Here is a 61,545-nt window from a genome sequence, read left to right on the forward strand (position 1 = left end):
TTAATTTCTTATCCAAAAAACATAATAAAAAAGTATAATTTTGAGATATGAGGTTTCATTTTGGTATAGAAGAATATTATTTTAGAGAAATTAAATTAATTTTTTTTTTTATAATAAACACACAATCAACGGGATATTACTACCCTTATTATGCAGAGGCACAGTGTGAGCACTAGGAAGAGGAGAGAGGGTTTAAAAGGAGATGTCGGTGCACATTGGTTTTGAATTACTGAATATTGCAATGACTAGGAAAGACAGAGTGTGTTAAGGCATTCCACATTCGCGTAGTACGGCTAAAGAACGAATCTCTGTATTTGACAGTATGACCGAAGTTGGGCTCGAGGGTATTCTGATGAGCATTCCTAGAAGCGCGAGTATTACGGTTGAACTGTTTAAGGTTAGGAATGCAACTGGCTATTTCACTAGAGCATAAGCCGTTAAAATAACGGTAAAAAAGTTTCACACAAGAGACCTTACGACGATGTTCAAGCGAAGTAAATGATCTTATGATGATATTATCATCTATCAATTTAAATGCTCTACGTTCAATACTATCCAAGAGGCTTAAGTAAGTTGCAGGAGCACCAGCCCAGAGATGGGAGTTATACTCAAGCTTTGGACGTATGTAAGTCTTGTAGATAACAGCCAGAAGGGGTGAAATATTTCTTGCATCGCCTAAGGAAACCCAAACACTTTGCGCCATTTTTAGCCACATGGCGTATGTGATCATTCCATAAGAGGTGGTTGGTGACACACATACCGAGAATATCGAGGTGTTCAGTCTCATTGATGCAAGTACCATCCATGGATAATGGCAATGGGGGTATATCTCGTTTTAACGATACAAGACAGCATTGGGTTTTCGAAGCATTAAATTCCACGCTGTTTTTTAATCCCCATTGAACAATGCTGTTTAGATCGGAATTTAATGAGCTTATCATATTTTGTCGTTGCAGTTCCACATCCGAAGAAGAGGGATGTGAGTCTGAAAACGAATATGAAAAGCTAAGAGTACTATCATCAGCGACACAATGTATTGGATTAGATGTTGCAGACAGAAGATCATTAATAAAAATGAGAAAGAGTGTTGGAGATAAAACAGAGCCCTGGGGCACACCAGCATTTATTTTATGGTTTTCGGACTTGAATCCATTCAATACTACTTGTATTGAACGATACGAAAGGTAATTACTAATCTAATGAAGCAGGGATTCATGAAAACCGAAAGCGATGTAAAGATTTGCTCGGTGAGATGATCCATGAGATCACCAGTAGACCTATTGTTACGAAAGCCGTATTGCCGGCCATTAAGAAGCTTTCGATCTTCAAGATATTTCTTGAGCTGATAATTAATCAGCGTTTCCATGACCCTGGACAGAAGGGACGTAAGTGCAATCGGTCAGTAGTTAGAGGGTGAGGAAGATTCGCCTTTTTTGGGAATAGGCTTGACAAATGATGTTTTCCATCCGCTCGGTACGGGACCTGAGGAGTAAAACAGATGAAAAAGGTTTTGCCAGCGTTGAACAACAACTCTTCAGAACAATACCATCCGGACCAGCGGATTTATGTGTATTTAGATCTCTTAGGACTCACTGGCAGCGTAGAATTGGCGGCGAACTGCCTAGCAAAGAGATTAGCTTTCTCTCAAGAGCTAACAAAAGGAGTGTCATTGAAAACGAGCGTAGGACCCGAAGAAGAGAAAGAATTCCTCATGTTTTTTACAAATGACCAAAAATGTTTACTGCCTTTGGGACATTGCAGTATTTTTTGCCGTAAATTGTTGGTAATGTAAAAATTTGGTCCGTCGAATATGGGCGTTGCAGGCCTTCCTGGCTTGTTTGAAGTTTTTCCGGCTTTCCTCAGTACGGTTGGCTTTGTAGCAACGGAAACTAACCTCTTTCGCCCTAATAACCTCTTTACAGCTCCCATCAAACCAAGCGTTTTCCTTGGGTCTGTTAGCATTAATCCTGTTTGATATAAAAGTTCTCATTCCCAGGAGAATTAAACTTAAACTAAACTCATATTGTTAAGAACATCAACCATTTGTAAACACGACTACTGATGCAGCATTTATCCTTTTCATGAACAATGTGAACATTCGATAACTTCAAGAACTAAATGTTTAAGGTCTTGAATTGACTGTAAAGATTGTATATCATAGCCTCAAACATAAATGTGTAATGGTGTTAAGTCCAGTGTTGGCAAGGTAAGATACGTTTGTAACTTATGTAACTAATATATCTTACAAAAAGTTTGTTTAGCTGAACATTCCAAAAAGTAAACCATAGCGTTGATAAATAAACAAACTAACATTTTTGTATTCAATAAAAGCAACAATTAATGAATGATTATACAAAAATTTAAAGAAATTAGGGTATAAACCATTTAGAAACTAAAACTTTATTGGACTGTCTGATTGTCTAATGACGTGCGTCTCCTCGATGACAAACTAGCTTCAATCCCTGTCTGTGCCATCTACAAATAAGAAAGATTTTTCACGGGAACTACCTCTTGCGAGGAATTGACAAACCATCCAAGATTAATTATTCTTGTCATGAAAAGTTCTTTTTCAAATCAGCCAAATTTAAAATGTTGACATTTCTCGACACTTCAAGGTCCCTAGAATCTAGATATCTAGATATTTCAAGAACCGAGTGAAATATTTACTTCAAGAAAATTGTGTTATACAGATAATATCAATTGTATTTACGTTTTATATTATATAATTTAAAATGATACCAAGTTAGTATAGTATAAAAAAAATCATTATTTAAAATTTTATTTTATAAAAAAACATTGTTTTCGAAACTCAGTTAAATTTGTATAAAAATCCAACACAAAATCGGTTAAAATTGATGTTCGAAATGAAGATATTGGTTTAAAAATGTTATTCTCTCCTAAATTTTGTTGCAAACATTTAGTTGTTAATTTTTTAGAAAAATTCAAGTAATAACTATTTTTTCAAAACGCGAAAATCTGCAAAAACAACAAAAAAAACTTATGACTCGAGCATTAGGAGAACAGAGAAAGATACAGAACTAAATTTTTTTATCTCACACTAAAGATGGTTATTAATATTTTGTTGAAGTTTTAGTCTAATCAACAAACGGCTACGGATGGGAAGCATCCCATTATATTTTTAACTTTTAAATCAAAACTTGTTAAATGTGGCTTTTGCTTTAAGTTTTATTTTATTGTGAAGATTTTTCTGAAGAAATGTTAACATTAAATTTACGTAACTAGTTCAATTAGTTACATACATTACGCGTAACTAATTAAATCTTTTAAAACTTGCAACACTGATTAAATCACAAGATTTCTTGTGATTACACCTTTCCGAGAAAGAACTCTGTGAGGAACATTTTATTAGAAGATTGCAAATTGTGACAGCAAAATTTAATAGTTAAGTTTAGCTATTTTAAAGCGTTGTTGAGGCATGCAACGTTCATATTATTATAAGGTCGTAGTTTTAGCTGAGAAAAAATGAAAACTTTTAAAACGATAGCTACTCTATAACATTGATATGTTCTTATCCGTGTTCTTTAGTTGTTAATTGGATTTTTATAAAAAAGAGTCCTTTTTAGAAGTATACACTAATTTTAAAAATAACATCCTATCCTGTTCTGCAATATTTTAGATGACACAAAAATTGTTTTGTCATTTATTTTTAAGTTTATAAAAGATAATAGTTGACATTTTTTTTAATTTATACAAAATTATATGGCATCCAATTTTAGTGAAATAGATATTTTTATTGCTTCTTGAAATATTAGGGGTCAACGGATTTGTTTACTGACCAAATTTTCTTGAAAGTCCTGTACATATTATGATCATAAATAAGACAAAATTATGTAATTTAAAGTCGATATATCAACTCATTCTTGAAATATGGCTGACAAGAACGAGTTTCCTGAACGTACATACCATTTTAAAAAACCTACAAACGTTGGTTGACACGTAAACACAGAGATCATTCTTAAAATTATGAACTACATGGTCTTTTGAAATTTCAGAAAAATGAAAATATTAAATTCTACTAGTCGGTTTATTTATATTCAAAACGTAAAAAAAGAAAAAAGGCTGGGATGCGACCCACACTGATAACTTCCCATCCCGTCTGTCGATTTGTCTTGCTTTAAAGTTTGTAGGTTTTCGTGTTGGTTTAAAAAAGTTGTCAGTTGAATTATTCTTAAAAATTTTAAAATTACCAACAATATTTTTCATATAAAGAAATAAATTAGCTTGAAAGTCTTGTTTTGTTGAACATATTTTTATTCGAAAACAAATTTTTACCAATGAATAGATGAATGAAATTAATTTGAGAGATGTTAAGAACCGAACATCAATTTTTACCAAATTTGCGTACTAGTTTTTGTAGAATTTAACGGACTATTGGATTTTTATATAAAAAAAACTACTAAAATATCGAAAACAATATTTTCTGTGATTTTAAAAAAAGTTTGAAAACAATATTTTTAATTTTTGAAACGCTATTGGCTATATTTGTTTGTTTTTTAGAAAATTAGAGTTTTCGATTTTTGACCAACAAATTTGTATTACTGTTATTTTTAGTCTAAAATAAATAATAAAAAATACCTAACCCAAATATGATAAAAGCCTTAATCTCCGCATTTAAAGTCAATCGACAAAATGGCTTGGGCTTTAAAGTTGAAGACAGATAGACAGACGGATGGAAACGGGGACCCACTTTTTTCGTCTTCTCAACATCTTTATGTCATGTCATCTCGAGTTAGAAATGTTTTACAAATGCAATACTTGCTGCAAGTATAAAATCTAAGACCCTAGCATTGTAAAATCGCATGAATTTGATGCTGCCGAAATGTTAACGACAAGGAAACTTCTCACATTATTCCTCCATCTTCTTTCTATACGAAAGAAAAGTGTACGTAACGTTCAATTGCTGCGAACACCAAAAAGTCGATAAAATTGGATCATCAACTATCCTTGTATTTACAGCAGCAATATTTCCGACTGCACGAGCTTTATGATGATGCACTGCACATTCCCTTCGACATCAATAGCGTTTTAACTTTCTTATAATTTCTTCACAATCTTGCATTCAAAGCCGGTCTTTTGAAGTGAGTTGTAATTATTTTAAAGCATAATTAAATTGCTAAAAGATCGATTGTATATATTGTATATGACGCATATTAAACTCATATCAGCTGTAACAATTCTAAACCACAAAGCAAATGGCCCTATAGAAAAACGTTGAACAAAGCTTATGTAAACAAAAGGACTCCAATGACTACGTGCAGATTGCTCACCAATTCTTATCATTTACATTATTTTTTCAATGTTCAGCTTTTCATTCAATATTTTAAAATTTTACATATTTTTGGGAAATTAAAATAAACAAATAGATGTTAAAACAATAACAGAAATCAAGACCCATATTTCAAAATTTGTAAACCCCAACATCTATCTACGGCTTATCAGCTTAAAATTAGCATTAAATTGCTAATTATTATATTACCTCCCTGTAGAGTAGCTGCTTAATCGCTTTATTATCTACAATTTCCATTGGAAACTACAGACATGTGTAGCTTTTGCTGGAGGCGGTGATAGCAGCGGCAGTTTGAAGAAGCAACCATCATAAACTAGTTTTCGAAGAAGATGCCTCAATATACAAAACAGTGACACATTCTCAACAGGCTTAGCAGAATGATCGAACTTCAACTTTTTAGTTTTGCTACAGCTTCAAACAATTTGAGTATATTTATTTTTTTCTCAGACGCGACAACGACGACGACGTACGGTACCGCCAGAAAGTCACCCAAAAAACGCCTGGGCATAAAGGGTCATTTCACAATCGAAGCTTGAATTGATCGCACGACTTTACGCAAGACTCACTTCATATCCGTGCTAAAAATTTTATATTTTTTGTCAGTTTAAAACAAAAAACACATTTTTTTGAACTTTGGAGAAATTTAAAGAAGTGAATTATTATTATTTAATTCAATAAGACAATTTCAATATTTAAGCTGTGTTAAAGTTAATTGAAATTAAAACAAAACTTTAATTTTAGCGACTTTGTTAATTGTCGCGAAGTTTGATTTATTTCTATTTTTACAGGACAAACAAGCTTAAAGCAATAATTATCGTTAGTGCAAATAAAAGTTGTTTGAATTTTAATTTAAAGTAAAAACTAAGATAGTTTTTTCACCGAGAAGTGTTCCAATGGTAAGTAACGAGTTGGTACTGCATCTTCTTTTGTGTTTTTAATCTCTGATAATTTATGATGTCAACAATTTTATTTTGTGAACCTTTTGTTTAAAAAGTGCAATTCAGATCATAAATTTCAATGAAATAAAATGTTTATAAAAAACAGTAGGTATGGCCTACTTTTTTAAATGTTTATGAACTTAATAAAATTTCAATGAGTTAACTCCGTTTGAAAAAAAAAAAAAAAAAACAGAAATAAAGGAAGGAAGAAGTTTTATTAATTTAAAAATTAATTTATTTTGCGTACAAGAATGAAGGTGAAAAGAATTCAAAATTAATTAACACGTTTTAAGTGGAAATAATATCAAAAAAAATAAAAAATCATAAATAATATCAAAACAAAGGAGTGTCTGATGCTGTGTTTCAAAATCTTGCAATACGAGTTTTGTGACGATATAAACTTAATTTTTTGTTTATTAATTTAATTTTATAAACCGTGAAATACCGGCAATATCGTCTAGCAATTTCAATAAAACTTTGTAAATCCGTTTGATTTAAGATTGAAGAATAATAAAATTATGCATTCAATACAAAATAAAAACATAAAAACTGATGGGATAATATTTTAGGTTAAATATATTTAAATTTCAATGAATATTAAGGAATAAAGAATATGTGTGATAATCTTTTAGACGCTGATTATTTTAAGGACTCTATGTTGAGTTTTTTGGTTAGCCTATCCGAAGTAACTTAAAAAGGGTATAGCCTTTTTAGAGGTAAAAACGACATTATTCATAACTCTTTGTTTTTTATTTAAACAAAATTAAAATTTGAATATTGACATAGGTTTTATATTAAAGCTATTAGCTTTTAAAGATGCCTAACTTAATTCTATCGATGAACCAATTGTAGGTATTTTTAGGCAAATGTCCTTACTGGGTGAAAAAAAATATTAAATCTTTGCAATATTATTTTTAAAGGGAGACCTCTGATTTGAACTAAAATAAAAAGGACTAAAAGGTAGATAGGCTTATAGGGTTAAAGCATAATTTCATTAGATCAAACATTTAAAAATAATTTAACATCATAATAATTTAATAACATTATAAGTTTGTAGGTTTTCGTGTTGGGTTAAAAAGGTTGTTAGTTGAATTATTCTTAAAAAATTTAAAACTACCAACAATATGTTTCATATAAAGAAATAGTTTAGTTTAAAAATCTAGTTTTGTAAATGGATTTGTAGTCGAAAACAAATTTTTACCCATTTTAGAAGCATTTCTTAAATTTTTACAAATTGGATTAATGAAATTAATTTGAGAGATATCAAGAACCGAACATCAATTCTAAACCAAATTTTCGTACTATTTTTTGAAGATTTTATTTTTTTATAAAAAAAAACTGTTAAATTTGTATAAAAAAAACTACTGAATATCGAAAACAATATTTTCTGTGAAATTAAAAAAGTTTAAAGACAATATTTTTAATTTTTGAAAATCTATCTGAGTCAAAAGTAAATTTTTACCAATTTTTGGCATTGTTTTTTTATATTTTGTTGACAACAATATTTTTTAAAAGATAAAAGTAGTTTAAAGCCAATATCTCAAAGTTTTGAAAAGATATTTGAGTCGAAAATCAATTTTTACTAACTTTTGTTAAATTTTCTTTTAAGTTTTAATTTTGTTTGTAAAAAAAAACTGTCAATTCGATTTTTTCGCAAAATTTAACAGAATGTTGAAAGCAATATTTCTTTTAAAAAAATAAGTCTAAAGCCATAATCTGAAGTTTTTGAAAAGTTATTTGAGTCGAAACTCAATTTATACCAACTTTGAGTAATGTTTTTTTTAGGTTTTTATTTTTTATAAAAAACTGTCGATTTGATTTTTTTAAAATTGAGATATTTTTGTTTAAACTGCTATGGTAAAAAAAACCAGCCACGCAATTTTCTTGAGAGCCCTTTCTAAATAAATTATTTAGTTTATTAAAATTGCAGGTCTTTTTGTCAATACCAATTAAACATTTCATAATATTTTAACTAATTTTCTTTCTTAGCTAGAAACTGTTCATTCTCATTTTTTTAATGATGATAGTGCTTCACACGAAAATTAACAAATTGACCAACAATTTTTAAATACCAATATTTGCTTGATAATTATGAGTTTCTAATAGCACGAGTGGTCTGATATAAATATACATATGGACAGCATCGGGGACCCACTTTTTCGACTTTTCTATCGTTATGTCATGTTTGATCAAAAATTCCGATTTTGAAATTGGTTATAAATGTAAAACTTGTCATATACATAGTTCACATATGTTGCAAGTAAAACATGAAAAGAAATATTCACATCGCTTTAGACAAAGTAAGATTCGGCTTTCTTATCGAAAAAGCTCAACTTCGGTTTTCATAATTAACTACTTGATACAAGTAGTGTTGGATGGGTACAAGTCTGAAATCCGCATAATAAATGCTGGTGTGCCACAGAGCTCTGTTCTATCTCCAACACTCTTTCCCATTTTTATTAATAATCTCCTGCCTGCAACTTCAAAACATTTTTTTGTTAACGAAAGTTAACTTACTCTTAGCGTTTCATATTCCCCTTCAGACTCACATTCCTCTTCTACGAAAATGGAACTGCAACGATAAAATTCGATAAGCTCATTAAATTGGGTCCTGAACAGCATTCTACAATGGGGAATAAAAAGCGGTTTGGAATTTAATGCTTCGAAAATGCAATACTGTCTTGTATCGTAAAAACAAGATATAACCCCCTTGCCATTAACCATAGATGGAACTTACATTAATGATACTAATAATACTTTCTACAGACTTCTATGCGTGCAAAACTTGAGTATAACTCCAATCTCTTTACTTAAGCCTTTTGGATAGTATTGAATGTAGAACATTTGAATGGATATGTGATAAAATCATAAATGGTTCATTTGCATCGTTTGAAAATCGTCGTTAAGTTTCTTGTCTAACCTTTTTTACGTTATTTTAACGGTTTTGCGATCTAGAGAAGTATCCAACTATTTTCATCTGTTCGTGAAAGCTCATCAGTATTCCCTGCAACCCAACTTCAATCGTAGAGATTTGTTCCTTAGCCGTACTACGCGAATGTGGAATGCCTTACCACACTATATCTTTTTATGTCATTGTATTTGGGAATTCAAAATCAATATGCATCGAACCTCCTTTCCATTTAAACCTTCTTGACACTTTTGTAACTTGTGTGGACTTTAAACTTTTATTATTTCTTAAGTATTCATTTTCAGATGAAAACAGATTGACTGTTATTTGTAACACAATTTTAAGCATCCTGGTCTACGCTGTCTCTTCAAGCGTAAGCATGGTCTGCCACCCTTCGGCTTACAATAAATTGTACTACAAAGGACTTTACGAACTGGTTCCTCTTCGAGCTTATACGATTTAGGTAGCCAGGCCACCAGAGTCTACCAATCTTAATTTTTGTCACAATAAAGATTTGAATTAGAATACATATAAAGGGTGATTTTTTAAAAGCTATACATTTTTCAAAAAAAACACATACAATGCATGAAGTATTTATTTGAATCGATTAAATAATTTAATGTTTGAAGATTATTTCATGCAAATGTTGACCTTGACTGCGAGTCAAATGGCCCATCCGCTTAGTCCGATTTTGGCATACTCTTTCCAACATTTCGGCCGGTATCTCACGACTAAATGATTCAATGTTGTATTCAATGCGTCAATTGAATGGATGCATTAGTAGCTCTTGCAATGCTTCTGGCTGATATTCACTCCGAAATCGACAATTCTACTCATTTATGTACCCATTAAAAAAAATGAGCTTTGTCGCTGAACACAATTTTTCGGATCTTCGGCCAACTTTCTAAGAGCCCATTCACCAAAAATTTTGCTTTGCAGTAGGTCGTTCGGCATCAATTCTTGCACCGAAATGCATCACTCCTAAATTCTTCCGCAAAATTTTCTACGTTGTTGAGTCACAACGGCCCAATTACTGCGAACGGCGACGAATCGATAATTGATGGTCATTATTAACACTAGCCGATACAGCTGCGATATTTTCTTCAGTTCGCAATCTACTTGAACGTTCCCAACAATGTAAATTTAGTCCGAAATTTAGTCACAATAGCCGCTTCAGTGAGTTGATTAAACTGACCATAAAATGGAAGAAGTGCCAATGAACTTTCTTAATCATTCATTAATTTTGATAATAAAACTCAATAATTTGCAGGCGTTGTTCGTTTATAAGACTATTCATGGTTAAATTATAGACTTAATTGAAGATGTGTGACAGTGAAACAAAACACGAAACGTGCTGGTTAAACCATCGTTGCCAAAAAGATAATAGCTAAAAAATCGCCCATAGGTCGAAGAGTTTCCTCTCAAACGCTCCGAAAAGGCCGCATTATCTCGAATCTATATGTGAGTACTGCCATCACCATCTTCTTGAACAGCAACAACTAAGAAGTTATGGTAGGGTTTCTGAATTTAAAAACCTTTGTTAGACTGAAGCAGGCTCTGTTGGCTGTGAGCAACTGATTGTGTATTTCTCCTTCTATATTGTTATCGGGTGCTGTTATTAATATTACTACTTCAAATTCATGTTTGACCAATAGTTCTCCTCGCAGTTGACGCCACCATTTACTTTGTTTCTTTTGCTAATGTTCCCAGACTTTTTGCCACCTGTTTGATCTGGTTGAAGAAATTTTGTTTAGCCTGTTCGGTAGTCTGCGTAAGCCAGTATCTAGATGGACTTGGTGACGATAATCCCTCTTATTGACGTGCCAAAGTGACGGATTACTTTTTCCAACGGTTGAAAAGAAGCAGACAGTTTAAGTAGTGGCGACGGTCTATCAACGCGTGGTCAATATGGTTACGAGTGACTTCATCAGGTGATAGTTAGTTATCTTTGTAGATATCTTTATACAGGAACGTGGTACTCACAAGGACTAAGTTTTTCGATACCGCCAATTTCAAGGCTCGTATTCTGTTGTCATTAGTGTCCCGATCTACTTTTGCATTCAAAACTCCAAAATTGAGTTAGCTTGGAGGGTATTGAGTGCCTTTTCGTCTTGCTCGTTAGTGAATCTTTTTCTCTTCGTCAGGGGACTCCTCCGATGGTCCGTGAACGTATATGAGGCTGATGATCTGAAATTTAAATCGCACGCAAAGTGTGTATAGCCTTTCACTTATAGCTCTTAAGTAGACTTCACTTTTTCGCTGACTAGGAAGCCTACTCCGACTACATGGTGTTTGTATGACAGCTCGTATTTCTTGTATCGCTGTTATAACAGCCTTGTACATTGACAGTTTATCGGCTAGCTGCCGATAGCTCGAGCTCATATATATCAAAATATTAAAGATCGCAATAAATAACTTAAAATATTTCTCACTCCCAAAAAAATTCCATAATAAAAAATCAAAACAAATACAAAAATACAAGGATCAAAGTTCTAAAGGAAATATTTTAGAAAACTAGAAAAATACATCAAAAACCACGAAATAATTAAAAATTATTAATTTTAAATGTCACAATTTTTGCGGTTAATTCATATAAATTTTATGACTTAAAAAATCTCCATTCATTAAGTTTTTAAACTTAAAAATGTTATGCTAAATAATTCTTACCTGTAAAAAAATAGAAAACAAGTTTAATATTTTTTTCGAAAACTTGAAAATAATTCCAAAAGCAATAAATTATTATTAGTCTACGGTTGTATTATTTTTAGCATAAATATGTAAATTCTCTGTAAATCACTAAAGTTTATTTATGCGTTAAATATACAGAAATATATTAGACATGCTTATGATTGTTTCGTTAAGTTTGTGAGTCATTTTAAGAAATGTGTTTTTCTTCAAATACTTTTAAAAAAGAAACTTTTTATTTGCAGCAAATACATTTTTGTTTGAATAACATTAACTCAAACCTCGGTGAAATACTTTCGTACAAAAACTATAAATTTTGTTTATTATCGATTTGTAAATTTGTTTACAAATACTTTATACTTTGAGTTTCTACTTTCTACTCAGCATCTTTAACACAAATAACGTAGTGAGGGAAGAACAATTATTCGGAAAGGTGAAAAGATGTAATTATAAAGTAACGACTAAGTTATGACTACATTTTCTCTTTAAGGAAAAGAAAATTAAATTTCAGCATCAGTTCGCTTATTAAATGAATGTATTAAACATTTTAATAAATGTTCTTTCTTTGACGAAAAGATTGAATGTTCACATTTCAAATATATAATTAAAAAAGATACATTTCTATAAATAAGACATGTTTTCCTAGATTTTAATGACACGCTTTTGCATTATTTTATATAAAAATGATATATGTACAAATGACTGATTGATTTAATTCTAGACTCTATACTGTCTACACTAAAACAACTATTTCCATTTGATATTATAATTATAATTTAATATTCAAACAACAACAAACCTTACATAATCTTAATTGATAAATATTTTATTTGCCATATTGTCATAAACAATGACAATGACCTATGAATGAGAATGTAAACAAATAAAATGAAAACGATAAAGTAACAACAAATATGACACAAACTATTTGTACTTTCTTACTTAATAGAATTTATTTACATTTTCTCAAACTACATAAGTACAGAGAATTGAGAATTTAGATTATTTTTAACTTAATTGTTGATGACATAATCATAATTTGAGGCGTAAGTGATAATCGAAAAAAGAAAAGGAAATCATGGAGAGTTTTGATGACATAAACACTTACCTCAATAAATCAAAAAAGCCATGGTTTTGTTTTTTCTTAATCTGTTTGGCTTTAAACAAAAATATTGTTATTTTTTCGAAAAATTTGAAAGAACTTTTAAATTGTAACTAAACTTAAGTAACTTCTCGCGTGACTTTTAGATGTTTCACACCTGTTAGTTGTTCGAAACTTTATATAGCTTGTCTGAATCTTCGAGGGAATTTAAGTTCATACTTACTTTTTTCTTATTTCTAAGTTTTGTTTATACTGAATTTCTTTTACTTAAATTTTTATTGTGTAGTCTAACGGCCAATTTCTGAAGGGGATATGAATACCCTTATAAAGATTAAACATAGTGCGAGCAATTAGGAAGGGAGGATAGGATAGATAGATACCGATGCACATTAGTTAAAATGTCTGCACATTAAAATGAGTGGGAAATATTGAGTCTGGTAAAGCATTCCACATTCGTGTAGTGCGACTAAAGAAATAATCTCTGTACTTTACAGTACGCCCGAAATTGGGCTTAAGGGCAAACTAATGAGCATTCCTAGAAGAATGGGCATTACGGTTGAATTCTTTAAGGGGAGGAATGTAACTTGCTTTTTTATAAGAGCATTCCTTATGAAAGTAGAGATTAAATAATGACAGGCATACAACTTTGCTCGAGGGATATAAAAAAGTCTTCTGGACACTTATTTCCAGTTTTCAGTCAAAATCAGTTTTTGTCGAAATCACGCTGCAAAAGAATTCTTATAAACTCAACCTTTCGGGTCGTTCTGTACGCAATTAGATCGTCGGCGTACGCAATTACTTTTGTAAGACTACTAATCAGATTTCTTGTGTAAAGGCTGAAGAGAATCGGCGAATTGACCACTTCCTGTTGAGGACCATTTTTAGTTATGAATGTTGTGGTAGAAATTACATTGCATTAGTTTGCTTATACCAAGCCTGCTTAGTTTTAGTCAAAGACCCTCTTACCATACGGTGTCAAAGGCCTTCTGCAAATCAACCAGAACAGCACGCATGAAACCGCGGTTCTCAGATCACCATTGTCAAATCGTTTCGAAGGTAAAAGTTATTAAGTAGGGCTCTGTTTTCCAGGTCGTGGTTGGGGCGAATGCTAAAATTCTCCTTGTACACTTGCTCAAAAGCAGCTCCCGCCGGCTCCACTTTTTCCTTCGGATCTTCAATAATGTAAAAGCCATTGTCAAAGATGGCTTCTTTTGGATCTATTTGCGCTGTCCTGAGTATGTCTCTGTTCTCTTCGGTTCTTTGGAGTTTAAGACTCGGAAGGTCATTGTCGTTCTTTTTCCTAAATATATTGTTGTTTTTAGGGAACATTATAGGGTCACTCGATTAAACTGAACGGATCTTGCGGTCCCAGTCAACAGATTGACATTTTTTATTGACAACTTCAGTGTCCTAACCTCCAAGTCATGTGGATCTGTAAGTCGTCTGTACAAGTTTTTGAGTCTTGTCAGTAAGCCACTCTTGTGCCGTCGTAGTGCGTCAATAGTCGCGTTTATGTAAGCTTCCATTTGGTCCCGTTCTTTGTACTTTGGTATTGTCCATTCCATTGTTCGTTTTATTGTTTCGTCCATCTGTTGTAAATGTTGGTCAATTTCTGTATTTGTCAGGTTTCTGTTGTTTGTTTGGTGGGGCTATGTCATTCGAACGAAGTTCTCTCGAGGGGGCGTTGGTGAAACGAAGCCAGCGCATCTTACTGTAATTGTAAGAATGCGTTGCAAGGTGTTCGTTTGGAATCTGGATTACAGCAGCCAGCCCGCAGTGATCACGGTCATACTCGACTCTGTAAGCAGTTTCGAGGGTGATTACCCACTTTGTGTGTTACTGTCAGTCTTGTGTCGTACAGCAAAAGATCCAGAAGGGAGCCGATTCTTGGACAAGTTGGCTTTTCAGTAGCCAGCACGTTGACGCCATATTCAACGCTGTAAAGATTCATCACATTAAAAAGATGATTAACTCTGGGATTACTATGTTGATTTAACCAATCTTCATATTTTGCGTTCAAATCACCAGCCAAGATGAAATAGTTTTCTTCCAAGCTCAGTTTAAGTTCCCTAAAAAGAACCTGCGGTTCTTATGCAAAGTAAATAACCTGCGGAGTTCCAGCCGCGTAAGCCGCAAACATATACATCCGCTTCCCCATCGGGACTGTAGTCTTTCAACAATTGGAACATATTGGCTCTTCGTTCAATCCTAATCAGTGAATTTACATTCACAGCTAGGACTTTTAGGTGCGTCTCCGGCAGCGCGCCCATTATGGTCTAAATTGCGCCAGGCCAGGCAACAAAGAGTAGAGATGATCTACCCTTTTACCTTGCTCCTTTATTTCACTTCGCTGCCCTGTTAGTTAACCTAGAATGCTCAACAACAAGGCTACAATGTCGGGCTGCACCTCTGGTGCCTTAGGCACAGGGGCTTTGGTGGTAACCGTTGGTGGAGCCTGTATCGTGTTCCCATTCCCTGACACCATTTGGACGTAGGGATCGAAGAATTTTTGTGTTGGAGCCTGTCGCCTTCTTTCGGCTTTTTGAATGGCCTGTTTTTGTTTACTTTCTTGGAGCTTAGGGCAACCCCTATAGCTAGCCGGATGCCCTTGGTTTCCACAAAGGACACACTTGAGCTTGGTCAAATCCTCAACCCACTCATTACCCAAATTGCATTCTCCTTCGATCTAGGTTTCTGAGCACCTGGCACAGCGCAACTGCATATTGCAGTTGGCTCTGGCATGGCCAAACCTCAGACAGTTCAACGCACTAACCATCACGATGCGGGTACTGTTCACCGATAGTGTAGAATTAATAGGAAACTGAGCAAATTGGCCTTATCAATCGAGCTCAAATAGGGAGTGTCATTGTGGACGAGCGTTTGAACCGAGGATGACACGCGCCGCACTGTGGTGTTTCGTACGTTTTTTGCAAATGACCAGAAATTTGTACTACTTTTGGGATATTGTAGTATTTGTTTGCCTTAATTTCTGTTCATGAAGAATTTAGTTCGACGAATATGACCATTGCAGATCTTTCTAGCTTGTTTGAACTTACTCTGGTTTTCCTCAGTGGGGTTGTCTTTATAAATAATAAATTTATCACCATATCTGCGCTGAAATCCACGTCACTATTGAAGAAGTATAGTGACCAGTTAATGTTCCTGAAAAATTCATTAAGACCGTCCCAGTTGGCTTTCTCATATTTCCAAACGATTCTTTTAGGAGTTTTTTCTTTAATTTTTTTTTTTGACATGAGGAATTTGCAGAAATGATATAATGGTCTGATGGTCCTAGAGGATAAACTAATCGTATTATTATTAGGATCAGAGGTAAGAAACAGGAGATCTAAATTTGATTTTCAACGTTTGAGAATTTGTTGAAGAAATGAGTTAGAACTCAATTGAAATCAAATTTATTAATTAACCGAGTCTTAGAGTCTAGAACTTTGTTAGGAAATTAGGCGTAAGAGCTGGAAGTTAATTTTGGGAGTAGAGCGATGGCAAAAAATTCATTGATGAGAATTTGAAGATACACGCACCATTTTATCAAATTCAACCGCCTTAGGGGTAACCGTTCGAAAATGGGAATTTGTCCGATTTTGACGTTGAAACGAAGAGCGATATGAGTTGTTTTACAAAAGTTGAAAACCACCTTCGGAAAAAAAAATTAAAAACATTAAAAGTTCGTTAAGAGTTTTAAAACCATTGCAAATTTGTTTGTAAGCGAAAATAAAGTAAAAAGTGAAGACAATAATTTGAATCATTTAAGCTATGAATCTGATGATACATTCATTTTTCTTATTTTGAAGTTTTATGTTGTAAAACGCATTTTAAAAACTATTAAAGTGCATCAGACAAGCAGAAGAACCACTCATGTAGTTAACATTTCGAACTCACGACTGAAAAAAACTTCCAGACGATTGAATTCGACCGGTTCAATTCTGTCCAGCCTTCGACATTCTTCCTCATTTTTTTAAAAATCTCCTGTCGGTAACTTTTAATACACTTGGTTTAAATTTGTTTTTAGAAACACTACACTGGTCTTTGGAAGAAATCAATGCTATCTTTTGCCGTAAGATGTTTGGGTGTCCTAAGCTTGAGCACCTATTGGTGACAATAACATCGTGTATTCATTTACGTCGCTTGAACACCGTGGTAACGTCTCTTAACGCACGAACAGAATTAGCAAAAAACCTAGTTGTATTTGACCTTTAAATTTAGGAGATATTTAAATGTTTGGAAATTGATAAACCCTTGAGGAAAGATTTCTTAAAATTTGACCCCATTGAGAATTATGAAAAGTTGTTTCAGACATATCACAAGCACAAATGAGCAGTTTAGTTCCAAAATGTTTAAGAAATAATTTGTATAATAATTTTCTTTCCATTTCAGAATGAACTAAAATGGCTACTGGTGCAAGTATTTGCTTGCATTCTCCTACTTTCGGCTTTGACTTCAGCTGAAAAAATCAAAAACCTGAATCAGATGCTTGCATGGAAGGTCCTTGAATATGGTTTTCACTCGGACATCGAACGTCAATATGCTGTTGACAATGGTCTTCTAACCCCTAACACAGGAACACCAATCGATGTTGCTATACAATATATGCGTACGTTTTTGTGAATTTTTGTAAATACAATTTATTAATAATATATCTTCTATTTTAGCTGGAGGTAATATGAGAGTGTTTACAACAATTCCAAGGTTTTCTAAAGGAATTCCATACAGTTTGGCAACAGTGTCGAGTAAAATTGGTCAAAATGGACCAACAATCTACCCATATCCCAGTTATGATGTCCATATAAACAACAATGCTGCATGTTCGGGAATAATTTCTGTCTTTCGTGTTGCAGTAAGTAAACCCCCGCATTTCCAATTTTTGAAAAATATATTATTGAACTGTTTCCTATTTTTAGATTGATAAATGTGATCAAATGTGGGCAATCGATTCGGGAGTTATCGAAGGAGTTCAAATCTGTCCTCCACAGCTGTTAAAGTTCGATCTTAAGACCGACACTCTTCTGCATCGTTACCAATTTCCACAGAGTTTGTACACTCCAGTGTCATCACTCCTCATCAATCTCGTTGTTGATACTTGGGACTCTCCACCAATGGGTTTCTGTCAAAAGGCCATGATTTACATAGCTGATGTGACAAAGCCTGGTCTCTTGGTCTATGACTCTGTCCTCGATGAGGCATGGAGAGTGGAAAATAAACTTATGAATCCTGATCCCGACTTTGGAACTCACAGTGTTGCCGGTGGCACTTTCGAACTCATGGATGGTATTTTCGCCATTAATCTTACTCCACGCAACAAAAAAGGTATATCATTGGACATTGATCCCAGAATTATCAATAGACGACCTTTGTTGACAGGTGGATACAATGAGAGGTTCCTTTACTTCCATGCTCTGGCCAGTGAAAACGAGAATTCAGTGCCTCTATCGCTCCTGAACAATCGTTCAATTTGGTTGCAAGACACCAACGCATATCCAGACGCCTTCATGACAATCGGCAAACGTGGGGTTCAAGCAGCTATGGAGGCTATGGACAGCAAAGGCAACCTCTTCGCCAACACCGAAGATCCGTTGACAGTGTTTGCTTGGAACATCTACAGCTCACCTTACACATTCAATTCGTTCAAAATCGTTGCTAACAATCAGGAGCAGTTACAATTTGCAAGTGGCATGAAAATTGTAAGGAATCCACAAGGCAAGGAGGAACTCTGGATGTTAACTTGCAGATTCCAGGTAAGAACAGAAGAAACATTAAAGTCGATTTGATGATTAATTGTTTTGTTTGTATTTTGTTTTCAGAAAGTTGCAAGTGGAACGTTAGATCCCAACGAAATCAATTTCAGAATTTTGGCTTGTAACACAGATGATCTCCTGAGAAACAGAGAATGCAGTCGATTTCAATCGCAAATGACTCCCTATACTGAATCACCTTACACGAATCTAATTCTAAGCTAGGATTGGAGTTTTTAATTGAAAAGGTTTCGAACGACGAAATTGTAAGGAAAAGAAAAATGTGTGCGTCTTTATTTTAAAATAAATTATTTATTTAAAATTGAGGTTGTCTTTATTAAGATCATATTAATATTCTAAGAAGATAACTACCAATTGAAAGACTGTACAAATTAGAATGGCGGCAATTTCAAAATTATAATATGTGACTTTTTGTATTGCCAAAGTTTAATAAGAATTGTAAGACAAATTTTAAGTAAACGACAATGTCAGAATTATTTAAAAAAATGACAAGAAACCGGAAAGTCTTAACAAATAATTGTTATTTACAAGGGGGCCGTCTAGTGAATTTCTTAATCTTAGGTTATTTTGAAGAAGTCGTAATCTTGACCGAGATTCAGTATCGCAAATCGATATGAATCGCTTCAAATGACTTATCAGCGTTGAAAAATATTGATAAGTAACTAGTGCTGTGTTGACTAAACAGTGCGGTTTTAACAATACAGTTTTGGCTGGAATAAAACGCTAACTGAGTTTTTTGAACGCAGGTGTGTGCAAACAAAATTTGAAACCGGAATGGTAGTTCACAACACGTCTTCATACAATTTACAACGTCTTTTCTTCTTAAGGAACAAAATTGCCTGATGTGAGGAACGCAAAGCCCGCATTTTAGTGTAGAAAGCTGATGCATCCATAGATAATGTAAGTTTGTTCTCATTTCTTTTTCTAAACGAGGCTGGGATGCGACACACACTTTTCATCCTGTCTGTCGATTTGTCTAAATCTTTAACAAAATGTTTATAACAATATTTGGAGTGAGATTCAATATTAAAAGTAAATATCCGTCTGTCTATCTCCTAATGCATGAGTCAACATTTTTAGTCGAAAACCAATTTTTTACCTATTTAGGTAGCATTTTTTGAAAGTTTGTATTTGTTTTTTACAAGTGTACAGATATTTTCCTAAAACGATTAACAACAAAATTTTGCATAAAATTGAATCATTTTGATGACAATACCTTCATTTGTTCAAGTAATATCGATTACGGAACATTAACTTTTACCCATTTTGTGTAGTACTTTTTAATTTAAATGAAAAAACTGATAGTTGGGTTTTAATAAAATCTTTATTGAATGTTGACAACAATTGATGTTTTTTTTCGATTTTCAAAATTTTACCAGATTTCAAAAAGATTATTAACTTCTCATAGGAAGTTATTGTGATGGGTCCGATTTGTCCCATTGAATATTTTGAGATTTTTCGAGGTTTCAAGGTCAATAGAGTCGTGCGTGTGTAAGTACGTTCGTACGTCCGTTCGTCGCGACGTTTTTTTCGTCCTCCATAGCTCAAAACCAGAAGAGATATCGACTTCAAATAAATTTTGTTATACAGATAATAAGGCAGAAAGATACAGAAAGGGCTCTCAAGAAAATTAAACGCTAGAGACGTGAATTAAAGTTTATATAATATATTGTTATTGTATAATTTCTTTTAAGAAATATTGCTGTCAACATTCAGTAAAATTTTGAGAAAAATCGAATTGACAGTTTTTTTTAACAAAAAATAATAACCCAAAGACAAATTAGTACTAAAACTTGGCAAAAATTTACTTTCGCCTCAAATAGCTCTTCAAAAATTAAAGATATCGTCTTCAAAATTTGTTTATGTCACAGAAAATATTGTTTTCGATATTCAGTAGTCTTTTTTATAAAAATACAACAGTCCGTTTTTTCATAAAAAAAATACAATCTACAAAAAATAGTACTCAAATTTGGTAAAAATTCATGTCTCTTTTTTACACAAGAAATAAAAACTTTTAAAAAATGCTATTAAAATTATTAAAAATTGGGTTTCGACTAAGAATCTTGTTAGCAAAAATAGATTTTGAAACCAAACTATTTCATCTTATGCAAAGTGATGTTTCTACCTTTCATTAATTTTGTTTGGAAAATTCAACTGACAACTTTCTTAACGAATCATGAAAGTTAACAAAAATGCTATTTGACTCAAGTATTTAAAGTACAAAAAAGGATATTAACTTAAAATTTTGCTATCTCACACAAAATATTTGTATTAATATTTTGTTAAAGCTTTTGAAAAATCAGCAGACGGGTTCGGATCACAGTGGGTCGCATCACTGTCTTTACTTTTAAATTTTGATAGTAAAAAAAAAACATAAACTCAATATTTTGCAGAAAAAATTCTGCATCTTTTGATGTTAATATCTGTTAAACAAAATTAGTTTGAAGTCGATATCCTTACTGGGTCTTGAGATATGGACGATGAAAATAGCTTCCCGCACGCAAAACGTAGACACGCATACTCACACATAACTTTAAAAATCTTTAATTTAGATTCAAGGGATCTAAGGATCAATAACTTCCTATGGGAACCTAAAAAATCTGTGTTTATTCAATGTAAAGCATTGAATAAACACAGATTTTTTAGATTTTGAAGACTCATTTTTTTCAGTTAAGAGTCTGACATTTATTATCGCACAACGTATGCAAATAGTTAAGACCAGGGCAACTGGGGCGGAAGCCCGGGCCCTCCCCAAACGGGGGCCCCCACCATAACACTTCGGAAAATGTTTGTTTCAAATTTTTTGATCTATTACCTTTACCTACAGTACTCTGTACATAAATGATTATTTAATTATATTGATCTTAAATCAAGCCATCAGTGAAATATCGAAATCTCAAATGCCACTGATAAGACTTCCAATTCACTACCTATCTTGAGGGAGTACACCAATCGCTTAATGGCTGAGCGGGGTAGTACTTGCCCGCAACCTCAGAGGTTGGGTATTCAATTCCGTGTCTGGACAATGTTTTTTTTTTTTTACTTATAGATCGGTGTTCTTCAATGCAATAATTTGTCCATCGGCTGTTCAATTCTTTGATTTCGTGCAGAATTTGTACACGCGGCACCAAATTCTGATTGAGAAATTATCGGAGAAGAAAAGCGGCCAGTTTTTACTGTTTAGTCAGCGACGCTCGTTGGTCTTGTCGAGCTGAAGCTACGAAAGCCTTAGTCAACGGCTATTCGGAAATCGAAGAAGCTCTAACCAGCATATCTTCCAATTAAGAACAAAAAGGCATCCTAAAGAAGGAAGCAACACACCTTTTTTAGAAGGTGAGTGGTCTCGAAACCCCTTAGTTTGCAACATTTTGGAACGATATCTTGGAGTGTTTCAACGCTACAAACAAGATGTTGCAAGACCCGAAAATGATTATTGAATCGGCAATACGTGCACTAGAAACTTTGAAATCATTTGTGGAATCTAAACGAAATGATTTTGATAAATACGAGGAACCAGCAAAAAAATATCCCATACTGATGAAAATGTACAATCACGCACCCACACCAGAGCGAAAAATGTGAGCTATCCGTTTCTCTTACTGAAAGATTGCATGCCTATGAAGCTGTTCGTTCAAGATTTGGATTCCTAAATCTCATCGAGAAGATGGATGCTGCAACAGAGGCATTGTTGAAAGTGTATCCGGATGATTTAGAGCCTAGTCTTGGCAATGAGTTGGTTCAATTTGTGTCTTTGATTGACTCATACAAAAAGGAAAAGGACTATGGAATAGATCAATCGCCGGAACTACTACTACTAAATACTTGAAAATCTAAATTTCAGAGCTACATTCCCAAACCTCGAAATTGCATTGAAAATGTATGTGTATTTGATGGTAACAAATTGTACTGGAGAGCACTCATTTTCAAAAATAAAAATTATAAAAAAATGTCTCCGAACCACTATGGGATAAAACCGTCTATCGAAGCTTACCCTCCTGAGTATTGAAAGCGTTTTATTCTGAGAACTGGATCTTAACGAAAACGTTTTTTCGGCGAAAAAACTCGAAAGGTTCAGTTCGGTAACCCCTAAAATTTAATTTTAATTCTTTTTTCCGTTTATATTTATGTATATGTGAATAAATTATTTATTGAAAAACTCGAGTGAAAAAAAATGGTTTACTTTATTTTGAAAATAGTTGGGTAGCGAGGGGGGCTCCGCTTCTGTATTGCCACCGAGGTCTCTCGACCTCTAAATGCGGCCCTGGTTAAGACCATCTACAAAAATGGTGATTCTGCCATTGTTTAAGACCATCTACAAAAATTGTGATTCTGCCATTGGTTAAGACCATCTACAAAAATGGTGATTCTGCCACAGTCACATGTCGTACTTAAAGAGGAGATTATGGTTTACATATTTATCCAACTACGCAAGAAATTGGCCAAATTGTAAAGAAATTTGGATTGGTTACAGATATTGTAAAGCCTGGCGTATTATGGCGTATTACGTCCAGCTCACACAACAGCTAAAGCCAACTGACCATTCATAACGTCGTTGAAACGTCGAAACGGTTCTTGAACAACAGGCGGTGGACGATGATTTTTCGAACAAAATTTCCTTCAGTGACGAAGCACATTTTACACTCGGCGGGTATATTAATAAACAACATTTTCGATTTTTTCAATGTTTCAAACAAGCTTTAAAATAAAAAAAAGGCTGGGATGCTACCCACACAGATAACTTCCCATTAAGTCTGTCGATTTGTCTTTTTTTAAAAGTTTGTAGGTTTTGGTGTTGGGTTAAAAAATTGTCAGTTGAATTATTCTTACAAATTATAAATTACCAACAATATTTTACACATAAACAAATAGCTTAGTTTAAAAAACTAGTTTTGTTAAATAGATTTTTAGTCGAAAACACATTTTAACCAATTTTAGAAGCATTTCTTTAATTTTTATAAATTGGATGAATGAAATTAATTTAAGAGATATTAAGAACCGAACATCAATTTTTACCAAATTGGCTTACTATTTTTTTTATTTTTTTAAGAAAAAACGGACTGTTGGATTCTTCTTATTATTATTATTTTCTGTGAAATAAAAAAGTTTGAAGACAATATTTTTAATTTTTGAAAAGCTGTTTGAGTCGAAACTAAATTTTAACCAACTTTTATAAATATTTGTTTATAATTTTATTTGTTGTAGAGAAATTGTCAATTCGATTTTTCATAAAATTTTTTTTAATGTCGAAAATAATATTTCTTATAAGTAAAAATTAGTTAAAAGCTATTATCTCAAAGTTTTGAAAAGATATTTGAGTCGAAAATCAATTTTTACCAACTCTTGTTAATTTTTTTTAGGTTTTTATTTTTTGTAAGAAAACTGTCAATTCGATTTTTCTCAACATTTTTCAGAATGTTGAAAACAATATTTCTTATAAGATAAAATAAGTTTGAAGCCTACATTTCAAGTTTTTGAAAAGATATTTGAATTGATATTCAATTTTTTACCAACTTTTAGCAATATTTTGTTCAAAATTTTATCAGATGTCAAAAACATTATTCTTCGTTGCACAAAATTGTTTTGAAAATGAAATCATATTTTAGTTGAAAAATTTTGGAGGTGACAAATTTTTGGTTTCAGTTTTTTTATTTCGACTCTAGGGACCTTGAAACGTCGAGGATTTTCAATTCGATAAATCGGACCCATTACTTTAACTTCCTATGGGAAGTTAAAAAGAAATATCATAAACAAAATATTTTATATACGTTTACTTTTAAAACCGCAAAATGGATCACCCTGTACCATTGAAATATATACCACCGCAAATGGGGTGATTATTATAATTATCATCAGTGAGTTAGTAAACAATAATATTATAATAATTTTGCATTTCTCTTAAACAATTCTCGGTCAAACATTTTTATCAGCTTTTATTTACAAACTGCAAGGCATTTTCAATTCTCGCAATAAATCTATACATTTTTAAATTATAATTAAATAATTAAAATATATCGACATATTTCCGGTAAAGAACATTTATTGAAATAATTCTTTTAAATTAAGTAAATAAAATAAATTATAAACCTTGGTTTCTTTTTTAGATAATCGTATGAGATTAAATACAAATGGTAACCTTAAAAAAAAAAAAAAAAAAAAACAATTTTAAATAAAGGCAAAATTATCTTTCTAGGTAAGACTTGTTTAATTAGTATTAAGAAAAGCTTACTTTAGGCACAAGGCCATAGATGATTTATATAAAATTTTATTTAAAATGTTGGGCTATTGACTTTGTAAAATCTCAATGGTTTTTATTGTCAATTAAGAACTTTAAGTAAATCTGTTATAAAAACGAAGCTGTAGAAGGAAAAGAGTAATTTAAATAGTTTTAAATTATTTATATAGCATTAAAAGTGATATGTGATACACGTAACGATTAATCACATAGAAACATTGATTTGAGTCTAAAAATATACTACATTTTTTTAAGTTTAGTCAAAGCTCCAATTTTTTGTGATGTACACTTGATTTGTATCATGGATGATACTTTGGAGTTTAAGAAACATCATATATCCAAATGTGAAACACTAGTATTTTGTTTAATAAAACGAAAGCACTCATTTTAGGCAATATTAAGTTTCATCCAACAAACGTAGTCCTAAGATGGATAAACAGACGAATTGTAAGTGAAATACGGAGTAATTAACGATTTGACTAGCTGAAACTTTAAGTTTTGTAACAACAAGTTAGATGAAAACCTCAAACAGGGTAACCCACAATCATTTTTTTTAACGGTGTCAATTAAGCAAAAAAGAAGATTATATTATTTCCTGACCTTCTTTTTTTCTTTAAATCCTTATTCTTAAAAATTTTAACCACATTATAGGTCAAAGGGCATAAATAATAGAAACCAACTACAACTTTCATTTTATTTAAATTAAGTTAAGTTATATTTTTTAATTCAGATTCTAAAAACCATTATTATCTTGTAGTTTTTCGTAGACCACAAATACTTGTCCTATCTTGCAAATGCTCTATTTCGCAAGTAATTATTCTAAAATTCACCTCATTGAAATTTCGAGTTCTAGTCAAGGCTTTCTGAAAAAAAAAACAAATATTTAAATCATGAATTTGCCTTATGCTATAGCACTATACAAGCTACTCAAAATACCTGATATCTTGAAGTTAAAATCCACAATTCTTCCTTGCCGAATGCATTGCGAACAACTTTGATTCCAGTTGCAAATTGTAGTTGTTCAACATCATTAGCCAAAACATTAAAATAATGATATGCATAAGGATCTCGAATGCTCCAACTGATTAAAGACACTTCATCCATCGTTACACAATAGATATTCCCCTTGCTATCCATGGCTTGATTCGAGCACTGAACTCCTCTTTGGCCGATTGGAAAGAACTCTCTCGGAACCTTTATGTGTTTATTCCATATGGTTTGATTTAAAAGTATTCTTAGAGGAACTACACTCTCGATTTCACTTGACAAACTGCTAAAGTAAAAGAAACGTTCTCCTTAAAAATTTAATTCCCATCAATGAATGTTATTTTTGTTTGAATATCTCAAGACGCGTTACCTCTAAAATGTCGTGGAGTAATTGACATTCCAACAATGCCATCCATTATGTCCACTTTTTCCCCAGCTATTGAAAACGTTCCGAAATCTGGATCAGGAAACATAAGTTTATTTTCGATTCTCCATGTGTGATTGCTAGCGACATCGTAGGCTATCAAACCATGAAAGCCTGTGTCGGCTATAAAGACCAGAGCTTTCCAACATAATCCATTTGGTGCTGGATCAGAAATGTCCACAATTAAATTAACCAACCTCGAGGCATCTTTTCTGTAGACAACAAGTGGTAATCTATGGCGATGAATAAGAGTATTGGTGGCAAGATCGAAAACTAATATCTGTGGTGGACAAAGAGATCTTGATTCAATAGTTCCAGTGTCCAGGACCCAGAGTCGATGACACTGATCAATCTAAAAATGAGGATTTTATCAATTTTGTTGTTGATAAGTTTTAAACTTAACTTACGGCAACACGGATAGCAGAAGTAATACCATTGCAATCATTTCCGTAGCTTGAATGCCACGAATAACTTGGGTACGCCCCAATGATCTTTTCCGATGGAGAAGATTGATTGTAGAATCTCTGTTTAGGTTCAACAACAGCTAAGGAGTATGGAATTCCCTCCTTCAAACGAGGAATGGTCACAAAAATTCTACGTTCACCATTGACTTAAAATGTATAACTATATAAAACTTTTTTGAATACGTTTTGAAAATAGTCAAACTTACCATCATAATCCACATCAACATCAAAGAGATTGGCATTTTTATGATCGAGCTGACCATTTCGAAGAGCCAAGTTAATTTCTTCCAAATGAAGAAAACCGAAATCAACAATTTTCCATTCGGCAATAGTTTCTAAACTCGAAGAAGTAAGTCCAATAAGTGACACCGGGATGAAGAGAAGTATTAAGATCATTTTCAGGAACAATTCGAAGTCCTAACAAGAATTCAGCTTTTATTTGACTGTTACTGCAGAATTGTTTTGGATTCATCGGAGCTTAATAATTGTCTAATTTTATTTTAAAAGCATATTTCACTGCAGTGAAGATGAGATTGAGTAAATGTTTGTATAATTATATTTAAACTTGTTTCTTAAAAATATTGTATCGATAAACGATAAATTACTACCAGATTTGAAGTTGTTTAAATTAGAGATCCAATAAAACTGCATCATATAAAGCGTATTAAGACTTACCTTATCTTTTTTTCAGCTACAGTAATTGAGTTCAGAAATCCAAGCTTGTAGACTTTGACTAAAACTAATGTTTTTGGATGTTGTCAATGTCTCTGGATATCATCTCACCACGGTAAGAAAATTAGTTTGAATAAACCAGATGTTCAGTTTATTTTATTTAAATCTTTATCTTTGACTTTATTCAGGATAAAACAAAAAAACAAGAATCGGAAGAAAAATAACATCACAAATCAATAAATAAAAAGTTTTAAAAAACAAGAAACAATTGTCAGGTTTCATTGACTCAGTAAGTGTGTTATTTATCACACTTCGAAACTGAACCTTAAAAAGATTTATTATTTTATATACATACGTAAAAGGTTGATTGATTAGTATACACTCAGAAAAAAAAGTAAAGCTTTTTAAAAATATTTTTTTTACTTTCGGTTGCCCCATAATCTAACTTTTGGAATAAGTAGTTCTGACTTAAATATTTTTGAACCGAACTGATTTGAAGTTAGAGGTGCATCAATTTAAAAAAAAATGAATAACATTTGACAGTTGTTTAAGTCCTTTTTGGTAAATGGTTGCAATTTATGACAATGAATCGTTTAGCAACTATACAACGCGTTAAAATTATTCAAACTTATAGTTTAGATACGTAGAAGAAATAGTTATTTCTCCCTCATCTGTTATTTGATAATCTACACTTCTACACTAATATTATAAAGAGGAAAGATTTGTATTTTTGTATGTAACGAATAAACACAAAAAATAACGGAACGATTTTAATAATTCTTTTTCATTAGAAAGCTACATTATACTCAGTGATAACATAGGCTATATTTAGTACTAGATTACCATAAATCTTTAGAAATTCCTATAAAAACCAACCGAAGGTGTTCACAGTCAAGAAATTCTTATAGACACAATCTATCCAGACATCAACAATCTTACAGTAAGAAATTTCCATTGGCTCTGTTAGAGAGCGATATTGTCACTCAGTAACGACTCATTAAATGAGAAAAGAGGCTGGGATGCGACCCACACTGAACTTCCCATCCCGTCTGTCGATTTGTCTTGCTTAAAAGTTTGTCTATATGTATTTTTACCAAATTTGAGCACTATTTTTTGTAGATTTTATTTTTTATGAAAAAACGGACTGTTGGATTTTTATATAAAAATTACTGAATATTGAAAACAATATTTTCTCTGAAATAAAATAAGTTTGAAGCCAATATTTTTTATTTTTGAAAAGCTATTTGAGCCGAAAGTAAATTTTTACCAAGTTTTAGTATTATTTTTTTTAGAGTTTTATTTTTTGTAAAAAAAACTGTCAATTCGATTTTTTTTCAAAATTTACCAAATGTTGAAAAAAATATTTCTTATAAGAAAAAATTAGTTTGAAGCCAATATTTTACAGTACCCGTAGCATGATGGTTAGTGCGTTGGACTGTCATGCAAGAGGTCTTGGGTTCAATCCCTGCCTGTGCCACCATAATTTAAAAAAAAAAAAAAAAAAAAAAAAATTTCGCGGGTACTGCCTCTTGCGAGGAATTGACAAATCCTTCAAGAGTAATTCTTGTCATGAAAAAGTGCTTTCTCAAACTAGCCGTTCGGATTCGGCCTTAAATTGTAGGTCCCTTCCATTCCTGACAACAGTACTCGCACACAGGAATGGTTGAGAGTTGTAAGTCACTAGGCCCTGGTTCACAACGGACTGTTGCGCCACCCCATTTGATTTTGATTTTAAATTTTTGAAGAGATATTTGAGTCGAAAATCAATTTTACCAACTTTTATACATTTTTTTTTTAGGTTTTTATTTTTGTAAGAAAACTGTCAATTCGATTTTTCTCAAAATTTGTCCTAATGTTGAAAACAATATTTCTTATAAGAAAAAAATTGTTAGAACCTATTATCTCAAAGTTTTTAAAAGATATTTGAGCCGAAAATCAATTTTTACTAACTTTTATACATTTTTTTAGGTTTTTATTTATTGTAAAAAAACTGTCAATTAGATTTTTCTCAAAATTTTATCAGATGGCAAAAACATTATTCTTCGTTGACAATTTGAAAAATTTGACAAATCGGACCCATTACAATAACTTCCTATGGAAAGTTAATAAACAAAATTATTATTGAAAAAGTAAAAGGTGATTTTAAATATTACAAATATGTTTACACCCGTGTGCAACATCGAAGATACGGTGCACTACCCACAGGAATTTTTAAATTCCCTCAATCCTGCTGGCTTGCCACTGCTTTTAAGATATTTAAGTCCTACCAATATGAAAAATGGTACAAGACTTGATCAAAGAATTAAGAAAAAATGTGATTGTAGCAACTATCATTACAGTTCCCGCTGCCGGTCAGCTCGCACATGTTCCGCTTATTCCGGTGATACCAACTGATTTGCCCATATCTTTAAAAATAGTGTTGCCACCTACAAATATCACGTTGTGCACCATGGAGGTAGCAGTCGCACGAACAATTTTAAATTTCTAACTATAATCAATGTATTTATTATCAATGCATCGGTTCCAAACTGATTTTCAAAACGTTTTTCCATGCTGAGGTTTGTAGTGACTATCTGCACCCCTAAGTATTTATACTCCCGCACCATTGTAACCATTTCTCCTTGATATCTCCATTTTTCGTTGTTTGCATGCCTACCATCTTCTTCCCCGAAGCTCATCATTTTAGATTTCTCCAGATTGACGGACAGATTCCAAAGTTTACAGTAGCTTTCAAGACGATTCATCGTTCCCTGTATTCCCTCGATAGATTCAGACAAAAAAACTATGTCATCAGCAAACATTAAAGCAGGTATGCGTATGTACCCGTGGCTTGATGGTTAGTGTGTTGGACTGGGTGAAGCAGGAGAACCAGTTTTGGTGGCTTCAATCGGCACTTTATATTGGGTAGTCGGGATGGGGTTTTAAGCCTTGGCCGGCTTACATACTTGTTTTATAGTTTTAGGGCTTAGTTTTAAGTAGAATAGGCATGGTGGCACAAAAAGAAATAGAAAAAAAAAAAAAAAAAAAACAATAAAAAAAAAAAAAAAATACAAAAAATAAAAAACAAAAAAAAACATTAAAATAAAAAAAAGAAAACATGGAATAAAAAAAAAAAAAAAAAATAAAAAAAGACAACAAAATATGAAAAAAAAATGTTTGATAGTTAGATTTGCTGCTGTGGTTGTTCTAGTTTTAAGTAGTTTATAGGTAGAACAGGTAGTTTAAGTTAGTTTTTAAGTTTTATTTAAGGACCTTATTTTAAGTAGTTTGTAAGCAAAAATAAATAAAAAAGGTTATTGATATTAGTTTTTTCAAAATTTTCTAATAAAAACAAAACAAATAAAATTTAAATTGAAGTAAAATAGATCTTAAGGCCGAAAGGCATTAGTCATTAGTGTTATAGTTTAGCTTAGAGTGTCCGTATGGGACCATTAAGTTAGTTGTAATTTATGGATAATTAGGCTAGTTTTATGAATTTTTGTCTAGCTTTAAGATAGGTTTAAGATTGAATAAATAAAAATGAATTTGAAAAAAAAAAAAAAAAAAACAGTTCGCATTAACATCTTTTTAGTACAGATCAAAATGAAACAGTTCGAAGTGAATCTGTGTTTGGAATGGTCGGTAGTTATGTAACGCGTTTACAAGTTGGTTGTAATTTACGTGTAGACACGCTTCAACTGCTTGTTTTACTCCCATTTGTTGTTCTGAACTCCTCGGAAACAAACTCGCCATCCCATACATCCGCCTCATTGTTCTCGTAACGCAAAATTTATAAAAATTCATGTTCGATTTTCGATATCTCGTGAACAATAGAATATATTGACTATGAATTTCATTCATCTGATTTGTATTTAGGTTAGGTTATAGTGGCTGTCCAAGATGGAAACGGACACACTTAGGCCAGTTTAATGGCCCATTGTGATACCACATGAATCTTGAGGCTTCCTCCTAAGCTCAATGGAACCAGCTTGAGTCCCCTACGAAACGTGAGAGGCTGATTATACCGATATGATTTAGATTGTTAAAGAAGAATTCTCCTAGGTAATTCTTGCGTTTTCGAGCTAGAGCAGGGCATGTGCAGAGAAGATGAAGAACCGTTTCTTCCTATTTCTCGTCCATACAGCTTCTGCAAAAGTCATTTGAGAATACGCCTAGTCTCGTGGCGTGTTTTCCTATTAGACAGTGTCCGGTTATGACACCTATTATCGAGCTTATATGCGATCTGCTTAGAGAGAGCAAGCACCTTGAACGTTTTAAATCCAGTGTTGGCCAGATGTTTTTTGTGGCTTGACACGTGGTGATGTTGGTCCACCTGGTGCCTGCCCTCCTCGCAGCGTCTTGCATTAGTAGCAGTTTACAAGTAGCGATTGGTATGCCAGTACTTGCCAAACGTGGTAGCATGGGCTGTACTGTACCGTTCCTGGCGAGTTCATCTGCCTCACAGTTACCTGGAATGTCTCTATGGCCCGGCACCCAGCAAAGGTGAATATTAAACTGTTGCGCCATCTCCATTAGCTCGGCAGTTATGGACTGTTATAGAGTTTGTAGAGACAGAGTCCAGAGATTTGGTAGCGGCCTGGCTGTCGGAGAAAATACGGATATCAGATGTTGATATCACGTTTTCTTTGAGCCAAGACAAGACTTCCTTAATCGCCAAAAGTTCCGCCAGGAACACGCTACAATGATTGGGAAGGCGGAATGAGAGACTTAATTTCAGTCGTTCAGAGTACACACCACCACCAACCCCTTCTTTGGTTTTTGAGCCATCTGTGTAAAAGTGGATTGACTCATCCTCCAAGAATTTCCTATCCTCCCAAAAAGATCTGGTAGGTATAGAAATCTGGAAATTTATGTCGAATTGTAGTTGGGGGATGGTGTAGTCTGTGTGCTTTGGAATTGATTCTAAGTACCTTAGAATTACGGAGTGGCCAATGTTGTTGTTAGTCCACTGCGACGAAGCATTGAGGCGAATAGCAGAGCTTGCAGCTATTTGTTTACTAAATATGTCAAGAGGTGTAAGGTAGAGCAAGGTGTCCGTCCAGTGCCGCAGACGGGGTCGTTAAAATCGGTCTGATTACCGATGTGTATAGCCAATGCGTGGTTCTGGGTTATAAACCCCATTTATTACCAATAGCTTTTTTGCAAGAAAAGAGAGCTACAGTAGCTTTTTTGACTCTTTCCTGTACGTTGCGTTTCCAATTTAGTTTTTTGTCTAAGACAAGACCTAGGTATTTAGCCTCGTCTGAGAATTTTAATTGGATTCCTTTAATGTAAGGAGGGTTGAAAAATGGAATTTTGTATCTCCTCGAAAATAAGACCAGATCGGTTTTGTGTGGGTTAACACCCAGTCCACACCGATCAGCCCAAAGTATTAGTCTGTCCAAGGCATTTTGTAAGAGTTATTTTAGGATATTAAGATGCTTTCCTGAAACTGCTATAGCAACGTTCGTCCGCATAGGCTATCACTCTGAAACCCTCCGCATCCAGACTAGTTAGGATTTCATTCACCACTAGGTTCCAGAGGAGAGGGGATAGAACACCACCTTGCGGTGTCCCTCTACTAACGAATCGTCCGCTTGAAGAGTTGCCCAGTTTTGAGTTAATTATTCTGCTAGTAAGCATTAAATGAATTAACTCCCGAAGCGAACTCTCTACATTTAGAGATGTCAGTGCCGAAGTGATTGCAGATGTGTCCACGTTGTTAAAGGCACCTTCGATGTCAAGGAAAGCAACCATAGTGAACTCTTTATGATGGAGGAATTATTCGATGGTGCGTACTAAAGTGTGTAACGCTGTTTCCACCGATTTACCCTTACAGTAGGCATGTTGAGACGAAGACAGAAGTCTTGTATCGATACTTGCCCTTAAATGGATATCAATCAATCTTTCCAGGGTCTTAAGAAGGAATGATGATAGACTTATAGGTCGTAAATCTTTAGGATTGACTTGGGAGCATTTACCTGCTTTAGGTATAAAAACAACTTTAACTTCTCTCCATGCCGAGGGAACATGGACCAGGTAAAGACAGCTGGTAAAAATTGTCTCAAGGATTGGTGCAATTATATCAGAAGCTTTTTGTAATTCGGCCGTTTTGTATTTGCTTACATACAAAATAAAAACTTTTAATAAATGCTACTAAAATTGTTAAAAAAAGATTTTCGATTAATAATCTCGTTAACTAAATAGATTTTGACATCAACCTATTTCATCACATGCAAAATGTTGTTGGGAATGTTGGAAAATCTACAAACAACCTTTTAAGCAAGATAAATCGACAGACGGGATGGGAAGTTATCAGTGTGGGTCGCATCTCAGCCTTCTTTAAGGTTCAAGTATACATCAGTAACTTGAGTTTGTAAGCTTTCACAATCAAAAGAAACAAAGAGGAACCAAAAGAAAGATGTCTATTGTTAAATTGATAAATGATAAACGATTTACATATTAAACTTAATATTTAATATGGTTTTGTAATATGGTTTAAACTGAATTCCCCATTTATAATATTAGAATAGGATTCAAGGGACAAGTTTACTTCTAGGTGCACTTGCTACTATTTTCGTTCATTATTTATTTATTGCATAACACTTCGTTTTCAGCAAATTAATTCTTGCTTATTGTCAAGGTGCCACAATTTAAACAATATTTAATGATTGTAATGAATATAATAGTTTTTAAATATTCTTTTAGATTCCTATATTTGTATCTATAAGCCTGACAAATTAGACACAATACCCAAACCGAGCATTTTTTTCTTTAGGGTATACATGATCAGATAAAGGTGTACAAGGATCCTGTACAATTTATAAATATCTCAATATAAACTTGAATGTGTCTACATTCAAAATTATTCGTATTTTTTTCATAACAATCCTATTATTCTATTATCATTGCACATTAAATGTCCCTTTTTCCAAAATCTATTATAATCTTATCGAACTTCTAAGTCAATCTGCGGTTTTAAACAGAGTTCTATGTTATACATTTAGAACTTGATGAAGAAATGAGCTAGAACTCAATCAAGATCAAATTTTAGAACTTTCTGAAAATATTGGTCGTAAGTTTGTTACTCAAAAAAATTAAGATAACTAACGTCAAATTTCTTGGCGAAGTTCTAAAAAAAAATATAAAAACTCAACCTAGTAATTCTCGGTTTATCTTTTCAACTTCATCTTTAAAATATTTAGAACTCTAGCATTTTTTCACATCTCATTATGTCTGTAGTTAAAAACCATTTTAGAGTTCTAGGAATGTTAGATATCGGTTGAACGATACTGAGGTCTAACGTCTAACATGTTTTTTTGAGATATTTGTAGTACCCCGTAGCGAGTTCTAACTCAAAATTCTCATCTCTTTTAAAAAAAAATTAAAAAAGAGGCTGGGATGTGAAATACACTGATAATTACGATCTTGTCTTTCTTTCAACTTTAATAAAATATTCAAAGCAATATATGTTAAAAGCTGTTTGTTGAATTTTTCTAAAATATAACCTACAAATTAACAACAATATTTTGCATATGATGAAATAGTTTGATTTTAAAATTTATTTTTGTTAACGAGATGTTTAGTCGAAACCCAATTTTTAACAATTTTAGTAGCATTTCTTGTAAGTTTTTATTTCTTATACACTTAAATATAGTTTAGATTTTTCTAAGAAAATGAAGCACAGAATGAAATAATTTTGAAGTTAATAACTTCATTTATTCACGAAATATCGAGAATCGAACAACAATTTTTACTAATTTTGCGTACTTTTTATGTGTATATTTTAATTTTTATGAACAAAATTACTGTAAGACTTCTTACACAAATTTGACTGAATGTCAAAAACTTATTTTCTATACGATGACTTTCAGTCAAAATCAGTTTTAACCAAATTTTAGTAATGTTTTTGTTTAGGATTTTATTTTTTGTAAAAAAAAACCGTCAATTCTTATTCTTTATTGCCTACAGTTGTTTTGGAGGCAAAATCATTTTTTGTTCGTAAAATATTCGATGTAACAGTTATTTTTTATCCAGTTTGGTATCACGCTACAATATATAATATAAAATTTAATTCAAGTCGCTAGCGTTATTTGCTCGTGAGATATTAATTTTAATTTTTTTAATTGTTATGGAAAAACTACCTTTTCATTTTTATACAGTGTTGGAAAAAATAATAGAAACAAGTGTCTTCATCGTTTTCAATAAACAATATTTTGTAGCAATTAAGTGTTTTGTCGTTAGCCTTTCTATATTTATATCGTACCAAATAATGCATTCAAATGGTAAATTGTTTTTTGAAACAACTGCTAGATTTCACTTGACGGTAAAAAGTTCGAGGCCAATGATGATTTTGCCTGAAAAAAAATTATAGAAATAAGATACTTTAACTGTTATTCTAACGCAAGAGTTTTTGTATGCAAATAGGCGTTTTGAGTTTGTTTATTAATTTGTCGGATATTTTCTGTGTTCTGTACTTAACAACATTTTTAAAATTCATCTATAAATTTAATAATATGGGTCGTTGATTACATTATAATTTTGAACGCGAAGTGACGTAAAAACTAAGATAATCTGAACAAACGACGATTGAAACCGCGAAAACCTTAAACTATTCCCAACACAATATTTAAAGCTCTACATTCAAGCCCAAAAGGAGAAACAATATGAAGAAAAAGATAAACTTCTTTGCATTTTGATACTATTGGTAAGAATATGTTAGAAAAAAAAATAATTTTATTCCTTAAGAGAACGCAAAAATTAATTAAACGGATCAGTGATAGCGGCTAGCACAATAAAAAAACCTACTAGTAGAAGCAAGTCTTCCTTTTAGAAGTCCACAATAAAAGCCCTTTTTGAACAAAAACAACATTATACAATGGCTTACTTTACAAACAATAACGTTTAGTGGTCGGATGAAACGAATATCAATTTGTTTGGCTCCGATGGAAGTTAGAAGGCTAAAGAACAAGGAATTTAACCTAAAAAACACCAAGAAGACTGTGAAACACTATTGTAGAATATAATGGTTTGGGGATGCTTTTCAGCGTCTCGTGTAGGTCCAATATTTAGAATAAAAGATAAGATTTACACCGTGAATTATGTCCAGATATTAAATTCAGTCATGCTACCGTTAATTGAAGAGGAGGTGTTAATTAAATATGAGTTGGTGCAGGATAATGACCCACGGCATTCCACTAAACTGGCTTAAAAATACTTGCAAGAATACAAAAGCAATGTTACGGAATGCCTAACACAAGTTCCCGTTTTACTCAGCAGAAGCGAATATGGAACCACCCAAACGGTTATCAATGTGAATGTCTACGCTGTTAATATTTTTAACAAATGATTGGCTGCCATTATCGGGATTTCTTCTACGATGTAAAATTGTAAAAATGTTGATGTTTTGTTCGGCATTGGCAGCAATGAACCTATTTTGTGATAAATTTGGGCTTTGATTTGAAATTGAATTGACTTGTAGACCATTGTTGATAGAATCATTCTTTACTATTTCTGTTGCTCCGAAGGATGTAATTTGGAAACAAGAATTAAATGTTCGAATTGACTTTAGGAACAGATTAGAATATGGATCTGTGCGAGCATTATGTCTTAAATTCAATTAATTAGAAGCAGTATATTTAATAATTATTATTAACTAAAGAAATTAAGTAAAGAAATTAGTAAATAAATGAAATATAATGAAATAAATGAAATATAGTACGTTTAATACAAAAACCGTTGTTAACGAGAGCTTGCGACACGTGTTAGGTATTTTAGAGGTAATATTAATTGAGTTAATGTGGAACTACATAAAATTACATATGAAATTATCAATAAGACAAAAATAAATAATTAACAATTACAGCTCCTACAAAGTATAACTGATCAATTATCACTTGTAAGTTATCGAAAGTGTTAAAGTTATTAAATTAACAATATTTATTAAACAATAGCACTTAGTAATATACAAAATAGTTAAAAACCTATTATAAGACCTACCAAATGTATGTGCAAAATTTCATTGAAATTGGTTAAACCGTTTCGGAGGAGTATGGAAACTAACACTGTGTCAGGAGAATTTTATATATAAGATTATATTTATTTTTTAACACTTAGGAAATATCTTTTCATGTGTAAAAAAGAATGATGGCAAAGTCTGTTTCTGTTATTTTTTCCATTATTGCATATCAAAATTTAATTGAAGTCTTTATTTTTACTGGTTCTTGAGATATAGATGACGAAAACAACAGTAAGATGCGTTGGTCTCAATTCACCAACGCCTTAGAGAGAAAACTCCGTTCGAGTGACATGGCAATACCAAACAACAGAAACCTGACAAATACAGAAATTGACCAACATTTACAACATGAAACAATAGAACGAACGATGGAACGGACAATACCCAAGTACAAAGAACGGAACTAAATGGACGCTTATAGAAACGTGACTATTGACGCACTACGTAAGCACAAGAGTGGCTTACTGACAAGACTCAAAAACTTGTACAGACGAATTACAGAATCACACGACTTGGAGGTTAGGACACTGGAGTCGTCAATAAAAAATGTCAATCTGAACTACAGGTTATCAATTAACAAGTACTGAAACCCTAAGAAACAGAGCCCTACTTAATCACTTTTACCTTCGAAATGATATGACACAATGGCGATCTGAGAACCGCGGTTTTATGCGGTTCGATGATGATTCCTTGACAAATGCCATAATCGCCGAGCAAACGAAAGAAAATCCCTTGTTAGTGACGTAGGTTGAGCTTTAGCACATCCTCAATTTAATAAAAAAAAAGAGGCTGGGATGCGACATACACTGATAACTTCCCATCCCGTCTGTCGATTTGTCTTGCTTCAAAGTTTGTCTATATGTACTCGTACCAATTTTTATCAAATTTGCGTACTATTTTTTGTAGATTTTTTTTTAATGAAAAAACGGATTGTTGGATTCTTATTCAACTCACTGAATATCGAAAACAATATTTCTTGTGAAATAAAATAAGTTTCAAGCCAATATTTTTAAGTTTTGAAAAGCTATTTGAGTCGAAAGTAAATTTTTACGAAGTTTTAGTATTGTTTTTTTTTAGAGTTTTATTTTTTGAAAAAAAAACTGTCAATTTGATTTTTTTCAAAATTTTATCGAATATTGAAAACAATATTTCTTATAAGATAAAATTAGTTTGAAGAAAATATTTCAAATTTTTGAAAAGATATTTGAGTCAAAAATCAATTTTCACCAACTTTTGGTAAATTTTTTTTAGGTTTTTAATTTTTTGCACAAAAACTGTAATTCCATTTTTTTCAAAATTTTATTGAATGTTGACAACAATATTTGTTGAAAGATAAAAGTTGTTAAAAGCCAATATCTACAATTTTTAGAAAAATATTTGAGTCGAAAATAAATTTTTACCAACTTTTATACTTTTTTTTTTATGTTTTTATTTTTTGTAAAAAAACTGTAAATTCGATATTTCTTAAAATTTGTCCTAATGTTGAAAACAATATTTCTTATAAGCAAAATTTAATTAGAAGCTATTATCTCAAAGTTTTGAAAAGATATTTGAGTCGAAAATCAATTTTTACCAACTTTTAAATATTTTTTGTAGGTTTTTATTTTTTTGTAAAAAAACTGTGAATTCGATTTTTTTCAAACTTTAACTGAATGTTGACAACAATATTTTTTGAAAGATTAAAGTAAATCAAAGCCAATATCTCAAAGTTTTGAAAAGATATTTGAGTCGAAAATCAATTTTTACCAACTTTTATAAATTTTTTTTTAGGTTTTTATTTTTTGTAAAAAAACTGTCAATTCGATTTTTCTCAACATTCTTCAAAATGTTGAAAACAATATTTCTTATAAGATAAAATAAGTTTGAAGCCTAAATTTCAAGTTTTTGAAAAGATATTTGAATCGATATTCAATTTTTACCAACTTTGAGTAATGTTTTTTTTTAGATTTTTATTTTTTATAAAAAAACTGTCAATTAGATTTTTCTCAAAATTTTATCAGATATCAAAAACATTATTATTCGTTGCACAAAATTGTTTTGGAGATGAAATCATATTTCAGTCGTAAAATTTTGGAGGTGACAATTTTTTTTTCAGTTTTATTGATTTATAAAAAAAACCGTTATATTGATTTTTTTCAAAAAATATACTTGTTTGGTATCACGTTACAATATATTATATAAAATTTAATTCAAGTCTCTAGCGTTTTTGATTCGTAAGATATTTAGGGTTAACCAAAATTTTCACCTTTTTTTCAAACTGCTATGGCAAAAAAACCACCCACGCAATTGTCTTGAGAGCCCTTTCTGCATCTTTCTGCCTTATTATCTGTATAACACAATTTATTTGAAATCGATACCTCTTCTGGTTCTTAAGCTATGGACGACGAAAAAAACGTCGCGAACGTACGGACGTACGGACGTACGGACGTACGAACGTACGTACACACGCACGCACAGACATCTTTCTAAAAATCTTTTATTTCGACTCTAGGGACCTTGAAACGTCGAGAAATGTCAAAATTTTCAATTTGACAAATCGGACCCACTACAATAACTTCCTATGGGAAGTTAAAAACAGTCAGCAGGTGCCGATGGTATATCCCGAAAAAGGGAAAGGACAACTCCGACCCGTCAAATCTTCGGTGGATAAGTCTTCTACCGAGTATCACCAAAGTTTTCGAAAAGATCATCAAGTGGGCTGCGGACAACAAAATAATTCCGGATAAACAGTTCGGGTTCAAGGCGGGTCATGACACAATTCATGCTGCGTCTTAATTCGTTTCTGATATCCAATGGAATAAATCAAAACAATAATGCACAGTGCTGCTCTGGTTGATTTGGAAAAGGCCTTTGACACCGTATGGTTAGAGGGTGTTTACCTTAAACTGAGCAGGCTTGGCATAAGCAAGCCATTGTTGTATATAATTTATGATATGCTTTACGGTAGAAAGTTTGTTGTCAAAAGTGGCAATGTAACTTCTACCACAACATTCTCAATTAAAAATGGTCTTCAACAGGGAGCGGTGAATTCGCCGATTCTCTTCAGCATTTACACCAGCGATCTGATAGGTAGTCTTACAAAGGCAATTGCGTACGCCGAAGATCTAATTGCGTAGAGCACGGCCCTAAAGTTTGAGGTTATTAAAATTCTCTTGCAGCGTGATTTCGACAAGATTCAGCGATATTGCGACGACTGGAAACTGAAAATAAATGTCCAGAAGTCAGAGACAATTCTGTTCCGGACTCCGTTGGCTAGGGCCACGAGGGATACGTGAAAAAATTGGCGCAAGATGGTCATCGTTGATCATTACGGTCAGCCATTAGCGAGCAAAAGTGTTATGAAGTACCTCGGTATCTGGTTAGACCAGTATTTATATTTCGACAGACTTCGCTGTGACGAAACGGCTGTGTTTTAGCAGTCGGTTTAACTCCAGAGTGAAGGTAATATGCTACATGGCCCTCATAGGGCCGATGATCGTTTATGGTTGTCCTGTGTGGTTCAACGTTGCCCCTTCCCAGATGGAGAAGTTTCGGGTGTTTGAGCGGCAGTGTTTACGACGCTGTACCGGCTTATATCGAACAGCCGAATCTTCTTATGTGCATTACTTTTCCAACGAGGTCCTATACAACGGGGCTCGAATCAACAGAATTGACAATTTCGTGATAAAACTCGTTCGAGGTCACATTGCAAGAGCTATATCTTCGACCAACAATTTAATGTTCGGGGTGTTCTATTCGAACGACGAGTACTTTGAGAGTTCACGCTTGAGCGGCTTCATTCCACCAGAAGCATTCCTTTTCTTAGATAGATGCAGGATAGATTGGCAGTTCCGCAAATCTACCACGTCAGACGACGACCCGTGGATAGGCGACTCATGTACAATCGGGACGTCATGGCACAAGGTGGAGCAGAGCTTCTTCCGTTCAGTAGGGCTGTGTCCGAACGGGACCGAACTTATAGAGTTAGGCAGGAGAACCAGTTTTGGTGGCTTCAATCGGCACTTAAAAGTGGGCAGTCAAGGGTTTTAAGCCTTGGCCTGCTTAAATACTTTTTTTTGTATAGTTTTAGGGTTTAGTTTTAAGAAAAATAGGAATGATGGCACTAAAAAAAATATACAAACAAAATTAAAAATTAGATTAAAAAAAAAAACATAGAATAAGAAAAAAGGGACAACAAAATATGAAAAATAAAAAATATTAGAGAGTTAGATTTGCTGCTGTGGTTGTTCTAGTTTTAAGAAGTTTAAAGGTAGAATAGGTAGATTAAGTTAGTTTTAAGTTTTATTTAAGTACTTAATTTTAAGTACTTTTTAAGTAAAAATAAAAAAGGATATTAATATTAGTTTTTTTCAAATTTTTTAATAAATACAAAAATAAATAAAATTTAATTGAAGTAAAATAGATCTTAGCGCCAAAAGGCATTAGTATAAAGTTTTATAGTATGGGACCAGTAAGTTGATTGTAAGTTATGGATAACTATGGCAGTTTTATAAATTTTTGTCTAGCTTTAAGATAGTTTTAAGAAATAATGAATAAAAATGAATTAAAAAAAAAATCTTTTATTTAGGCTCTAGGGACCTTCAAAAGTCGATAAATGTTAAATGTTCAATTCGACAAATCGGACCCATTACAATTACTTCCTATATGGAAGTATAATTTAATTGCTGTGACAGTTACAAAATTGTTTTTATTCGCTGTTCAAATAACAGCTCCAAGGCATCAAGGCAATGGCATCGCCAACTGATAATACTATTTTGATATTTGGTGCTCAAAAACTGGATTCTACTTAGGGTATGGTCGTCCAAATCCAGGTCTTCAATTTTAGTAAAAAAAATCAGTTAACATGATTCTTTAACAGCTAATATTTGCCAAAACGTTGACTTGTTAAAAAAAATGTAAAATTATGCAAAAAATTTCAAGTGGGAAGAAGCTGTCAAAAGCACCCATGATTTAAAACGAATCACCAGATGGAATTACCGTGGGTTCGTCAATACCGGTGAAATGTGGATTCTATTTTAAACTAATATAATTTGTCCACATAAATCAAAAATCCCTATTTACATATATTTTCTATTTCATCTTTGCAGAGTTTAAAATGTATGTCTTAAAAGGAGACTTAAATCCTTCAATTTAAGGGCCAAGATAATTGAAGTTCTTTCTCAAACGGAAAGCTAAATTGGTGTTTTCAAATATAAGAACTCAGTGAAGAAATGAATTTAAATTCAATGAAGTTATTATAACCTATTGTTTTTTACATTAAAATAATAATGTTTCCACTACAAAAACCATAAGATTTAAAATAAAAACTGCAATTGTTGTTAATTACCACGAAGATAATTTTACTGCATTCAAAATAAAATATAAATCAACAAAAATTATACTCAAAGGTTGCCACATGGTCCTATACCAGATTGTAAGGTACTTGTTAGGCAAACCAAACATCTAAAATTAATTTCATCCAATCTAATCGAACCGGTATTCAATTTCTGTTAAAAATAAACCAACAAAATTAATATTTAATAAAATAAAAACAAATTCGCAAACCTGTAAATTATTAGACATAACCAAAAGATACTCCTTGCCATCTCTACCATATACAACTTTCATACCAGCTACAAATGGCAGCGTTTGATTGTTCACGACGAGGATTTTAAAATTTGCCGGTTCATAGCTTTTATCGGGATTCCAGGATTGTATTGAAACTGGATCATATTGAGAGAAATAGAGATTATTTCCACAGAAATCCAAAGCTTGTACTGGACATTGTGTGCGGCGGGTACCAATTACTTTGAAAGCATCCTGATAACCAGAAGGACTATTTTTCCACATTTCCCGATTATTGACGTCTTTGAGCTTTGCTGCTAATTCACTCCTCGATGCATGAGAATGAAGATATATTAGACCCCTCTCTTAAAGGATGCAAAACAAAATAAACAACTTATCAATCCTGAAACCCCTAGACGTAGTTATGACTTACTCAAATCCGGGGTACTTGTGTATAGTCCATCTGGGAAGGTAAAAGTTTCCCCATTGATTGTCGTATTCAAATAAGCAGGATCCGGTTTGAATAGGTCATTGAAAATCACCCAAGATTGTCGAAGTTTCACATCAAAGACCAAGAATGAAAATCCTCGAGCATCGGTTATATAAACTTTTCCCTGTTCGCATCGTCCTTTTGGTGGAGGATCATAAATATTCACAATAATTCCATTGTGAACCGTTTGGTTGGTATATTGGTTCTTAGGTATGGTATATTTGAAAATAATTGTATCGGTCTTTAGATCAATAACTACTATTTTAGGAGGACAAACTTGTGATGGCATAGCAGAGAAGTTACGCCCCGTGTCAATTGCCCACAAACGATTACAAGGATCAACCTATGATTTAGAAAGAATATCAAGAACAAAAAATTTTGATTTTATTTGAAGATTAACTTACAAACACACGAAAAACTGATATAATCCTATTGCAATCTCGGTTATCACGTTCCGAATGGGCTTCAAAGTCCGGATAAGGCAACAACAGTGGTCCATATTTGCCCCGTTTATTGGAAACTTTAGCTAGAGTGTAAGGAATTCCATTTACAATTCTTGGTGTGCTGATAAAAATAACCACTTTGTTATTTCCTAAAAGAATTCATCATATTATTTGTATAAAGTCTTTAAAACTTGATTCTTACTAAAATTACATTAACATTAAATTTAAGACAATTTCTCCGAAATACGTCTCAAAATCGAATCAAATATTTTCGTATTACAATTTGAACTTACTATCAATTCCCATATCAACATCATAAGGTCGTTTAAATCCTTCTTCAATATACGACCTGCTTTGAATAGCGTATTCGTAATCCTCAGGACAATCGAAGCCATATTCCAAATTATTCCAAGCATGAATAAGTGTCATATTTTGAATTGGAGGAGAAGCTTTATATTGCAAAGAGGGTGCAATAAATATTACAATCCCAAAAACAATATAAAAAAAGAGGCTGGGATGCGACCCACACTGATAACTTCCCATCCCGTCTGTCGATTTGTTTTGCTTAAAAGTTTGTCTATATGTATTTTTACCAAATTTGCGCACTATTTTTTGTAGATTTTATTTTTTATGAAAAAAACGGACTGTTGGATTTTTATATAAAAATTACTGAATATTGAAAACAATATTTTCTCTGAAATAAAATAAGTTTGAAGCCAATATTTTTAATTTTTGAAAAGCTATTTGAGCCGAAAGTAAATTTTTAACAAGTTTTAGTAGGTATTGTTTTTTTTTAGAGTTTTATTTTTTTGTAAAAAAACAGTCAATTCGAATTTTTTAAAAATTTTACCAAACGTTGAAAACAATATTTTTTATAAGATAAAATTAGTTTGAAGCCAATATTTAAAATTTTTGAAGAGATATTTGAGTCGAAAATCAATTTTTACCAACTTTTATACTTTTTTTTAGGTTTTTATTTTTTGTAAGAAAACTGTCAATTTGATTTTTCTCAAAATTTGTCCTAATGTTGAAAACAATATTTCTTATAAGAAAAAATTAGTTAAAAGCTATTATCTCAAAGTTTTTAAAAGATATTTGAGTCGAAAATCATTTTTTACGAACTTTTGTTAATTTTTTTTTCGGTTTTTAATTTTTTGTACAAAAACTGTCAATTCGATTTTTTTCAAACTTTAACTGAATGTTGACAACAAGATGTTTTGAAAGATAAAAGTAAATTAAAGCCAATATCTCAAAGTTTTGAAAAGATATTTGAGTCGAAAATCAATTTTTACCAACTTTTATAAATTTTTTTTGAGGTTTTTATTTTTTGTTAAAAAAACTGTCAATTCGATTTTTCTCAAAATTTGTCCTAATGTTCAAAACAATATTTCTTATAAGAAAAAATTAGTTAGAACCTATTATCTCAAAGTTTTTAAAAGATATTTGAGTCGATAATCATTTTTTACGAACTTTTGTTAATTTTTTTTTCGGTTTTTAATTTTTTGTACAAAAACTGTCAAAACGATTTTTTTAAAACTTTAACGGAATGTTGACAACAAGATGTTTCAAAAGATAAAAGTAAATTAAAGCCAATATCTCAAAGTCTTGAAAAGATATTCGAGTCGAAAATCAATTTTTACCAACTTTTATAAATTTTTTTTTTAGGTTTTTATTTTTTGTAAAAAAAACTGTCAATTCGATTTTTCTCAAAATTTTTCAGAATGTTGAAAACAATATTTCTTATAAGATAAAATAAAATTGAAGCCTTAATTTCAAGTTTTTGAAAAGATATTTGAATCGATATTCAATTTTTACGAACTTCGAGTAATGTTTTTTTTTTAGATTTTTATTTTTTATAAAAAAAACTGTCAATTAGATTTTTCTCAAAATTTTATCAGATGTCAAAAACATTTTTTTTCGTTGCACAAAATTGTTTTAGAGATAAAATCATATTTCAGTCGTAAAATTTTGGAGGTGACAAATTTTTTTTTTCAGTTTTATTGATTTAAAAAAAAACCGTTATATTGATTTTTTTCAAAAAATATACCTGTTTGGTATCACGTTACAATCTATTATATAAAATTTAATTCAAGTCTCTAGCGTTTTTGGTTCGTAAGATATTTAGGGTTAACCAAAATTTTCACCTTTTTTTTAAACTGCTATAGTAAAAAAACCACCCACGCAATTTTCTTGAGAGCCCTTTCTGCATCTTTCTGCCTTATTATCTGTATAACAAAATTTATTTGAAGTCAATATCTCTTCTGGTTCTTGAGCTATGGACCACGAAAAAAACGTCGCGAACGTACGGACGTACGGACGTACGGACGTACGGACGTACGGACGTACGGACGTACGGACGTACGGACGTACAAACGTACGTACACACGCACGCACAGACATCTTTCTAAAAATCTTTTATTTCGACTCTAGGGACCTTGAAACGTCGAGAAATGTCAAAATTTTCAATTTGACAAATCGGACCCATTACAATAACTTCCTATGGGAAGTTAATAACAACATTTTCAATTGAATTTTATTTAAATTCTTATAAAATATGTTTTATATTGCAAAAACTTGATTAAAAAATAATACGTGCTAACTCTGACTTATTTGTAGGTTATGAAGATCTAAACCAAAGTCTTTAAACAATCTGAACGTTTTATTTTGGTAATCGGATATTTATTCAAAGATACACATGTACAGCATTTGTTGTTTTTATTTCGATATAAAATAAACAAACGGTTTTGTGAAGAAAGAGTTTATTAATTGCTCTACATGACGGTACAATCTCATTAAATAGACACACTTACAAATTAATTGGGTACTATTTTTTGTAGATTTTATTTTTTTACGAAAAAAAGGACTGTTGGATTTTTATATAAAAATTACTGAATATCGAAAACAATATTTTCTGTGAAATAAAATAAGTTTGAAGCCAATATTTTTAATTTTTGAAAAGATATTCGAGTAGAAAATCATGTTTTACCAACTTTTGTTAATTTTTGTTAATTTTTATTTTTTGTAAAAAAAACTGTAAATTCGATTTTTCTCAACATTTTTCAGAATGTTGAAAACAATATTTCTTATAACATAAAATAAATTTGAAGCTAAATTCCAAGTTTTTGAAAAGATATTTGAATCAATATTCAATTTGTACCAACTTTGAGCAATGTTTTTTTTTTATATTTTTATTTTTATGAAAAAAACTGTCAATTCGATTTTTCTCAAAATTTTATCAGATGTCAAAAACATTACTCTTCGTTGGATAAAATTGTTTTGGAGATAAAATCATATTCTAGTCGTAAAATTTAGGAGGTGACAAATTTTATTTTTCAGTTTTTTGATTTATAAAAAAAAACCGTTCAATGGATTTTTTTTTTCAAAAAAATATACTTCTTTGATATCACGTTTTTATATATTATATAAAATTTAATTCAAGTCTCTAGCGTTTTTGGTTCGTAAGATATTTAGGGTTAACCAAAATGTTCTCCTTTTTTCAAATTGCTATGGTAAAAAAACCACCCAACCCACTCAATTTTCTTGAGAGCCCTTTCTGCATCTTTTTGCCTTTATATCTGTATAAAAAAATGTATTTAAAGTCGATATCTCTTCTGGTTCTTGAGCTATGGACAACGAAAAAAACGTAGCGAACGTACAGACGTTCGAACGTACGTACACACGCACGCACAGAAAACGTTCTAAAAATCTTTTATTTCGACTCTAGGACCTTGAAACGTCGAGAAATGTCAACATTTTCAATTTGACAAATCGGCCCCATTACAATAACTTCCTATGGGAAGTTAATAAAGATATTGACTTCAAACTATTATCACCTTATATCTATTAAAAATTGTTTAATTAAAAATTTGTTCATATTAAAAATAGTACGCAAAATTGGTAAAAACTGATACTTGATTCTTGATGTCGCATGAATTATTGAAGGTGTTGTCTTCAAAATGATTTCATTCTGTGCTAAATTTTGTTGTTTACCTAAAATATTGTTCTTCGAAAAATCTAATCCGTATTTGAGAAATAAAAACTTTCAAGAAATGCTACTAAAATTGCTAAAAATTGGCTTTCGACTAAAAATCTCCTTATCAAAAATAATACTTTGAAATAATACTTTAAAATCAAACTATTCTATCATATGTAAAATATTGTTGGTAATTTTTAAGTTAATTTTTAAGAAAAATTCAACTGACAACTTTTTTAAGAAAACGAGAAAACTTATAAAATTACAAAAAATTGGTAAAAAATGGTTTTCGATGTTTTGGGAGAACACAGAAAAACATTGACTTCAAATTATTTATTTCAATCAATTTTGTTATTAACACTTTGTTAAAATTTTCAGCAAGATAAATCGACAGACGGGATGGGAAGTTTTCAGCATCACAGCTTCTTTTAGGAAGTTATTGTAATGGGTCCGATTTGTCAAATTGAAAATTTTGACATTTCTCGACGTTTCAAGCTCCCTAGATTCGAAATAAAAGATTTATAGAAAGATGTCTGTGCGTGCGTGTGTACGTACGTTTGTACGTTTGTACGTCCGTACGTCCGTACGTCCGTACGTTTGTACGTCCGTACGTTTGTACGTCCGTACGTCCGTACGTCCGTACGTTCGCGACGTTTTTTTCGTCGTCCATAGCTCAAGAACCAGAAGAGATATCGACTTCAAATAAATTTTGTTATACATATAACAAGGCAGAAAGATGCAGAAAGGGCTCTCAAGAAAATTGCTTGGGTGGTTTTTTAACCATAGCAGTTTGAAAAAAAGGTGAAAATTTTGGTTAACCCTAAATATCTTACGAACCAAAAATGCTAGAGACTTTAATTAAATTTTATATAATATATTGTAACGTGATACCAAACAGGTATATTTTTTGAAAAAAATCAATATAACGTTTTTTTTTTAAATCAATAAAACTGAAAAAAAAAAATTTGTCACCTCCAAAATTTTACGACTGAAATATGATTTCATCTCTAAAACAATTTTGTGCAACGAAGAATAATGTTTTTGACATCTGATAAAATTTTGAGAAAAATCTAATTGACATTTTTTTGTATAAAAAATAAAAATCTAAAATAAACATTACTCAAAGTTCGTAAAAATTGAATATCGATTCAAATATCTTTTCAAAAACTTGAAATTTAGGCTTCAAACTTATTTTATCTTATAAGAAATATTGTTTTCAACATTTTGAAAAATGTTGAGAAAAATCGAATGGACAGTTTTTTTACAAAAAAAATAAAAACCTAAAAAAAAATTTATAAAAGTTGGTAAAAATTAATTTTCGACTCGAATATCTTTTTAAAACTTTGAGATATTGGCTTTAGTTTACTTTTATCTTTCAAAAAATCTTGTTGTCAACATACTAAAGTTTGAAAAAAATCGAATTGACAGTTTTTTTACAAAAAAATAAAAACCTAAAAAAAAATTTATAAAAGTTGGTAAAAATTGATTTTCGGCTCGAATATCTTTTCAAAACTTTGAGATATTGGCTTTAATTTACTTTTATCTTTCAAAAAATCTTGTTGTCAACATTCAGTTAAAGTTTGAAAAAAATCGAATTGACAGTTTTTTTACAAAAAATAAAAACCTAAAAAAAAATTTATAAAAGTTGGTAAAAATTGATTTTCGACTCAAATATCTTTTCAAAAATTTTAAATATTGGCTTCAAAGTAATTTTATCTCATAAGAAATATTGTTTTCAACATTTGGTAAATTTTTTAAAAATCGAATTGACAGTTTTTTTACAAAAAATAAAACTCTAAAAAAAAACAATACTAAAACTTCGTAAAAATTTACTTTCGACTCAAATAGCTTTTCAAAAATATTGGCTTGAAACTTATTTTATTTCACAGAAAATATTGTTTTCGATATTCAGTAATTTTTATATAAAAATCCAACAGTCCGTTTTTTCATAAAAAATAAAATCTACAAAAAATAGTACGCAAATTTGGTAAAAATTGATACGAGTACATATAGACAAACTTTTAAGCAAGACAAATCGACAAACGGGATGGGAAGTTATCAGTGTGGGTCGCATCCCAGCCTCTTTTTAAATTAATAAAATTGAACAAGTTATTGGTACAGGTTAGGTTAGGTTAAAGTGGCTTAATTCAGAATATTGACAAACTTTATTGAATTGCTTTATACAAATCGCCTGATTATTCCAGTAGCTTGTTGTGTGAAAAAATTCAGACGTTTCTGCCACGCAAGGCTCTTAATGGAACATAAATTAGTGTAATTAAAAGTAAAGATGGACAACTAACGTAAGAATACAATATTTATACCATGTTTATAATTAACTTCCCATAGGAAGTTATTGTAATGGGTCCGATTTGTCAAATTGAAAATTTTGACATTTCTCGACGTTTCAAGGTCCCTAGAGTCGAAATAAAAGATTTTTAGAAAGATGTCTGTGCGTGCGTGTGTACGTACGTTCGTACGTCCGTACGTCCGTACGTTCGCGACGTTTTTTTCGTCGTCCATAGCTCAAGAACCAGAAGAGATATTGATTTCAAATAAATTTTGTTATACAGATAATAAGGCAGAAAGATGCAGAAAGGGCTCTCAAGAAAATTGCGTGGGTGGTTTTTTTACCATAGCAGTTTAAAAAAAAGGTGAAAATTTTGGTTAACCCAAAATATCTTACGAACCAAAAACGCCAGAGACTTGAATTAAATTTTATATAATAAACTGTAACGTGATCTCAAAGAAGTATATTTTTTGAAAAAAATCTATCTAACGGTTTTTTTTCTATATAAAAAAAACTGAAAAAAAAATTTTGTCACCTCCTAAATTTAACGACTAACATATGATTTCATCTCCAAAACAATTTTGAGCAACGGAGAATAATGTTTTTGAAATCTGATAAAATTTTGAGAAAAATCGAATTGACAGTTTTTTTTATAAAAAATAAAAATCTAAAAAAAACATTACTCAAAGTTCGTAAAAATTAAATATCGATTCAAATATCTTTTCAAAACCTTAAAATTTAGGCTTCAAGCTTATTTTATCTTATAAGAAATATTGTTTTCAACATTCAGTAAAATTTTGAGAAAAATCGAATTGACAGTTTTTTTATAAAAAATTAAAAACTGAACAAAAATTAACAAAAGTTGGTAAAAATTGAATATGGATTCAAATATCTTTTCAAAAACTTGAAATTTAGGCTTCAAGCTTATTTTATCTTATTAGAAATATTGTTTTCAACATTCAGTAAAATTTTGAGAAAAATCGAATTGACAGTTTTTTTACAAAAAATAAAAACCTAAGAAAAAATTAATAAAAGTTGGTAAAAATTGATTTCTGACTCAAATATCTTTTCAAAACTTTGCGATATTGGCTTTGATTTACTTTTATCTTTCAAAAAATATTGTTGTCAACATTCAGTAAAATTTTGAACAAAATCGAATTGACAATTTTCTTATAAAAAATTAAAAACCGAATAAAAATTAACAAAAGTTGGTAAAAATTGAATATGGATTCAAATATCTTTTCAAAAACTTGAAAGTTAGACTTCAAACTTATTTTATCTTATAAGAAATATTGCTTCAAGCATTCTGAAAGATGTTGAGAAAAATCGAATTGACAGTTTTCTTACAAAAAATAAAAACCTTAAAAAAAAATTTATAAAAGCTTGTAAAATATCAAATATCAAATATCTTTTCAAAACTATAATATATTGGCTTCAAACTAATTTTATCTTATAGAAAATATTGTTGTCAACATTCGATAGAATTTTGAATAAAATCGAATTGACAGTTTTTTTACAAAAAATAAAACTCTAAAAAAAACAATACTAAATCTTGGTAAAAATTTACTTTCGACTCAAATAGCTTTTCAAAATTTAAAAATATTGGCTTCAAACTTATTTTATTTTACAGAAAATATTGTTTTCGATATTCAGTAATTTGTATATAAAAATCCAACAGTCCGTTTTTTCATAAAAAATAAAATCTATAAAAAATAGTACGCAAATTTGGTAAAATTGATACTAGTACATATAGACAAACTTTTAAGCAAGACAAATCGACAGACGGGATGGGAAGTTATCAGTGTGGGTCGCATCCCATCCTCTTTTTTCTTTTTGATTTCAGAGTATTAATACCTAGAGAAACATATCTTTATTTGTAATCTAGAATAAAAGTCCACTTCATCTTACAAAATAAGATCTGGTAAACCGTCTTTGAACCTTATCATGACGTTTTAAGAACCGGATTCTAAAAGACATCTGCATATTCGAATATTAATTCTTTATATCCATGGCCAAAGTTATTCATAAGGATCACAGAAATTAACCCAATTTCGTTTTATAAATTCTACAATTGAGTTTACCCTTCCAATTACATAACCCATACACATTTTAAAGGAATAATTTCTATTCAATAAGACACCTAAATCTTTTATGTTTTCTACCCAAGATAATGCATTGGAGTCTATCGTGCAGTGAAATATAATGTGAACATGGGACTTACAGAAGGAGATCGTATTGCATTTTTTGATATTTAGACCGTATACACCATTCGAAAACATCATTTAGGATGTACAATTTATTTGCAATAAGAGTTTCAAATAATCAGCGTAAAGATGGCATTCTTATCAGTGTAGTTTTATCATTTATCAAAAATATTAAAAAGGAGCGGGCCCCAATGGCTTCCTTGTGGAACACCTGAGCTGCATTGTTTAGATTTTTAAAAGATGTTATTTATTATAATTTTAAGAAAACGATCGATGATCCATTGATTTTAAAGCTTTACTTAATTCAGTATACATTTTTTTTTGTTTTAAAACGACGAAAAAACAAAACCATATTGTCCGTCAGAAATAAACTCCCGGATTATGAAGTCTAATTTTGTTTTTACCAGGCTAATAACTAACTTGGAGATGCAACGATAATTCTCAGTTTTATATTTTGATCTGCATTTGTAAATTGAGTCAAAACTTTTTCCATTTACATGAAAATATACCCTCAGTTAGAGATTGCTTACAAGCATTATCAATTTCAGGTACAGTTTTGGGCTATTTTGAGATATATTTCCCCGATATCAATGCCAAAGGTTAAGTTATCCAAGAGGGTATTGTATGTATTATTTCAAGCAGGTGAATAAATGAATTGAAAAAGTCAGCAAATAGACAAAGTATTGATGAAGTATCACCAAAAGACAAAAATTGATTTTCTGTGAAATACAAACACTTTTAAAATCTTAACAAAAATAAAGAAAACTGGTTTTTGAAGTGAGATTGCTTTGGATGCTCTAGAACTGATATTAAAATACGAATGTTTAGAATATAATTTAAATTCGTTTAAATAATGACTAATTGAAAAAATATTATGAACGTTTTGAATCTCTTGAGAATTGAAGTGAAAAGAGAAATATTTGTATTTACAATTTTTAGGTTTTTTTAACTCATTTAAGATCAAAATATTTTGAAAAGGTTTACCAGAACAGTATTTTTTTTTAATTTGTCTTTAAGCATCAGCTCCAGTCTACCATGAAACAGACTTATAGCGATAATAATAATAGACTCCTGATTATTATGTCCGAAAAAAATCGTAAGAACTAGCCAAACAATTCTTCATTTTGGATTAATTTTTATTTTCCTACGAAGAAAGTTCGCACTTTTAGAAATGCCAATAAGAACAGACTATATTATTTTTGGAAAAAAGATACGTTTCAACACAATTTCTAACATTTCTGTTTGAAAAGCACCAAAAACCCTCTAAACTATTGTATTGTTGCTCTTAAATATGAAATATTTAGAAAACTGTGGAAATCTTAGAATGCTTTCACATACATATGTAGGGAGTCGTCCAAATTAAATAGTTGGACCATATCTTGCTAGTCAACGGTGTTCTTAAATAATCTAATAACTATAAAGTTGTCACTTTAAGAATTGAAATATGTAAATGTAAGGTTAAGATACACATTATGCTATCTATATTTTGTCAGCATCCTTTAGGGAACATAAAAGAACATTTTTAAGCGGTGCTTAAAAACTCAAGAGGTACCTCTTGTTTTTTTTTCAAAAACTCAAAAACATTTTGAAAAAAAATATTAATTTTCAAATGGCTTAAAGTTTTTTAAGATCACTTTGTTGTTTTGTTAAGCACATGGCAAATTTTAAAGCCAAATCAAAAAATTTTGAATTTATTACATTTTTATTTTTTATTAGGCAAGAAATCTTGAAACATTAAATTCCATAAACTTTGTAATCTATGAAATAAGTGAAGATGATTGTTTTGGCGCCCTAAACAATTGAGATGGCCGCGAAACGAGAAAAGTCTAGGTGTGGAGACGATATTATTTAAAAGGCATTTGAGAGGAAGTTATAATCTGGCAAATGTCATTCAAAAATAGCAAGCTTTCAAAATCATTCCCATAGATAAAAAAAGGATTATATATCTGTTCACCTCCCTTCATACATATCATGGCTTAGGCTAAGAAACAATACGTATAGACTAGACGTTTCGAATAACGATAAACGCTTCAACAACGCATTGAATTTGTTAATATTCACTACAAAATGGTAAAAAAATTGGAGTCAGTTTTATAAACCAAAGTCGTTTCGGGCCTTAGTGAAGCACCTTCACGTCTTGCAGGATTACAACTAGTCGCAAAAATGTCAGCTGTTAGGAGAAGTAACTGATGTGTAGAACCAAAACCGTGTGCATCGTTACTTTGGTTTTAATAGTTTTTTTTTGAAATTCGATCAGTCACTATACAAGAACTCAAGCCTGTTGATTAGTAGCAACATATTTCCTTTGAGGATTGTCTCCTTAAAATGCATCATAATGATGATAAAGTCGTCTTTAGTAGGAAAACGAAAGAATTTTGGAAAGCATTTAGATACATATGTAAATAGAACGAGCTGGAAATAGGTATAAACATACAGGTTAAACCTTGAAGGAACGCCACCTTCATTTCAATGCTGTGAAAATTGTGTAAATGTTCAAGAGATGGATCAGCCCCTTAAACAGTTCTTAATAAAATGAAGGAATCCAAAGCACCGGGGGAAGATCTTAAATCACATAAGTATAGTACATTGAGAAGTTCGACAACTTTTCAACAATCTGTATGAAAACGAAGAAAGTACCCCGCCAAGTTTTGAGTCAGCTGTTATACTAATAGTTTTCAAAAAGGGAGACCGAAACTTGGCTGAAATGTATAGACGAATTTCAGTGCTAAATGCTGTCCTCAAGGTTTTTGGGAGCATCCTGTTTAAGCGACTGACGGACTGAACGATCGAAAACTTTCTGCTATGGGAATATATACCAAAATATTGTAAACTTTAACAAAATTGTATAAAAGCTGTGTAGGAAAAGCCTGCGACAGAAACAATATGTTAGAAATATTTACTATCAGATCTTTGAATCCACCGAAAGATTAATTCTACTATATATGCAGCTCAAGTATGGGGATACCAACAGAATGACACTGTGGAAAAATTGTTTCGATTTTTTCTGAAGAGACAACCACGTATATATGCTCCACCTTCAGAAAGGTCCCCCACCCATGTTCATTACGAGTTTATAGGTACTCTTCAATTATATCTTTAAATTTTTTAATATAAACGATATAAGGCTACCTAGGATTGTGTCAACAATCGATTTTAAATTTGAAATGTGTCATGTTTTTAACAGTGCTAAAAGTGGGAAATTTTGAGAAAATGAAACCTGAACTGTAAAACATCCTTAATGTTCTTGACGAAAAGATCTTAACATTTAATGCAATATTTGTAATATGAACAACGGGGAAGACATAATGCACTTCATAGGAGTTTGCCAAATACTTACCGAGTTGAGAAAACTATATTTTGGAAAAGTCGCTTATACAACGAATGAAGTTCTTGAAAAAAAAATGGATGGTTTTCGATATCTGTGAAACCATTTTTTTTGTCTACGAAAACAGATCGCTTAACTATCGCATAACGCATACAAATTGCAAAAACCTACTACAAAACACAGCCACATATTGGGCTTTAAGAGGAGAGGATGGTTTACATAATAGTCCAACTACGAAAGCAATTGGCAAAATTGTTAAGAAATTTCAAGAGGCTTGATTGGTTACAGATAGTGTAAGGCCTGTGCATCATCGTCACACTTGTATCACCGAAGCCATCGCCTACCTATAAAAAAAAATGGTTCTATCGAACTTTTATGCAGGCCCAGGCATGATAAAGCCTGGGTCACTGCAATATTTACCGGAAATTGGCCGATAGGAGAGCATGCATCAAAGCTGGGTATCTCTCACAATACTCACTATCGTAGCTGCAGAGATTAAAAATAATATAAAACTGTGATTCACTATCTTTGTTAATGTTCAGCCCTGGCCAGATCTAGAATGTTAATCTTCGGAAGGGCATTGCTTTAAGATCTTGATAAACTTTCCGAGATGAAAATGAAAGACCTGATTTCCTTTCTGAATACGACGAAATGGTTCTAGGATCGCAAATTTTGTCAATATAAATTCGTTATAATATTATTTTTGTATGTTTTTATTTTTCATTACATAGATCAAACGAGTTTATACGGCGCTAATTGAGGCGCGCAGCAAGGGCCGCTTGTGACTGCCATCTATACCTACCTACATACCTCAACAATATTCGACTTTTTTCTTTGAAGCAACTTGACGAAAAAGATCTATGCTGATGTTCGCAATCGATTCTAGCCTTAAAGATGGAATTAGTAAAGTTACAAAGAACCCCAAATATTTTAAATTGGACACAGCAACAGTCCTATATTTGACTAGCATTGTTTCCATCGTTAACGGTTACCTTTTTGTTACAATTAAATAATAATCCATTCCTTATTCTCAACAAATACTCGAAATACTTGAAAAATCTGTACTTTAAATATTTCCCTTAAATATTGGAGTTCAAAATAAATATCTACTTTAATTGTTTTGTAGGGAAGTCACTGCACCTTTAGTTCCTTATATTGAATTACATAATATTAACCTTATGTATGTACAAAGTACATACCGACCCAATTTTGAGACGGGCACAAAAGGTTATTGGACTTCTTATAATCACTTAGCTAGGTTTATTGAACAGTGGAAGGCTTACATTAGAGTGACACAAAAGGTCAGTATGAAGTTACCTTAAGGGATTGATTTCATTTCCCTCATATAACCTTAATTCCGCTTAGAATCTAATCCTTTTGATGTGTAAATTAATGATTAGGAAGTCTTAAAAAGCGACCCTTTTAGTCCCTTTTTTCGTCATCAACTTGTTTCAAAAACACATTTATTTTCTTGTTCAACAAACACAGATCACTTCTTTGTTTGAATTCCTTCTGAAAATATTCCCCCACAGGTAGAAAGACCAAGAAAAACATAACCCTTATGTGAAGATCCTAGTTTGTAAGCAACCGTGAAAGTGACAACAACTACTGTTCGCTTTAAAATGTTGTATCTCAAAATAATTGTGTTTCATTTGATATTCACTTTCAGTTTCAACACAGTTTTATTAATTGAATTAAAAACTAGAAATCTTTTTGCGCTGCACCAATGGAAAGAGATGGATTTTGAATTTCCATATGAAATCGATCGGGAATTCGCAGTTAAAAATGGCATTTATCTAAAAGGTGCTGGGATTCCAATTGATTTCGATTTCGAATATTTCAAAGGTTTATAGTTAAAATGATAGAAATTCTATTGGTCTGGATTAAATAATATTATTTTTCTAACTTAAAGAATTGAATTCAACTTATCGAATTTTTGTGACTTTGCCCCGGCTAACATTGGGAATTCCATACACCCTAGGGATAGTTAAGAAAAATGTTGGTGAAAATAATACTCATCTTCTTCCTTATCCTGATTACTCGACGCATGTAAGACATGGAGCTGGTTGCGGAGGTATAACATCGGCTATCAGAATTTTTGTAAGTAATAAAATGGTAAAACATTATTCACTTATTTAAACTTATTGTCCGATCTTGTTTAAACCGTCTCTATTTTAAATGTAATCAATTTATTTATTTGAAGATCGATGAAATGAAGCGCCTTTGGGTTATAGATTCAGGTCAAATCGCCTCAGTACAATTCTGTCCACCCCAGTTACTTGCATTTGATCTGGAAACTGATAGACTTATCCAACGTTATGTTATTCCGCGATCTCAGTTCATACCTGGAATCTCAGTGTTCACTTCCTTAGTAGTTGACTGTCGGGATTTTGACTCTACAGCCTGTAAGTATACAATGATTTACATTGCAGATTCTTGGGGATTTGGATTGATCGTTTATGACGTTGTCCAAAATACGAGCTGGAGAATAGAACATACTCTAATGCGACCTGAAAGTCAATTACACAGAGATGGTATTTTTGCCATAAGTTTATCTCCAAAAAATGAAAAAGGTAAACAAAGTTCATCTTTTAAGTTCTAATCGGGAAAGTTTTTATTTCACTAACCCACAGAAAGAAGCCTTCTTTTTCACACTCTTGGAAGTAAGAATGAAGTGTCTGTTCCCTTGCGAGTTATTGACGATCGATTTCGATGGATTTCCAAGTCTGAGAACACGAGTACTTTAAGTGATTTCAAAAATCTCGGTAGCAGGGGAATTCCATGTGAATCTGAAGTAATGGATGATTCTGGAAATCTTTATTGCAGTGTCCTTAGCTTAAATGCTTTGATCAGATGGGACAGTAGAAAAATTGAATATAATTCTGATAATTTAAGGATCTACGCATACAATCCAGAGCAAATTAAGTTTGTGACTGGAATGAAAGTTATCAAGAATTCTCATGGAGAAAATGAATTGTGGATTTTAAGTACAGAACCGAAGGTTTGTATACTGTATAGTGTATAGTTAAGAAACTTACATAACTGGATTATGAGCTTGAAATTTTGTAAATAAATATTTTATTTCTTAGGTGTTTTATGGCGGGATGTTTGAAGAAAACGAAATCAAATTCAGATTGATTGGATGCCGAATTAGTGACTTTTTGACCGGAAGGAAATGTACTGTTGGTGCTTCATAAATTTCACCTTACAAACAAAGATTTTATAAGTTTTTTTAAAATAAAATAAAATAAAATAACTATCTTAACTAATGTTTTGCTATCTACACTTTTAGCAAAACTACAAACAAAATGGTTTTCATTGTGATATAAAAAATCAATCGGGATTTTGGAACAGAATTTATCATTACGACCTGACAACTGTATAAGGGTACTACGTCAAGGAAAAGTAACAATTTAAGTTACTTGGAAGATAAATTAGGAGATAAAATTCACAATTGCGTGTCACAATAACTGGGTTTGTCTAACTAGAAGTTATGTGTCAGGTTACTTATTGGGTGGAAGAAGTACCCAATAACGGAGATAACTGAAAGTTAGTAAATTAAAAGCACTGAAAAGCAACGACATTTGTAATATTGTTTTCTAATTGAAATGGCTGTTCTTAGACAAATTAGATGAGCTTAAATTAACTTTATTGACTATTTGGAAGGAAGCGCATAAGCTATGCATTGCACAAAATTTTAAACGATTTAGTAAAATCCTATAGCCATTTTTAGCAATTTACTAAGCTCAAAAGATGAGTTACCTAATTTTAAACAATTTTCAAATGTTACTATCTCTTAACAATTTGCAAAATCACAGATCTTTAAGCAACTTGCTAAGTCCATATGACATCTGTAGACTTATTCTTATAAGAGCAATGGATGGAATAGTCCAGTCAACAGTTGAGGATTTCAATTAGCAGGTCCGTTTGAGCGTATTTGCTTTGTTTAGTTTTTAGAACTGTCACTTTTTAGACATGTTTCGAGAGCAGCATCCGCTGGTCCCCTGATCTTGTTGCGGGTATGCTGCAGAATTGCCTTATGTAGAGGTTTTTTTTTGACTATATCGTAGTCCTTCAAGATTCCTTCTTCGGCATGAATCGAAAATAAGTATTGTGTTGGGTTACCGTCGAAGGTATGAAGTTCCTTCAATCAGTCAGGCAATCTATTTATCTCTTTTAGCTCCTCTTCAGTTTGAAGATAGTTTAAAACTGATGGCTCATTGCTCGAAGCAGCAGTCACTTCTCAAACTTTTTCTGCTGCCTGATTGTCCTCAATTGTCTTGAGACGACACTCAAACAACTTTAATTGGGCCAAAACGGTGTTCATGGTACCAGAAAGTTCTGTTACGGATCTTGTCAGTTGATCCATGATTACGAATTAATATAAAAATGTTTTATAAAGATAATAAAGGATAATTTTCTCACCTGAATATGTTTAATAACATATATACGTTTATTATTTTTGTACATTGCACTGCACAACACAACACTCAGAACAATGCTCTGTTACTTATATATATATTTTTCTTTTAATGCAAATTTAACAAATGAAATTAAATAATTTGATTTAGTATTTTTTCCTTTTATTTTCACTTTTAATTTATTAAATATATCTATTTTTAAATAAACTTAAAGTAAAATACTTTTTGACAAATATTTGTTTCATAATTTGTTTATTTATTTATTTTTTAATTTAAAATAATTTTCTTTAATTTCTTTTAATATATGATCACATACATATATGTACATATATATACAATTTTTTATTTAAATTCAAAAGTGGAATTTTGTCTTCACTTTAATTTCACAATTTATTTTTTTATTCCTTAAAGTGGAACTTTTCTTCACTTTCTTTTCATATAGATATTGTTACATTTGTTTTTTTTTTTTGGTATTTCAAATAAGTGAAATTTCATTCACTTCTTTGTTTTCATTTTAGAATAAAATCACTCACAGCAGGGAGAACATTCTTTAGTTAATTATTCACTTTGTTCTAGGGATCTCACGCCATATGTTGATTTTCTAAAAAGAAATCGAACTTGTAAGTTTTGGTTTCGAGACCCGGCTCCGGGAGAGTCGAGGACATCTTTAACTTTTCTTATTTTGGTTTCTTTGAATATAAAATAATTTTAACTCTCTTCTTTTAAAAAAAAACTTAAATTCTTCTTTTATTATCCGGTTAAAATGACTACACTCTTCGGCTAATACTAACGAATGAATTGGTCAAAGTCTAACCGCATCCTTCGCCTCCTTTGTCAGCGACTATAGCCGTCCCTTTTCTTTGGACGATGCTGCCAGAACATTCGTTAAAGATTCGGCCCTCCTGACTTCCTCGACGCCCTCGTCGAGCTCTTCATGAAATACTATCCAGCGTTTCATTCGATCGGCGGACAATACGGAAGAATACGGCTTCTGAGTTCTCTGAGCGAATGGCATGTCGGAAACTTGATACCGGTCATGAGGTAATTTTGCGACTACAACAAACGGTCCTTTGTACTTTGACTCGAGTTTGCGAGAAGTTCCTGTTGAAGCTACAGCATCGTTCTTCGTCATGATTAAATCACCTACATCATATTGCCTGGCTTTCCCATATTTAGCGTCATGTCGAGTCTTTTGCTTCGATTGTAGTTTTGTGATGTGCTTCAACCCGTCTGATCGAATTTCTTCCAGGTTTCGGTGTATTGGATTCAAATCCACCTCTTGTGCTAATACATCTGGCCAAGGATCACGAGGCACATAACCCATCATCATCTGTTGAGCCGTTTTCCCAATGGACTCATTGAATGTGTTATTT

General features: G+C 31.8%; 3 protein-coding genes across 4 annotated transcripts; 2 read left to right on the forward strand and 1 right to left on the reverse strand.

Annotated features, from left to right (window-relative positions):
- Nucleotides 1–5,749: 5,749 nt before the first annotated feature.
- LOC129940604 (major royal jelly protein 3) lies at nucleotides 5,750–19,014 on the forward strand. 2 transcript variants are annotated; one of them, XM_056048993.1, is made up of 7 exons: nucleotides 5,750–5,959; nucleotides 6,097–6,204; nucleotides 17,334–17,550; nucleotides 17,609–17,793; nucleotides 17,858–18,263; nucleotides 18,318–18,691; nucleotides 18,758–19,014. In XM_056048993.1, exons 2-7 carry the CDS (start codon nucleotides 6,202–6,204, stop codon nucleotides 18,911–18,913), a joined length of 1,341 nt encoding a protein of 446 aa, XP_055904968.1. In that variant the 5' UTR covers nucleotides 5,750–5,959; nucleotides 6,097–6,201; the 3' UTR covers nucleotides 18,914–19,014. The 2 variants fall into 2 exon arrangements, with proteins under 2 accessions (XP_055904968.1, XP_055904967.1); XM_056048992.1 differs by having other exon boundaries at nucleotides 5,750–6,204.
- A 6,673-nt stretch (nucleotides 19,015–25,687) lies between these two features.
- Nucleotides 25,688–44,487, reverse strand: LOC129945820 (uncharacterized). The gene is made up of 12 exons (XM_056055785.1): nucleotides 44,256–44,487; nucleotides 43,924–44,111; nucleotides 43,463–43,862; nucleotides 43,030–43,394; nucleotides 42,878–42,971; nucleotides 42,812–42,827; nucleotides 36,355–36,427; nucleotides 27,023–27,233; nucleotides 26,760–26,962; nucleotides 26,299–26,704; nucleotides 25,878–26,236; nucleotides 25,688–25,804 (listed from the first exon to the last, which is right to left on the reverse strand). Exons 1-12 carry the CDS (start codon nucleotides 44,389–44,391, stop codon nucleotides 25,688–25,690), a joined length of 2,568 nt encoding a protein of 855 aa, XP_055911760.1. The 5' UTR covers nucleotides 44,392–44,487.
- A 12,859-nt stretch (nucleotides 44,488–57,346) lies between these two features.
- On the forward strand, nucleotides 57,347–58,955 carry LOC129942137 (protein yellow). The gene is made up of 5 exons (XM_056050945.1): nucleotides 57,347–57,596; nucleotides 57,664–57,851; nucleotides 57,955–58,324; nucleotides 58,385–58,752; nucleotides 58,841–58,955. Exons 1-5 carry the CDS (start codon nucleotides 57,374–57,376, stop codon nucleotides 58,946–58,948), a joined length of 1,257 nt encoding a protein of 418 aa, XP_055906920.1. The 5' UTR covers nucleotides 57,347–57,373; the 3' UTR covers nucleotides 58,949–58,955.
- The last annotated feature ends 2,590 nt before the right edge of the window (nucleotides 58,956–61,545 follow it).

The sequence above is a fragment of the Eupeodes corollae genome, chromosome 1 (assembly GCF_945859685.1).
Source record: "Eupeodes corollae chromosome 1, idEupCoro1.1, whole genome shotgun sequence".
Classification (NCBI taxonomy): Eukaryota; Metazoa; Arthropoda; class Insecta; order Diptera; family Syrphidae; genus Eupeodes; species Eupeodes corollae.

Excerpts from the sequence above, each read along its gene's own strand:
- LOC129940604 (XM_056048992.1), top strand. Across the intron at positions 17,794-17,857 it reads TTTCTGTCTTTCGTGTTGCA|ATTGATAAATGTGATCAAAT; the intron begins GTAAGTAAACCC and ends TCCTATTTTTAG. Across the intron at positions 18,692-18,757 it reads TGTTAACTTGCAGATTCCAG|AAAGTTGCAAGTGGAACGTT; the intron begins GTAAGAACAGAA and ends TTTTGTTTTCAG.
- LOC129945820 (XM_056055785.1), bottom strand. The coding sequence starts at position 44,391 with ATGACACTTATTCATGCTTGGAATAATTTGGAATATGGCTTCGATTGT. Across the intron at positions 43,863-43,923 it reads TATCAGTTTTTCGTGTGTTT|GTTGATCCTTGTAATCGTTT; the intron begins GTAAGTTAATCT and ends TCTAAATCATAG. Across the intron at positions 26,963-27,022 it reads TGTTGATGTGGATTATGATG|TCAATGGTGAACGTAGAATT; the intron begins GTAAGTTTGACT and ends ATACATTTTAAG.
- LOC129942137 (XM_056050945.1), top strand. The coding sequence starts at position 57,374 with ATGTTGTATCTCAAAATAATTGTGTTTCATTTGATATTCACTTTCAGT. Across the intron at positions 57,597-57,663 it reads CGATTTCGAATATTTCAAAG|AATTGAATTCAACTTATCGA; the intron begins GTTTATAGTTAA and ends TCTAACTTAAAG. Across the intron at positions 58,753-58,840 it reads TTTTAAGTACAGAACCGAAG|GTGTTTTATGGCGGGATGTT; the intron begins GTTTGTATACTG and ends TTTATTTCTTAG.